This window comes from Oncorhynchus clarkii, chromosome 28, assembly GCF_045791955.1.
Source record: "Oncorhynchus clarkii lewisi isolate Uvic-CL-2024 chromosome 28, UVic_Ocla_1.0, whole genome shotgun sequence".
NCBI lineage: Eukaryota > Metazoa > Chordata > Actinopteri > Salmoniformes > Salmonidae > Oncorhynchus > Oncorhynchus clarkii.
The window spans coordinates 32,076,872-32,147,195 of NC_092174.1; the positions used below are offsets into that span (position 1 = coordinate 32,076,872).

The following is a 70,324-nucleotide window of genomic DNA, read 5'->3' on the forward strand; positions in this document are numbered from 1 at the left end:
TGTAATGACCACCCAGAAACAGTGTTGCATCTTTTTTGGCATTGTATTCATGTAAGAAAACTGTGGCAAGACATCAGTAGGTTTATAATTGAACACATTTATGAAGATTTTACACTATTGTGGAGAGATGTACTGCTTGGATTCTTTACCTACGATAGAAGTAAGCTGAAACATTTTTATGTAATTCATTTAATTTCATATTCAAAAATGTACATTTATAAACAAAAAAACACATTTTCTTACCATACAAAAATAAATTGAACTGTATTTTAAGACAGTTAAATACTCTACTAATAAAAAAGCTGTTAGAATAATAAGTGTAGGTTTGTCCCTTAAGGTCCTTGTGATATTGTACCCCCTAGCCCAATTGTCTATTGTATATAATTTGTATATACTTACGGTGCCTTGCGAAAGTATTCGGCCCCCTTGAACTTTGCGACCTTGCCACATTTCAGGCTTCAAACATAAAGATATAAAACTGTATTTTTTTGTGAAGAATCAACAACAAGTGGGACACAATCATGAAGTGGAACGACATTTATTGGATATTTCAAACTTTTTTAACAAATCAAAAACTGAAAAATTGGGCGTGCAAAATTATTCAGCCCCCTTAAGTTAATACTTTGTAGCGCCACCTTTTGCTGCGATTACAGCTGTAAGTCGCTTGGGGTATGTCTCTATCAGTTTTGCACATCGAGAGACTGACATTTTTTCCCATTCCTCCTTGCAAAACAGCTCGAGCTCAGTGAGGTTGGATGGAGAGCATTTGTGAACAGCAGTTTTCAGTTCTTTCCACAGATTCTCGATTGGATTCAGGTCTGGACTTTGACTTGGCCATTCTAACACCTGGATATGTTTATTTTTGAACCATTCCATTGTAGATTTTGCTTTATGTTTTGGATCATTGTCTTGTTGGAAGACAAATCTCCGTCCCAGTCTCAGGTCTTTTGCAGACTCCATCAGGTTTTCTTCCAGAATGGTCCTGTATTTGGCTCCATCCATCTTCCCATCAATTTTAACCATCTTCCCTGTCCCCGCTGAAGAAAAGCAGGCCCAAACCATGATGCTGCCACCACCATGTTTGACAGTGGGGATGGTGTGTTCAGGGTGATGAGCTGTGTTGCTTTTACGCCAAACATAACGTTTTGCATTGTTGCCAAAAAGTTCAATTTTGGTTTCATCTGACCAGAGCACCTTCTTCCACATGTTTGGAGTGTCTCCCAGGTGGCTTGTGGCAAACTTTAACCTACACTTTTTATGGATATCTTTAAGAAATGGCTTTCTTCTTGCCACTCTTCCATAAAGGCAAGATTTGTGCAATATACGACTGATTGTTGTCCTATGGACAGAGTCTCCCACCTCAGCTGTAGATCTCTGCAGTTCATCCAGAGTGATCATGGGCCTCTTGGCTGCATCTCTGATCAGTCTTCTCCTTGTATGAGCTGAAAGTTTAGAGGGACGGCCAGGTCTTGGTAGATTTGCAGTGGTCTGATACTCCTTCCATTTCAATATTATCGCTTGCACAGTGCTCCTTGGGATGTTTAAAGCTTGGGAAATCTTTTTGTATCCAAATCCAGCTTTAAACTTCTTCACAACAGTATCTCGGACCTGCCTGGTGTGTTCCTTGTTCTTCATGATGCTCTCTGCGCTTTTAACGGACCTCTGAGACTATCACAGTGCAGGTGCATTTATACGGAGACTTGATTACACACAGGTGGATTGTATTTATCATCATTAGTCATTTAGGTCAACATTGGATCATTCAGAGATCCTCACTGAACTTCTGGAGAGAGTTTGCTGCACTGAAAGTAAAGGGGCTGAATAATTTTGCACGCCCAATTTTTCAGTTTTTGATTTGTTAAAAAAGTTTGAAATATCCAATAAATGTCGTTCCATTTCATGATTGTGTCCCACTTGTTGTTGATTCTTCACAAAAAAATACAGTTTTATATCTTTATGTTTGAAGCCTGAAATGTGGCAAAAGGTTGCAAAGTTCAAGGGGGCCGAATACTTTCGCAAGGCACTGTATGTTCCCACATGTACTTCCTGTATTGATTTGTTGTTAATAAATAAAACATTTAAAAAGCAAATAGGGAAGTGAACACGGAACCCAAACCGGCTGCCCGCGTGCGCCATCGTGCATTAATTTATTTTGTCCTACCACACCAAACGCGATCACAACACGCAGATTAAAATATCAAAACAAACTCTGGACCAATTATATTAATTTGGGGACAGGTCGAAAAGCATTAAACATATATGGCACTTTAGCTAGTTACCTTGCACTTGCTAGCTAATTTGTCCTATTTAGCTAGCTTGCTGTTGCTAGCTAATTTGTCCTGGGATATAAACATTAAGTTGTTATTTTACCTGAAATGCACAAGGTCCTCTACTCCGCCAATTAATCCACACATAAAACTGTCAACCGAATCGTTCCTAGTCCTCCCTCTTCCTTCCAGGCTTTTTCTTCTCTTGACTTTATATTGCGATTGGCAACTTTCATAAATTAGGTGCATTACCGCCACTGACCTCAATCATCTTTCAGTCACCCACATAGGTATAACCAATGAGGAGATGGCACGTGGATACCTGCTTCTATAAACCAATGTGGAGATGGGAGAGGCAAGACTTGCAGCGCAATCTGCGTTAGATGCTCGTTGGCGCGCGCGAGAAGTGTGTGTGCAATAATTGAATAACATAGATTTCAAAATTTATTTTTGAAGCGCAGGCGACGCTAGCGGTGTGGTTAGCCTGTTAGGTGGTGTCGTGCAGATGGAATGATCAAGCAGGGAAGCAGTGGATTAAAGGGGTGATAACAGGAGTGCCTGTGAGTATTAGCATTCAGGAGGTAAGGGACAAATTGAGAGGAGGCGTTCTAGTTAATGTTCATAGATTGCAAGCAACGAGGGGTGGAGTTAGGGCAGATAGCCCGTCTATTCTGTTACACTTCAAGGACCAGGTACTGCCAAATAATGTAACCATAGGGTATATGAGTTATGTGAGGGCATATGTACCGAAGCCTTTAAGATGTTATAAATGCCAGAGGTTTGGGCATGTGGCAACAGCATGTAAAAAGAAAAAGAGATGTGCCAGGTGTGGAGGGGAGCATGAGTATGGAAAATGTGGGGATGGGGTACAACCAAAGTGTTGCAGCTGTGGGGGGGGGGGGGGGGGGCTCTTAATGTGGCATATAGTGGGTGTGAGGCTATGAAGCTGGCAGTGGAGGTGCAACAAGTTAGAGTGGAGAGAAGAGTGTCTTATGCTGAGGCAATGAGGGTGGTCCAGGTCCAGAGAGATACAGGTTCAAGAGAGAGATGGGTAGGAGCATCTAGATCGGGGATTACGGGGCAGGTGGGTGGCGATATGGTATACATAGATAAGAAAAAGTTGTTGACGTTCATAGCTGGAGTTATCAATCGCACTGCTGAAGTAAAGTCTGAAACTGAGAAGATTGAGCTAATAGTGGAAGCTGCTGGGAGACATCTGAGTATGACAGGGTTGACATGGGAAGAGGTTCAAGATGACCTCAATCAGCCGAGGGTGGGGCCATGCATTACTGGATCTTAGTTATGGTGGTAGTACTACAATGGAATGCTCGAAGCCTATTGGCTAATGGGCAGGAGTTCAAGAACTTCATTGTGGATATGCCAGCTAAACCTGGTGTGATTTGTGTGCAGGAAACATGGCTCAAACCGAATATGGAGTTTATAATACAGGGATACGTAGTGGTTCATAGGGACAGAAGTGTGTGTGTGTGGGGTGGACTTTCCTACAGGATGCTAGGCAAAGGTATTGAACAGGAATATGTGGAGGTATGGTTGAGAGGAGGGATGATAGTGGTTGTGAACTACTATAATCTGTGCCAGGTATTGGAGCTGGAAGAGTTGGAGAGGGTGAAGGGCCAGAATAGAAGTAAGGTAATGTGGTGTGGGGATTTTAATGCGGATGGATGGAAATGGCCAAGTGATGGACAATCTGATAGAAGTTAAAGATCTGGTGTGCCTGAATGATGGCCGAAGGACTAGGATTGATGTAGTTACAGGGAAAGAGTTTGCATTGGACCTCACTCTGGTATCTCGTGCGATAGCAGGAATCTGTGAGTGGGAGGTATGGGAGGAGTCGACAGTAGGGAGTGAACATTACCCCATAGTATGCACAGTAGGCCAAAGGGAGGAGGTGTCAGTGGATGGAGTCGGCAGGTGGGTGTTTGAAAGGGCAAAGTGGGATCAGTTTCAGGAGTTAAGGGAGTGGGTGATGGCTCGAGTGGATTTGAGAGGGGAAGTGGATAGTACGAATAACTGGGTGAGAGCAGCTTTAGTGGGGGAAGCTACTGAGGCGAAAGAGAGAACGAGAGAGGAGCATCCTGGAGTGCTGGATAGGAAGGTGGATGTAAATGATGCATTGAATATGTTGGTCAATTTCTTCAACAGATGATCAGGTCTATATAATTATCAAACATAAACTCAGCAAAAAAAGAAATGTCCTCTCACTGTCAACTGCGTTTATTTTCAGCAAACTTAACATGTGTAAATATTTGTATGAACATAACAAGATTCAGCAACTGAGACATAAACTGAACAAGTTCCACAGACATGTGGCTAACAGAAATTGAATAATGTGTCCCTGAACGAAGGGGGGGGGGGTCAAAATCAAAAGTAACAGTCAGTATCTGGTGTGACCAGCTGCATTAAGTACTGCAGTGCATCTCCTTCTCATGGACTGCACCAGATTTGCCAGTCCTTGCTGTGAGCTGTTACCACACTCTTCCACCAAGGCACCTGCAAGTTCCCGGACATTTCTGGGGGGAATGGCTCTAGCCCTCACCCTCTGATCCAACAGGTCCCAGACGTGATCAATGGGATTGAGATCCGGGCTCTTCACTGGCCATGGCAGAACACTGACATTCCAGTCTTGCAGGAAATCACGCACAGAAAGATTAGTATGGCTGGTGGCATTGTCATGCTGGAGCGTCATGTCAGGATGAGCCTGCAGGAAGGGTACCACATGAGGGAGGAGGATGTCTTCCCTGTAACGCACAGCATTGAGATTGCCTGCAATGACAACAAGCTCAATCCGATGATGCTGTGACACACTGCCCCAGACCATGACGGACCCTCCACCTCCAAATCGATCCCGCTCCAGAGTACAGGCCTTGGTGTAACGCTCATTACTTCGACGATAAACGCAAATCCGACCATCACCCCTGGTGAGACAAAACCGCGACTCGTCAGTGAAGAGCACTTTTTGCAAGTCCTGTCTGTTCCAGCGACGGTGGGTTTGTGCCCATAGGCGACGTTGTTGCCGGTGATGTCTGGTGAGGACCTGCCTTACAACAGGCCTACAAGCCCTCAGTCCAGCCTTCCCTCAGCATATTGTGGACAGTCTGAGCACTGATCAAGGAATTGTGCATTCCTGGTGTAACTCGGGCAGTTGTTGTTGCCATCCTGTACCTGTCCCACAGTTGTGATGTTCTGATGTACCGATCCTGGATGGACAGGTCCACCAGCTGGTCCAATGAGAGGGTGGTGTCTCGGCAGGCCAACTCCCGACGGATGTCCTCGCGCAGACTGCACTGGTAGTGATCGATCAGGGCCCTGTCGTTCCATCCTGCGCTGGTGACCAGGGTCCGGAAGTCCAAAGCGGAATCATGCGCGCTCCTCGTCCCCTGCCTCAGGTGGAAGAGACGTTCAGGTGAACTCTGCACAATGGTCCAACGCCGCGTTTCCTTCACTCCATACGGCGTTGGCCCACTCCAGGGCTTTGCCTGAGAGGCAAGAGACGAGGACGGACACGCTCTCACGTCCCGAAGGAGCCGGGTGGACGGTCGCCAGGTAGAGTTCCAGCTGGAGTAGGAACCCCTGGCATCCGGCAGCCGTCCCATCATACTCCCTCGGGAGCGTGAGCCGAATCCTGCTGGGACCGGGTGAAGGAGGGGTGGACAGTGGGGCCTGCTGTAGTGGGGCTGGTGGAGGCGCTGGAAGAGTGATTCTGCCTGTGTGTAGCTGGTGTAGAGGAGTCAGGCGCAGGACAGCAGATATGAGTAATAAACGTAATTTACTCAAATATTCACAAATACAACACAATAATTTGAGCCCACAATAACGGACCGTATTACAAACCAACCAACAATCACTCACAAACAAACATGGGGGAAAAGAGAGTTCAGTAATTAATTCCCCTGACGTTCTTACACACCTGGTTTCACCCACCCCGTGGGTCAGGCAAGACACAGAGGAGACGAGAGGCAGAGGCAGAACTGGTTTGCCAGAGAGTGATTGTCTCCATAGGCCATCAGGGCCCTAAAGCAACCTCTAGACTCCAACAAAGGGTGATTAAGTGCATCCTTAGCCTGGTGTTGGTCCATTTCACTGTAAGGTGCACGTGACAAATAAACTTTGATTTGATTTGAGATCAGTGATTTCAGACGAACACGGAGAGGCAAGCAAAACAGCATGAGTATGGCAGCGGGAAGCAGCATTCTTAGCAGCAGCATCAGCAGCTGCATTACCCAAACTAACACTGTCAGTGTTACCTGTGTGGGCACGGACCTTAAGAATAGCTAACTTGGCAGGAAGCAACATAGCTTCAAGCAGGGCTTCTATCTGTAAACGGTGTTTAATAGGGGTACCAGAAGCGTAAACAAAGTCCCAACCTTTCCAAACACCTATCCAAGACAGGCAAACGCCAATGTCGTATGCAGAGTCAGAATAAATGTTAACATTCAAATCACTACCTAATTACATGCTTTAGTAAGTGCTAGAAGCTCAGCTTGTTGTGATGAGCAATGTTCAGGCAAGGGCTGTTCAATTAACAATGACCTATCCATTGAGACTGTACCAAACCCTGCATGTTTCCTACCAGTCTCCCTATCAATAAAGGCAGAGCCATCAACAAAGAGAGTTACATCAGGGAGCTCAAGAAGTTCTTCATAAAGGTCAGGTCGGGCCTTGGAATCGCGTTGGACTTGATCAGGACAGTAGTGTGGTTCTCCATCCTCCAGAGACACATGCAGTTGTGCTGGGTTAACAACAGTTGAATTGTAAGGTGAGGCTGTAATGATTGGTTCTTTGGTACCATCCGGAAATATGTACTGGTGACACTGGAGAAGAGGGTCAGGGCATCCCTATTGCTGATTATTCTGCGGTGGGAACCACGCCTGGTTTGTCACAGGAGGCTGGTGGGGCCATCCATATAGTCGACCATTCATTGGTTGAGTCTTAGAAAAAGCAGGTTGAGGCTGTCCAGCGTAGGCTGGTCTTCCACCAAGTTCCCCCTGCCAGCATTCCCTCTCCATTGACCTTTCCCTCTGCTGCCAGTGTGGCTGCTGCTGCTGTGGTTGGTGAGGGCACATGTTTCTTGTATGGCCTGCCACACCGCAGTACCAGCATACCAGCGGTTGTCTGTGTGGGTAGGTATGGTTGTGGGTTCCCATATGGTTGAGGAAGGAACTGAGTAGCAGGGGCAACGGCTACCATGAGATTGTTGGTTTTTCCTTCGTCAAGTTGGGCTTTTTTAAGCTGTGTGTCAAGTCCAGTCTTCCTTACTTTTTCATCAGTCTTCATCTTTTTCCAGGCTCTGCAGTGATGCAGGGCAATTGTTTCGCTGCTGTGTCCAAGTCCCCAAAACTCCATGGTTTGTAAACATGCACGATTGTCCTGTACCAGAGGTCTTTATTACCAGGGGATACGTTCCCATGGGACGGTAATCTTCACCTGGCTGTGTCTTCATCCATTCAGTCCGTTTCATCTCCAGTCTCTCTGATGTTCGGGGCTGTACGTTTTTAAATCCACCCTGTAATGTTGTCACCTCATTTTCAAACATGGTTGATAGGCGCCTCAATGTCTCCCTCGATTGATCAAGTTGTTGTTTTATGTTCTGTTTCCCGCTGGCACGCGCTCGGGAGTCCTTAGGTCTCGCGAGAGTCACATCTTCTTCATCTTCAGCTCCACTTTCGTGTTCTTTCAATTGTTCACGTTCTCTCTCCTCTCTCTTCTTTTCTTCCCACTGCCTTATGTATTGTTCACTTCTCGCTCTTTCTTCACTTTCCGCTCTCTCTCGTCTTATCTTCTCTTCCTTTACTGTGTGATTACCACTTAGACTTTGCTCTTTATCATTATGACCTCATCTGATAACCTCAACAGCGTTATCCATTTCTCTGTGCACCTTTTCTTGAGTTGCCATAATGTCCTTTGCCACGGTAACTCTAGGGTAGAGAGGTGTTGATTGTATCTTGGCATCATTCCATATTTCTCCAAGTTCTTGATACATTCTACCTGGTGGTGGAGAAGAGTAATCGCCTTGGTCTGACATGGAAACAGGTCCCTGCGTCTTCGTACTCAGAAGAAAGGTCTCTCCTGAAGACAACCTTCCTGGTAACTTCCGACTCCCCTCCTTGGCTCGGGACATTGTCTCTTTCAGACCCTGGAGAACAAACACCTGGATCCAGTAGTTCGTTCGGGAGTAATGGATAGATTCCTTCAAATTTATCTCCACAGTGGGGAGGGGGTGGGTGTGGAGCATATGGTGGAGCGCTGCATTCTAGAGGAAGGCAGGGTCTTTGATATTTGTTACCTGTTTCTTTAAGCAGGTAGCCTTCTGCTGAGTCCAGAATAGGTTACCTTCAGGTTTCAACATGGCTACAGCAGTCACAGAAAACAGGGTGGATTTTATTTTTACCCCTTGGTCTTATTTTCCTGTCTTCTCTTCACGATATTCTGCACATGTTGATACTTGGTTTTATTAAATGGCCGATCTGTAGGCCATCTATATTCAGAGGCTTCTTTGGTCCAATCATGGCATTTCTTGAAAACCCAGGTTAAGTCTTTCCCAAAGTCGGGTATTTTCCTACTAAAAATTGTAGAGGGTTTCATAGCGACTGGTCCCCCAGGCAACTAACTCCAAGCTCCCGTCTGCCATATCCCCAAAATGTAAAAAAAAAAAAAAAAAAATGTTATTAGGCTCTACATGTAATTTGAATACAGATAAATTAATGCAAAATAACCCTATACTTGTATAGTCTATCCCTTAACTAACTTAGCATAAGTTTATTTAAAGCAGGGTGATAAGTAAATGATAACTGAATACCATGTAATGTATGGATGGTGTAAAATAAACGTCCTCTATGGAGCAACCATGAAATTGTAAAGGGTTCAAGATGATTTATAACTGGTACAAACTTTGGTGTAACAACCACAACAATCCTGGTATCTCTGTGATAATCTTCTCCTTCCAAGGGAGAAACTATTATTTCAAAACTATTTATTTTTAAATTAAAATAGCGTGGGTCAGTAACACACAGGCAGGTGTATTCCCTAATACAGCAATGATGTATGCTTAAAGGTTTATGCCCTCTTTGAGCATCTGATTTGAATGTCCACTCAGTTAAGTCAAATACATGAGTATTATATTGTTTATAACTAACTCCTGATTTAGTGTCCCACCATCCAGTCATATCATACAGAAAACATCATAAACAGAACAATTACAAATTCAGTTATCAGAAAATATAATCATAAACATTTAACCCAAGAATGTATATCCTATTTCCACCTAGGTGGTCTGTGCTTCCTCCCACGGGTTGTGTAACAATAATAATTTCACACTGTCTATGATTCCACTATTAGAAAGAAATGTAGGTTCTTATAAATTTAACAGCGAGGCGCCACTTACTTGCCAGAATGACTCATTAACCACCATGTGCTATAGTAAATTACAGACTTTAGCTATAACAGGCATCTGCTTAACTTAACATTTTTTAGCGTTTGCACGTGGATCAATGGTCAGTCCAGCGAAGTGGTCACTCGCTCCTGGCAAGCTCGCCAAAGTGTTGGTCAATTTCTTCAACAGATGATCAGTATCAAACATATATTAGTAATGGAAACACACACTGTCACGTCCTGACCGTAGAGAGCTTTTTATGTCTCTATTTTTGGGTTGGTCAGGGTGTGATTTGGGTGGGCATTCTATGTTAATTTTCTATGTGTTTGTATTTCTTTGTTTTGGCCGGGTATGGTTCTCAATCAGGGACAGCTGTCGATCGTTGTCTCTGATTGAGAACCATACTTAGGTAGCCTTTTCTCACCTGTGTCTTGTGGGTAGTTGTTTTCCGTATCAGTGTTTGCACCTTACGGGACTGTTTCGGTTTAATTTATTCTCTTGTTATTTTTGTATTCAGTTCAATAAATAAACATGAACACGTACCACGCTGCGCGTCACACATACTCTTTGCTAAAGTATTAAAATGCTCCTTTAGTAATACAATTGTAGGCAGAAGTTGGTACAGAGTACAGTATATCAAATCAAATGTATTTATATAACCCTTCTTACATCAGCTGATATCTCAAAGTGCTGTACAGAAACCCAGTCTAAAACCCCAAACAGCAAGCAATGCAGGTGTAGAAGCACGATGGTTAGGAAAAACTCCCTAGAAAGGCCTAAACCTAGGAAGACACCTAGAGCGGAACCAGGCTATGAGGGGTGGCCAGTCCTCTTCTGGCTGTGCCGGGTGGAGATTATAACAGAACATGGCCAAGATGTTCAAATGTTCATAAATAACCAGCATGGTCAAATAATAATAATCACGGTAGTTGTCGAGGGTGCAGCAAGTCAGCACCTCAGGAGTAAATGTCAGTTGGCTTTTCATAGCCGATTATTAAGAGTATCTCTACCACTCCTGCTGTCTCTAGAGAGTTGAAAACAGAAGGTCTGGTACAGGTAGCACGTCCGGTGAACAGGTCAGGGTTCCATAGCCACAGGCAGAACAGTTGAAACTGGAGCAGCAGCATGGTGAGGCATGGTCCTAGGGCTCAGGTCCTCCGAGAATGAGAAAGGAGGAGAGAAATAGAGAGAGCATACTTAAATTCACACAGGACACTAGATAAGACAGGAGAAGTACTCCAGATATAACAGACTGACCCTTGCCCCCTTACACATAAACTACTGCAGCATAAATACTGGAGGCGGGGACAGGAGGGGTCAGGAGACACTGTGGCCCCATCCGATGATACCCCCGGACAGGGCCAAACAGGCAGGATATAACCCCACCCACTTTGCCAAAGCACAGCCCCCACACCACTAGAGGGATATCTTCAACCACCAACTTACCATCCTGAGACAAGGCCGAGTATAGCCCACAAAGATCTCCGCCACGGCACAACCCAGGGGGGGCGCCAACCCAGACAGGAAGATTACTTCAGTGATCCCACTCAAGTGACGCACCCCTCCCAGGGACGGCATGGAAGAGCACCAGTAAGCCAGTGACTCAGCCCCTGTAGTAGGGTTAGAGGCAGAGAATCCCAGTGGAGAGAGGGGAACCGGCCAGGCAGAGACAGCAAGGGTGGCTTGTTGCTCCAGAGCCTTTCCGTTCACCTTCACACTCCTGGGCCAGACTACACTCAATCATATGACCCACTGAAGAGATGAGTCTTCAGTAAAGACTTAAAGGTTGAGACCGAGTCTGCGTCTCTCACATGGGTAGGCAGACCATTCCATAAAAATTGAGCTCTATAGGAGAAAGCCCTGCCTCCAGCTGTTTGCTTAGAAATTCTAGGGACAATTAGGAGGCCTGCTTCTTGTGACTGTAGCGTAGGTAGGAGCAAGCCCATGTAATGCTTTGTAGGTTATCAGTAAAACCTTGAAATCAGCCCTTGCCTTAACAGGAAGCCAGTTTAGGGAGGCTAGCACTGGAGTAATATGATCACACTTTTTGGTTCTAGTCAGGATTCTAGCAGCTGTATTTAGCACTAAACTGAAGTTTATTTTGTGCTTTATCCGGGTAGCCGGAAAGTAGAGCATTGCAGTAGTCTAACCTAGAAGTAACAAAACAATTTTTCTGCATAATTTTTGGACGGAAAGTTTCTGATTTTTGCAATGTTATGTAGATGGAAAAAAGCTGTCCTTGAAACAGTCTTGATATGTTCGTCAAAAGAGAGATCAGGGTCCAGAGTAACGCCGAGGTCCTTCACAGTTTTATTTGAGACGACTGTACAACCATTAAGATTAATTGTCAGATTCAACAGAAGATCTCTTTGTTTCTTGGGACCTAGAACTAGCATCTATGTTCTGTCCGAGTTTAAAAGTAGAAAGTTTGCAGCAATCCACTTCCTCATGTCTGAAACACAGGCTTCTAGCGAGGGCAATTTTGGGGCTTCACCATGTTTCATTGAAATGTACAGCTGTGTGTCATCCGCATAGCAGTGAAAGTTAACATTATGTTTTCGAATGACATCCCCAAGAGGTAAAATATATAGTGAAAACAATAGTGGTCCTAAAACAGAACCTTGAGGAACACCGAAATTTACAGTTGATTTGTCAGAGGACAAACCATTCACAGAGACAAACTGATATCTTTCCGACAGATAAGATCTAAACCAGGCCAGAACTTGTCCGTGTAGACCAATTTGGGTTTCCAATCTCTCCAAAAGAATGTGGTGATCAAGGGTATCAAAAGCAGCACTAAGGTCTAGGAGCACGAGGACAGATGCAGAGTCTCGGTCTGACGCCATTAAAAGGTAATTTACCACCTTCACAAGTGCAGTCTCAGTGCTATGATGGGGTCTAAAACCAGACTGAAGCATTTTGTATACATTGTTTGTCTTCAGGAAGGCAGTGAGTTGCTGCGCAACAGCTTTTTCTAAAAGTTTTGAGAGGAATGGAAGATTCGATATAGGCCGATAGTTTTTTATTTTTTCTGGGTCAAGTTTTGGCTATTTCAAGAGAGGCTTTATTACTGCCACTTTTAGTGAGTTTGGTACACATCCGGTGGATAGAGAGCCGTTTATTATGTTCAACATACAGTGGGGCAAAAAAGTATTTAGTCAGCCACCAATTGTGCAAGTTCTCCAACTTAAAAAGATGAGAGGCCTGTAATTTCATCATAGTCACACTTCAACTATGACAGAGAATGAATGAGGAAAAAAATCCAGAAAATCACATTGTAGGATTTTTAATGAATTTATTTGCAAATTATGGTGGAAAATAAGTATTTGGTCAATAACAAAAGTTTATCTCAATACTTTGTTATATACCCTTTGTTGGCAATGACAGAGGTCAAACGTTTTCTGTAAGTCTTCACAAGGTTTTCACACACTGTAGCTGGTATTTTGGCCCATTCCTCCATGCAGATCTCCTCTAGAGCAGTGATGTTTTGGGGCTGTTGCTGGGCAACACGGACTTTCAACTCCCTCCAAAGATTTTCTATGGGGTTGAGATCTGGAGACTGGCTAGGCCACTCCAGGACCTTGAAATGCTTCTTACGAAGCCACTCCTTCGTTGCCCGGGTGTGTTTGGGATCATTGTCATGCTGAAAGACCCAGCCACGTTTCATCTTCAATGCCCTTGCTGATGGAAGGAGGTTTTCACTCAAAATCTCACGATACATGGCCCCATTCATTCTTTCCTTTACACGGGTCAGTCGTCCTGGTCCCTTTGCAGAAAAACAGCCCCAAAGCATGATGTTTCCACCCCCATGCTTCACAGTAGGTATGGTGTTCTTTGGATGCAACTCAGCATTCTTTGTCCTCCAAACACGACGAGTTGAGTTTTTACCAAAAAGTTATATTTTGGTTTCATCTGACCATATGACATTCTCCCAATCTTCTTCTGGATCATCTAGCAAACTTCAGATGGGCCTGGACATGTACTCGCTTAAGCAGGGGGACACGTCTGGCACTACAGGATTTGAGTCCCTGGCGGCGTAGTGTGTTGCTGAAGGTAGGCTTTGTTAATTTGGTCCCAGCTCTCTGCAGGTCATTCACTTTTTTTAAATGTTTAATTTTTTATTTATTTTACCTTTTATTTAACTAGGCAAGTCAGTTAAGAACAAATTCTTATTTTCAATGACAGCCTAGGAACAGGGGCAGAACGACAGATTAGTACTTTGTCAGCTCGGGGGTTTGAACTTGCAACCTTCCGTTTCCTAGTCCAACTCTCTAACCACTAGGCTACCCTGCCGCCCCATGGGATTTTTGCTCACCGTTCTTGTGATCATTTTGACCCCACGGGGTGAGATCTTGCGTGGAGCCCCAGATCGAGGGAGATTATCAGTGGTCTTGTATGTCTTCCATTTCCTAATAATTGCTTCCACAGTTGATTTCTTCAAACCAAGCTGCTTACCTATTGCAGATTCAGTCTCCCCAGCCTGGTGCCCTGAATCTCTAGTTAATCACATTTACATGATTAGCTCAATCAGGTAATATTAATTACGGATAAATTATTTTATAGAATAGCATGTCATATCACTTAATCTGGCATAGCCAAAGACACGACAATGTTATACACTAGGTTCAGAAGGACACCATGAAATCCGTTTGCCAGGCTTAGAGTTGACACTCGCCGGTTCAGTTAATCAGCTGTTGGTATGTCCTATACTCAACTTTCAAAGGGTCACTGTTTTATAGAACATTTATCTTGTGCCCCTACCCACCTTCACTATATGCGCATAAATTAAGAATGATTGTTTATTGTAAGAACTTATACATTTGTGTAATGTACAACACCACTTTAACACTTAAGGGAGAACCTTGAATGTCTGTGATGTACAGTACATCAATCTATTGCATTTCTACCTGAAAAGAATACCATGACAATTGTTTTCTCTCCAAACAATGACAAAATACAGGTCTCCAGCATCAATAATTTCACAACAGTTATGAACACAATTCTTTAAAAGCTCAAGCTTCAAACATAGGATGACTACAATTATAGACATTTTTCAATCATGTAACTGGAACTCTAAACAGATTTCAAAGTCAAGTAAATCACTGAATCAAGTACACACTTATTTATCCCCTCAAGTCCTCTGGACCTTGTTGGCAGGTGCATTGTCTTTCCTAAGGTGGCTTAACTTTAGATAATTGAACTGTCTTTACAGGTTTGGAATTCAGGCCTGCCATATATGGGGGAATGTTTGAGGCAAGGATGTTTAGAGATCTGTTGGTGGAGCAGAGGTGTAGCACAATTTATTGTAATGAGCTAAGGTTTACAGTAAACCGATGGCATGGTTGCACTGTCCCTGGCCAGCTTTGCAGTTGTATTTAGTCTCCATGAAGAATGGACTTTCAGAAGAGAACTCCACCTGGGGGGAGAAAATAGAGACTTGAGATAGACAAGTTGGCCTAATATTTATTTCGATACACCATAAGGGTCACAGAAAGAACAGAATGATATGGATTGTCCATAGAATTCCGTAATGCATGAATTTATCCAGGCTGTACCACATCCGGCCGTGATTGGGAGTACCATAGGGCAGTGTACAATTGACTCGGGTTTGGCCCGGGGTAGGCCATCATTGTAAATAATAATTTGTTAACTGATTTGTCTAGTTAAATAAAAGGTTAAATTGTTATTATTCTTTTCTTTTTAACTTATGAGAAGCCAAAAGGAGAACAATGCATAACAGAGTACTTGCCTGAAATGAATATCAAAAAGGTTTGATTGTTGCATAGATTTACGGATTTTCAACAATGTTTTTAAAGACTACAAAGTATTGTTATTGTAACTTTCTGGTAGGGCCAAAATGATTCAATTCGGTATATTAAATCTAATTAAATCCATAAACATTTGCATTTCAGCAGCGTGTTTAGTAAGCAGATTTGAAATCATGTTGCGAATTGAAACAGGTTGAACTTGAATACAAAGGCATGTCATTTAAGAGAAAGTGGCTATTAGTTATTTTAACAATTTATTATTCTGGATGCAAATAAAAATGTTCTACATTTTACACACATATCGCACAGTTCGTGGCATTTTAGCGCACGACTAGAACACATACCACCACAATTCGAGTCTTGCATCCAAACTCATTATCCGGATTATTCTAAGGTAATGTTATCCAAAATTTGCACGTAGAAACTGACATATTCAACTGACACCCCCATTTACCTAACTGACCAGCAAACTACATGAATTATGTACGGTTCATTCTTTCACATTGAGCAAAATTGTTCGTAAATCGTTCGTAAATTCAATCTGGAGTGCCAGAGCGCACTCTGGGTGTTCGTAAATTCAGAGCGTTAGGCTCTTTAGAGCATTCAGAGCGCACACAGGATGCGTTCTGACCTCACAAACTCAGTCAAGCACCCAAGCTAACGGGCTACTGTTGGCTAACTTGCTAGCTACTTCCAGACACAAATGAGAGAACACCTCACTGACCATTTTAGTCACTTTAATAATGTTTACATATCTTGCATTACTCATCTCATATGTACAGTTGAAGTCAGAAGTTTACATACACCTTAGCCAAATACATTTAAACTCAGTTTTTCACAATTCTGACATTTAATCCTAATAAATTCTGTTTTAGGTCATTTAGGATCACCACTTTATTTTAAGAATGTGAAATGCCAGAATAATAGTAGAGAGGATGACTTATTTCAGCTTTTATTTATTTCATCACATTCCCAGTGGGTCAGAAGTTTGCATACACTAAATAAGTATTTAGTAGCCTTGCCTTTAAACTGTTTAACTTGGGTCAAACATTTCAGGTAGCCTTCACAAGCTTCCCACAATAAGTTGGGTGAATTTTGACCCATTCCTCCTGACAGAGCAGGTGTAACTGAGTCAGGTTTGTAGGCCTCCTTGCTCGCACACACTTTTTCAGTTCTACCCACAAATGTTCTATATGATTGAGGTCAGGGCTTTGTGATGGCCACTCCAATACCTTGACTCTGTTGTCTTTAAGCCATTTTGCTACAACTTTGGAAGTATGCTTGGGGTCATTGTCCATTTGGAAGACCCATTTGCGAGCAAGCTTTAACTTCCTTACTGTCTTGACATGTTGCTTCAATATATCCACATAATTTTCCAGCCTCATGATGCCATCTATTTTGTGAAGTGCACCAGTCCCTCCTGCAGCAAAGCACCCCACAACATGATGCTGCCACCCCCGTGCTTCACGGTTGGGATGGTGTTCTTCGGGTTGCAAGCCTCACCCTTTTTCCTCAAAACATAACGATGGTCATTATGGCCAAACAGTTCTATTTTTGTTTCATCAGACCAGAGGACATTTCTCCAAAAGTACGATTTTTGTCCCCATGTGCAGTTGCAAATCGTAGTCTGGCTTTTTTATGGCGGTTTTGGAGTAATGGCTTCTTCCTTGCTGAGCAGCCTTTCAGGTTATGTCGATATAGGACTCGTTTTACTGTGAATATAGATACTTTTGTACCTGTTTCCTCCAGCATCTTCACAAGGTCCTTTGCACAAGGTCCTTTGCTGTTGTTCTGGGGTTGATTTGCACTTTTCGCACCAAGAGACAGAACGCGTCTCCTTCCGGAGCGGTATGACGGCTGCATGGTCCCATGGTGTTTATACTTGTTTACTATTGTTTGTACAGATGAAAGTGGTACCTTCAGGCATTTGGAAATTGCTCCCTAGGGTGAACCAGACTTGTGGAGGTCTACAATTTGTTTGCTGATTTCTTTTGATTTTCCTCTTTGTCAAGCAAAGAGGCACTGAGTTTGAAGGTAGGCCTTGAAATACATCCACAGGTATACCTCCAATTGACTCAAATTATGTCTATCAGAAGCTTCGAAAGCCATGAGATCATATTCTGGAATTTTCCAAGCTGTTTAAAGGCACAGTCAACTTAGTGTATGCAAACTTCTGACCCACTGGATGTGTGATACAGTGAATTACAAGTGACATAATCTGTTTTAACAATTGTTGGAAAAATTACTTGTGTCATGCACAAAGTAGATGTCCTAACCGACTTGCCAAACTATAGTTTGTTAACAAGAAATTTGTGGAGTGGTTGAAAAACGAGTTTTAATGACTCCAACCTAAGTGTATGTTAACTTCTGACTTCGACTGTATTTTATACCATCTATTGCGTCTTGCCTATGCCGCTCAGTCATCGCTCATCCATATATTTATATATTCTTATTCCATCCCTTTACTTAGATTTGTGTGTATTAGGTAGTTGTTGTGGAATTGTTAGATATTACTGCACTGTCAGAACTAGAAGCACAAGCATTTCGCTACACTTGCAATAACATCTGCTAACCATGTGTATGTGACCAATAAAATGTGATTAGATTTTAGTTTACTTGCCGAGCAGAGCTGGATTGGCTGTTTTCATGTTATCCAGAGCGTTGATGACTAACTGGGCTGCAAGCAATAATTGAATTACACTTTTTTTTTGCTAACACCGGCCATATTCAATGGGTGTTGAGCGCTCATAAATAAATCTGTTATTCTGCACTCTGGCACACTCAGACGAGAGTGGTCTGAAATCGGAGTAGATAGCCAGAGGGAATTTACGAATGCACCCTACACCTGCCTCACTCACTCCTGACTGTGAAACCATACTTGAGTCTTAAACAAAGATGGTAAGCACAGCCACAACAAAACAGGAAACATTAGCTAACTACTTAGCTACAAAGGTTGGATGTAGCAATAGCTGAAAACATTCAGCAATATTGTCAAATAAGACATGTTAAAATGGCAACTTTACACCTTTTTCAGCCTACGTACGACATTACGTTAGCCAACTACTGTTAACAGTAGCTACCGAGCTAGCAACAAACTGTCTGCAAAAAAACCCCACATATACATAATCTTACCTTGTACATCGTGAACGTAACCCTCGATCCAGTTACTGTAACCTTTCAGTTGGACTGCCTTGAGCAGTCTTCCGTCTTCATCTGCCCATTTATTGATATAAGTCGATGTATGAGAGCATAAGTTGTTCTGGATGACTGTGTGATCACGTAGCCGTTATAAGACCTTTAAACAGGTCAACATTCACAAGGTCGCAGGGCCAGACGGATTACCAAGACGTGTACTCCGAGCATGCGCTGACTAACTGGAAAGTGTCTTCACTGACATTTTCAACCTGTCCCTGACCGAGTCTGTAATACCAACATGTTTCAAGCAGACCACCATAGTCCCTGTGCCTAAGAACACCAAGGTAACCTGCCTAAATGACTACCGACCCATAGCACTCACATCTGTAGCCATGAAGTGCTTTGAAAGGCTGGTCATGGCTCACATCAACACCATTATCCCAGAAACCCTAGACCCACTCCAATTTGCATACCGCCCCTACAGATCCACAGATGACGCAATCTCTTTTGCATTCTACACTGCCCTTTCCCACCTGGACAAAAGGAACACCTATGTGAGAATGCTGTTCATTGACTACAGCTCAATGTTCAACACCATAATGCCCACGAAGCTGATCAGTAAGCTAAGGACCCTGGGACTAAACACCTCCCTCTGCAACTGGATCCTGGACTTCCTGACGGGCCGCCCCCAGGTGGTAAGGGTAGGTAACAACACATCTGCCACGCTGATCTTCAACACAGGGGCCCTTCAGGGGTGCGTGCTTAGTCCCCTCCTGTACTCCATGTTCACCCATGACTACATGGTCAGGTACGACTCAACACTATCAAGTTTGCCATGACAGCAGCACAACAGGCCTGATCACCGACAACGATGAGACCTGGCAGTGAGGTGCCAGGATAAAAAAACTCTCCCTCAACGTGATCAAGACAAAGGAGATGATTGTGGACTACAGAAAAAGGAGGACCGAAAACGCCCCCATTATCATCAATGGGGCTGTAGTGCAGCAGGTTGAGAGCTTCAAATTCCTTGGTGTCCACATCACCAACAAACTGTCATGGTCCAAACACACCAAGACAGTCGTGAAGAGGGCACAACAACGCCTATTCACCCTCAGGAGACCGAAAAGATTTGGCATGGTCCTCAGATCCTCAAAAAATTCTACAGCTGCACCATCGAGAGCATGGTTGCATCACGATCTGGTATGCCAACTGCTCGGCCTCCGATTGCAAGGCACTACAGAGGGTGGTGCGTACGGCCCAGTACATCACTGGGGTCAAGCTTCTTGCCACCCAGGACCTCTATACCAGGCGGTGTCAGAGGAAGGCCCAAAAGATTGCCAAAGACTCCAGCCACCCTAGTCATAGACTGTTCTCTCTGCTATCGCACGGCAAGTGGTACCAGAGCGCCAAGTCTAGGTCAAAAAGGCTTCTTAACAGCTTTTATGCCCAAACCATAAGACTCTTGAACAGTTAATCAAATGGCTACCCATACTATTTGCATTGTCCCCACCCCCATTTTTACGCTGCTGCTACTCTGTTTATTAGCCATGCATAGTCACTTTACTTCTACCTACATGTACATATTACCTCAATTACCTCGAATAACCGGTGACCCCGCACATTGACTCGGTACCGGAACCCACTGTATATAGCCTTGCTACAGTTATTTTATTGTTGCTCCTTAATTATTTGTCATATATAATATTTTTTTTTAACTGCTTTGTTGGTTAAGGGCTTGTAAGTATGCATTTCACTGTAAGGTCTACTACACCTGTTGTATTTTCCGCATGTGACAAATAAAATTTGATTTGAACAGTTTAAAACTAGCCCACGCCATTGTTTTGACTAGCAACTTCCGGTGGTTTCCCACGTCAGCCTCGCTTTCGTTTCAAAGTAGCGCCTGCGTGACTAAAGCTATTCTAGCCCAACCGGTCGCAAGACAGCGGTATCACAGATAGAATAATGAGAGATATTTCACTGGATGTATAAATGTGAAGCATCCGGTTGGCGTTTCCACTCACTACCAAATATGGTAGGGAGAGGAAGCCAACTGGCGGGTAATGGAAGAAGATAGAACGAGATAAATTTTGCCAAGATTCTGCAAATTTTCTAATCAATTAAACATTTGATCTCAATGCAGTTTTCTGTTCACAAAAACAGAACATTATCAACAGAGTGGACTACGTTTTGTAAAAAATCGCACTGTTTAGGAGCGCAAAGGCGTATCGAGTTATTGCACATGCGCAATTTAGAGTAGGCGTTCCCTAACGGATATATGCAGACGCATACTAAAATGTGCCAATAAGATATCACTAGCGCATGCTTGGCTCTGCCCACCTCCTTGCTCGTTCTGCCCACTATGACTAATTTGTTTCCTTTAGAAACGACAAGTTGTGTTCTATCTTGGTTTAGTTATAAAAATCTTTCGTTGTATTATTCCTTTTACGTCGTTTGTGAGTTTATCAACGACGTAAAATGAATAATACTGCCTTCTTGCGGCCGGTTGGGGTAGTCTAGTCTGCATGTAGGGCAGCCATATCTATTGACAAAAAAAATTACAAATGTTGATAGTAAAATGTCTTCTGTTTTAAGTAAATAGATATAGCTACATGTGCGGGAGAGTGCAGTGCTGTGGCTCACATGGTTATAAATGCATAAAAGTCTACAGTGGCTTCAGAAAGTATTAATTTTCTACATTTTGTTGCATTAAAGCCTGAATTTAAAATTGATTAAATTAGTTCAGGAGTAAACATTTGCTTAACAAGTCACATAATAAATTGAATGGATTAGTGTTTAACATGATTTTTGAATGCCTAGCTCATCTCTGTACTCAACACATACAATTATCTTTAAGGTCCCTAGACGAGCAGTGAATTTCAACCATAAAGGCCAGGGAGGTTTTCCAATGCCTTGCAAAGAAGGGCAACTATTAGAAGACGGGTAAAAAAAGCAGACATTGAATAACACTCTGAGCATGGTGAAGTTACTCATTATACTTTGGATGGTGTATCAATACACCCCCAGTCACTACAAAGATATAGGTGTCCTTCCTAACTCAGTTGCTGAAGAGGAAGGAAACCGCTCAGGGATTTCACCATGAGGCCAATGGTGACTTTAAAACAGTTACAGAATTGATCAGCAACATTGTAGTTACTTCACAATACTAACATAAATGACAGAGTGAAAAGGAAGCCTGTACAGAATTAAAAATATTACAAAATATGCATCCTGTTTGCAATAAGGCAGTAAAGTAAAACTGCAAAAAAATGTTTGAAAGAAATTAACTTCATGTCCTGAATACAAAGCGTTATGTTTGGGGCAAATCCTTCACATCACTGCGTACCACTCTTCATATTTTCAAGCATGGTGGTGGCTGCATGTTATGGGTATGCTTGTCATCGGCAAGTAATAGGGAGTTTTTTAGGATAAAATTGTAATAGAGCTAAGCACTGGTAAAGTCCTAGAGTAAATCCTGGTTGTCTGCTTTCCAACAGACACTGGGAGACAAGTTCACCTTTCAGCAGGACAAAACACCTAAAACACAAGGCCAAATATACACCGGAGTTGCTTACGAAGACGACATCGAATGTTCCTGAGTGGCCTAGTTACAATTGGCTTGAAAATCTATGATCAATGATCAACAACCAACTCGACAACCTTGAAGAATTTTTAAAATAATAATCTGCATATATTGTACAGCTCTTAGGGACTTATCCAGAAAGACTCACAGACTCACGTTGCCAAAGGTAACTCAGGTATGTGAATACTTATGTAAATGAGATATTTCTGTATTTCATTTTCAATAAATCAACAAACATTTCTAAAAACATGTTTTCACTTTGTCATCATGGGGTAAAGTGGGTAGATGAGTGAGAAAAAATATAAATTTAATACATTTTTAATTCAGACTAACACAAAATATGTCAAAGGGTATGAATACTGTCTTTGAGGCACTGTATATGCATTTAAATGCACAATGTACTGTGGTAAAATACAAAACACTTTCTTCAACCATTCATAACTCAGTTTAAATATGATCAAATATTGTCATTAATATTGTCATTTCCATTCTCCACACAACCTAATGAACCATTCTGAAACGGTGGTATGGTATTTACTTAAGGAAAATGGATATAACTTGTATGACACACAGCTGGGGAACAAGGTCGATAAACCAGTTTCATGTAAACTTAATTTCATTATATGCTCACAGGCCAGTTTAAAGGTACACCACAGCATTCACAAAAAAATGATCGCTCCTAAAGACAGTGGCTTGCTATATAAAGCAGGCAGACAGGAGGCATTCAGTTCATTTGTTCTTAACTGACTTGCCTAGTTAAATAAAGGTAAAATAAAAGTTACCATTTGATTGCATGTTAGAATGGCCAAAACGAGTGACCCAAGCAACTGAGCGTGGTATGATCATCTGTGCCAGGAGCGCTGGATCCAGTATCTCAGAAACGACAGCCCAACTGACTTGCCTAGTTAAATAAAAAAGGAGGAAAAGCTTGTCAAAATTTCTAAAAACTTCCGTATTGTATTTTTCACATAGAAAGTGTTACTATGTAATTATGAACTATTTGTTCCATCTGGTCTGAGACAACATTAAACTTGTGTGTGGATCCCCTGGGTATGCGGGTGCCCCGTACCATGACACTGGACTCTCTCCTATGTGAGTTTTCTGATGTGACTTCATACCAGAACGCTGGGGGAAGCATTTCCCACACTGTGTGCACTTGTAGGATTTCTCCCCACTGTGGATCATGTCTGATCAAGTTGCACTGCTGGGTGAAACTTCTGCCACACTGTTCGCAGGTGTACAGTTTCTCTCCGGTGTGACTCCGGAGGTATTCTTTGAGCTGGCAGAAGGTGCAGCTGAAACGCCTCTCGGTGGTGCCGCCTGATCTCCACTGAGTCCTCATTCTCTTCACCATGTTAAAACTACTGTGACTCAGGCTGTATCCTGAGAAGGTGGAGGTGGTGGCCATGCTTGACCCTGTCGTGCACTCACTCAATCTCACTGCTCTGTCCCTCTGGCATCTGTTGTCTAGTCTCATCAGCCAATGTCCTGACATGTATTTTCATGTGTTTTGCTGCACTGAACATGTTAGCATGTGGTTTCCATATAGAAGAGTGAAGCGATGGCCCTACATCATCTGTCATAGTAGGAACAGATGGCAGCCCACTATGAGATGGGTAAATTGAGTATTCTGAGAGTACTCTTCTGTGGAATGAAAGGAGAAATCTGGGTGGCCATCAGGGTCAGTGTCTCTGCCTGGATCCACAGAGGTCAACAGCTGCCCACCAGACTCATCCATAACAAACTGGTCAGGTCCTGCCAGGGTCGTGATCTGTTTCAGCTCCTCATCCTTCACTAGGTCTAGTGAGTCCTCGTCCTCGGCTGGCCGGTGCTGCTCTGTACTGAACACCTCTGTAGATGCGAGCCGGGGTGTTCCTGGTTCCTCTGGACAATCAGAATTGGGGTAATGTTCCACTGAGTGTTCAGAAGATATGTTGGGTTGTGTGATGAAGTCCTCACCACAGTGCCGTTGCTCAAAGGATGGTGGTTTCCCAGGCTTGGAACCAGATTCTAAAGATTTGGGCATAAATATTAAGAAACATTACAAATGTTTTTTTTGCCCAAATCTTAGCGAACTAGAACAAAGTCTCGTTGTCTGGCAAATATTGTGTATCTAATAATAAGATGAAAGAAGTATCATACAAACTCATTCACAGAATCTACCCTCTAAAGACCATTATTGTACAGATTCAAAATTGCTATTGATAACAAATGTGTATTTTGTGGTTGTGACCCAGAGACTCTTGACCATTTATTTTGGGACTGTTATGTTACAAGATTTTGGAGTGAGTCAGATTTTATTTTAAGAAAAACTGCAAATGATATGGACCCCTGATTTAACTTTCATTGTTAGTTTATTTTTCATGGCAGATTCTTTATCCATAAAATGAAGCAGGCAGAGAACAAACCCCTCTTCACATTGTTATGGAAAGAATTAAAACATTTTAAAATGATCTGTAAGTGTAAAAACAAAAAAGCAATACGTACCATAAAACTTTAAAACGCAACATGTAACAATTTCAAAGATTTTACTGAGTTAAGAGTTTATATAAGGAAATCAATCAATTGACAATTTCTTTTATGAATCTATGGATTTCATCATGACTGGGAATACAGATATGCATCTGTTGGTCACAGATTCCTTAAAATAAATAAAAAAGGCAGGGGTGTGGATCAGGAAAACCATCAGTATCTGGTGTGACCACCAATTTACTAACATTTCTGAAAATGGATATAGTGTTTTGGAATAAAACTCTTCATATACACTCCCCTATGTATTTATTTATAAAGTGAAGCTAAAACTTTTCATTTGGCGCTATACTCCATTTTGGATTTGATATCAAATGTTTTATGAGGTGACCTTTTATTTGAGGGTATTTTCATACATAACTTCTTTACAATTTAGAAATGTATGACCTTTATCTAGTCGCCCCCATGAAAGTTTCATAAGTATTTGGACAAATTTACTTAGAGTATTACATTGTCAAATGTTTAGTATTTTATCCCATAGTCCTAGCACGCAATGACTACAAACATGCATGCTTGTTGGAAACATTAGCATTTTTTGTGTTTGGATCAACAATGTGTCAATAAAGCAGTGAATTGGGAGCATAAACAGTGTGAAGGGCCTTCCTCATCTGCACATGTATTCTTTCTTAGCCCAGCACATTTAAGGATGTGCGTATGCCCAACTTTTCTATCGTCATTATTTTGTGCCCAATAGAAATTAAAAGTAAATAATGTAGTGTGTCATTTTGGAGCCATTTTCATTGTAAATTAGAATATATTGTTTGTTTTTAAACAAATAGATTATTATTTTATAAGTGAGGAGTCGTTAACAGTCAAACATGACCCCCATTTTACCTTCTGTACCACATTTACCCATAAAGTGTTACAGAAAGAACTATGCAAGTATGAACTATTTGTTCCATCTGGTCTGAGACAACATTAAACTTGTGTGTGGATCCCCTGGGTATGTGGGTGCCCCGTATTGAGACACTGGACTCTCTCCTATGTGAGTTCTCTGATGTGACTTCATACCAGAGCGCTGGGGGAAGCATTTCCCACACTGTGTGCACTTGTAGGGCTTCTCTCCGCTGTGGACTACAGCATGTCTGATCAGGTTGCATTGCTTGGTAAAACTCCTGCCACACTGTTCACAGGTGTACGGTTTCTCTCCGGTGTGACTCCGGAGGTGTTCTTTTAGCTGCCAGAAACGTGGGAAGCTCTTCCCACAGAAGGTGCAGCTGAAACGCCTCTCGGTGGTGCCGCCTGATCTCCACTGAGTCCTCATTCTCTTCACCATGTTAAAACTACTGTGACTCAGGCTGTATCCAGAGAAGGTGGAGGTGGTGGCCATGTTTGACCCTGTCGTGCACTCACTCAATCTCACTGTTGCTTCTGCAGCCCTGTATTGATGCAGTCTTGGCTGTAGAGCTAAACTATTTCCTTCATTATTGGAGTTCAGCGTCTCGCTACTCTGTCCCTCTGGCATCTGTTGTCTAGTCTCATCAGCCAATGTCCTGACATGTCTTTTCATGTGTTTTGCTGAACTGAACACGTTAGCATGTGGTTTCCAAATAGAAGAGTGAAGCGACAGCCCTACATCATCCCTCATAGTAGGAACAGATGACAGCCCACTATGAGATGGGAAAATTGAGATATTCTGAGAGTACTCTTCTGTTGAATGAAAGGAGAAATCTGGGTGGCCATCAGGGTCAGTGTCTCTGCCTGGATCCACAGAGGTCAACAGCTGCCCATCAGTCTCATGCATGACAAACTGGTCAGGTTCTGCAAGGGGCATGGTCTGATCCAGCTCCTCCTCTTTCTCATTCTTCACCATCACTAGTGAGTCCTCGTCTGGCCGGTGCTGCTCTGTGCTGAACACCTCTGTAGATGCGAGCCGGGGTGTTCCTGGTTCCTCTGGACGATCAGAATTGGGGTAATGTTCCACTGAGACTCTGGGAGATATGCTGGGTTGTGTGATGAAGTCCTCACCACAGTGCCGTTGCTCAAAGGATGGTGGTTTCCCAGGCTTGGAACCAGACTCTAAAGATTTGGAGATAAACATAACAAAAGACCCTTAACAGTTGCAAAATATGACTGCTTTAGAACTGACTGTGTGTACGTGCTCTACGTATACCAGAACATAAAACACCACAGTCTTCAATAGACAGAGAGCAGTACCCCTTATGGTCACACCCACCCTCTCCAGTGATCCTGAACTCTTCCTGAGGGTCAGTCTTCCACACATCCTCTGCTGTCTCCTCATCTTTGATCAGTATGGGTTCAGTCTCCACTCTCTGCTCCACATCTGTAGGCTGGAACAGGGACTGAGGTTATTACTCTGGAAACACCATGTCTAATGCTTTTCATACTCATGAATCACATAAAATAAGTAAATTGTCCTGATATTCCAATATCAGAACTGTCATTTTAAAATGTGATGTATCACACCTTGGGTTGAGAGTCCCCTTCAACAGCCATATCTCCGCCTCTCCACTGTGAACTACTCCTCTGCTTGTTCAAAACTATCTTGACTGGATATGAAGATCTCTCTGGTGCCATGGGATAAAACACGGGAAAATACTAGTAATTGTATTCAGTCAAATATTAGGGCTATTAACACATTTACGTGTTGCATATGCAATCAATTTAACATGAATAACATCAACTACCTTTTCTCCTGACTCGTCCATGTGTCTTCTTCAGCTCGCTCTCCATCATTTGACACTTCCTTTTCAGTACATCAATATCTCGCTGGCTTTGGATAACTTCCATGCGTATAACAGCACAGCTATCATCTACACGATTGTTTATTTCTGCTACAGCTGCTTTAGCCAATACCTCCATAATGGATATAAACTGCACCTGAAAATTGCAGCTGGCCATCTTGTCCAGCCCAAATTACAGATTTGTATTATCTGTGTGAAGTAAAGTCTACAATTTCCAAGCTAATGTTCAATAAACAAGCCGTAAATGTCGATAAATTAAAACAACGCGTGATGCGTGCGCAATTGCACTTCCGTTCAACAACTCGTGACCTAAGTATTTATTACCGTAAATATGAGATTGCAACAAACCTTCAAAATTGTTAGAATTAGCACTGGCACAACATATCGCAGGGTCTATTATAGTCTGCATGTAGGATAGCCATATCTATTGACCAAAAAAGACGCCGTTCAGAATTCAGATCGTAAAACGTATTAGTCAATACAAGATATGGCTACATGTAGTGTAATGCAGTGGCGCACATGGTTATTACAGGTCATGAACAATACATGTTTTTCATGAGATTGGATGGTATTTGGATGAAACCTGATCAAAGTATGATGACTAAAGTATGAAAAAAATACTGTTGGTTCTACATTGATACAATTTTATCATAAAATTACTGGTCCCTTCCTCCATGTCAAACACTGAAATTCAGGAGGCTTATTGAGAAGGGTGGAATTGCGCCCTGTGATTAGGAGTGTTCATGCATTTGAGCATTCCTGATAAACCCCACAGAAGTAGGGTCGGGCACTGTTTTCCCGAGTTCTGTTAACGACGGCGAGGGCAGGCGGGAGCGAAGTACACTGTGTACTAGTTTAGATAGTTTGTCAATGACTCCGGTACACGGAATGCGGGGACTAGTTGGTACATGATGTCGCTAACTATCAAGATAGCTAGTACACGGTGTCACCCGAGCGAGAGGCGGAGACAATCGAGAGACAGATGCAGTAATACCCACATGCAGGAACACCCCAAATTGTGACCTGCAGTTTCTCAGAGGATTATTAAAGGAATAGGGTGACATCGCCCTAACTCTCATTTTAATACACCAATGGTAACATGATATCCTCTTACCTAATTTACATAAGTACCGCCTTGTAACCAACAGGCATTTCCCTACACCCGCGATAACATCTGCTGAACACGTGTATGTGACCAATACAATTTGATTTGAACATTGGAGAACGCGTGTTTGCGGAGGGGGTGCTAGATAGCTATAGAACCTCACAGTGGAGGTCATAATACCCATAAAACCTAACAGGGAAATTGTTCCAATTGCTATTTCCACCATTCATTTTTCCCCATAGGGAATTTTAGAAAAACTTAAAATAAGGGCAGTGTTTGGTGTAGGCTTACCCTGGCGTGACATTTTGAGAACAAATACATCTATGACTTGTATCAAATATTCAGCTCGATTTACTCTCAGATTCAAAAACGCTAATAAGCATCAAAGACATCATGCAAGACTACAAATCTCTAGCTGACATCTCTAGCTGACACCAAGAAGGAGAGTGATGTCGTACTGCATCAGATGACCTGGCCTCCACAATTACCCGACCTCAACCATACAGAGATGTTTGGGATGAGTTGGACCGCAGAATGAAGGAAAAGCAGCCAACAAGTGCTCAGCATATGTGGGAACTCCTTCAAGACTGTTGGAAAAGCATTCCAGGTGAAGCTGGTTGAGAGAACACTAAGAGTGTGCAAAGCTGTCATCAAGACAAAGGGTTGCTACTTTGAAGAATCTAAAATAAATAAATCAAAATTGATTTTATAAAACATTTTCTTGGTTACTACGTGATTCCATGTGTTATTTCATAGTTTTGCTTTCTTCAATGTAAAAAAATAGTACAAATAAAGAAAAACCCTTGAATGAGTAGCTGTGTTCAAATTTGTGACTGGTACTGTGTGAGAGAGCAAGAGAGAGCACACAAACCCACACTTTATTTCAGGTAACTATTGCATACTACATGCATTATAGCTGATTAACATTCAGAGGTCCTTCTCTTAGGTTTTAAAAGGCACGTACATATAAGTATTGGGTATTAGTATGCATATTACATGGTGTGTAGAAGATAGCAGATAGTGTTGATTAAGCTGCTTGAGATAATATTCATAAAAGTACAGTAGTACTGATAGACTACATGCAAAAGTATGTGGACACCTGCTTGTCAAACATCTCATTCCAAAATCATGGGCATTAATATGAAGTTGGTCTCCCCTTCTGCTATAATAACTTCCACGCTTCTGGGAAAGCTATCCACTAGATGTTGGAATATTGCTGCGGGGACTTGCTTCTATTCAGCCCCAAGAGCATTAGTAAGGTCGAGCACTGATGTTGGGCGATAAGGCTTGCAGTCAGCGTTCCAATTCATCCCAAAGGTTTTCAATGGGGTTGAGGTCAGGGCTCTGTGCAGGTCAGTCAAATTCTTCCACACCGATCTCAACAAACCATTTCTCTATGGGTACATTGTCATGCTGAAACAGGAAAAGGGCCTGCCCCAAACTGTTGCCACAAAGTTGGAAGCACAAAATGATCTAAAATGTAATTCTATGCTGTAGCAGTAAGATTTCCCTTCATTGGAAATAAAGGGCCTAGCCCGACCATGTAAAACATCCCCAGACCATTATTCCTCCTCCACCAAACTTTACAGCGGGCACTATGCATTGGGGCTGGTAGCGTTCTCCTGGCATCCGCCAAACCCAGATTCCTCTGTCGGCCTGCCAGATGGTGAAGCATGATTCATCACTCCAGAGAATGCTCCAGAGTCCTATGGCGGCGAGCTTTACACCACTCCAGCCGACGCTTGGCATTGTGCATGGTGATCTTAGGCTTGTCTGTGGCTGCTCGGCCATGGAAACCCATTTCAAGAAGCTCCCGACAAACAGTTATTGTGCTGACGTTACGTCCTGAAGCCGTTTGGAACTCGGTAGTGAGTTTTGCAACCGAGGACAGACAATTTTTTTTACGCGCTTTGGCGGTCCCGTTCTGTGAGCAGTCCCGTTCTGCAGGGCAGAAATTTGATGAACTGACTTGTTGGAAAGGTGGCATCCTATGATGGTGCCATGGTGAAAGTCACTGAGCTCTTCAGTAAGGCCATTCTATTGACAATGTTTGTCTATGGAGACTGCATGGCCCCCCTAGCTCTGACAGCTACGTTAAAGGAGCATTTTTACTTTCTATGCCTGTGATATGTGGTTGTCCCCCTAGCTATCTTAAGATGAATGCACTAACCTTTAGTCACTCTGGATAAGTGCATCTGCTAAATGACAAAAATGTCAATGTAAAATGTGTGGCTGAAATAGCCAAATCAACTAATTTGAAGGGGTGTCCACATACTTTTGTATATATAGTGTATATCTGTGTGAGAGTAAGTTAATTATGTGCGTGTATACAATGTATGTGTGTACACTGAGTGGTTATTCTCTCCAGGAGAGGAAGTAGAGCTGGCCCAGTGCATCGCCACACACCAGTTCACTGGAGCAGTGTGGGTTCACCTCCAAGACCAGAACAGGACCCGCACACACAAACACACCCACCTGTGCAGAAACACAGATGGTGTAAGCACACACACACACACCATTACTGTGACTATTCATCTGTTCTTTGTGAAATGATTTGAGTGTGTGAAAGAGTTAGAATGACATGCACCTGTTTCTTGGTGTGTCTGTCCCACATTTTGACCGTTCTGTCATGGGACGCCGAGATGATAGTGCTGTTGGTGAGTCTCAGAACACTGATCCTGTCACTGTGTGCCTAGGGAAAATCAATCAAAATTATCATAGAAAAATAAGACAACAGTTTCCTCTTCAAGACAGTCACCATCACCATCAGAGAAAAGGGGAGGGATCTTACAGGTTTCCTGCTGCTCCAGGAGTTGATGTTTGGTGGCTGGTTGAACCACATATTCCCCTTGGAATCTCCACACACAACCAACTCTGGAGACAGGACACAAATTACAGTGCAGTTAATAAATTATTAATTTACAGATGATTCACAAGTAGTATCAAAATTAATATGAGTATGTGAGTGTCATTGTACTGCAGTGCAGCTACCTCTATCCACAGTCACAGCAGTTATCCAGCCACCTTTTCCACCACAAGTCTCCTCCATTTCTAGCTCAATTTTACCACATGATGACTGCAGTTCAGTCTTTGGGCCCATGGCATACTAGGGAAGGCAGATAGGACCATATTATAATCTACCAATAGAACTCTTATTAAAACAATCTAAAACAGCAGCAGTGTTGTCATTGAGGAGAATTATATCAGTGATGGTGGTAAACTTACCATGAAGCCAAGCACAATCTGTCCTTTCTTTTCGCCCACCAGCCAAGTGCTTTTTTCATCATTGGCCACCATCCCAAGAATGTGTGTGTCATCCTTCCAACTGCAATTTAGGCAAGTTATGTACATTTCAAGTCAGTATTTTTCATCTAATAATGTGTATACCATGATTGAGTGAGTGAGTGCGTGCTTTACTTGTCAATCTCTCTATCAGCGTCAGCGAGGACATTGATGATATTTCCATCCTCACAGGTTCCCAGCAGGATGGAGCAGTAGTACAGGTGCATCACTGGGATAGGCACTGAGTATGTGGACATCTTCAACAGACTAGGGACAACAGGATGAGAGTCTTTGCCGGCAGGCAATGCAGGAGTACAAGAACAAATGTTGACTAAAATTGTATCCTTGTACTAATGAAAGTTCTACAAATTTGCAACCAGCAGATATTGCCTGAATCAATCTCTTACAAATGCCAAATTGGGCCAATAGCAACCATCGCATAGTTGACATATAATGGCCAAGAGCTGACCTTGCAGCGTTGTGCTGAGGATTCCACTCCACCTTCCACACTGACACAGAGCGCTGCCTGCATCCCACAGCAAACTGGTCATCAGGCATGGAGCATATCGCTGTTACACTACTGTCAGACACCTGAGCGACACAAGCAAATCAAAGATAAACCAACTTTGTTCTATTAGTCAATGAGAGAATCACAATAACACTACAAGGTTCTGAATGGTTGGCACTGTATGGAGATACCTTTTTGTGGCCAACTGCAGAATTGTGTTTCCATAGCTCCACTCTGCCAGACTCATAGCCAGACAGTAGCAAATCCCCACTCTGGCAGAAGGACAGAGCGGTAACAGTGCCCCTCTGGTTGAGAGGACTCTCTGGAAGAAAAAATAAAGAGGGGAAATTAATCAATAAAACAAAAAACAAGTATAGAAATTGGAGGATTGGTTTAGGTTGACAATTCAGGTGGATAAATGTGTTACCCATTGCTGCAGCAACGCTCCAAGACCTCAACGACCGATCTTGAGACACAGTGAGGAATGCAGGGACTCCTTTCTGCTTTGAGACTGCTCCATGTATCCCTCCGCTGTGGCCTTGCAAGGTGCTGTGATGCTGTACCTATAATTAGGAGGCAAAGAGACAATCAGACCAAGCATCACTGCATATTGATACATGCATCTTATTCAAATCAACCTAAATCCTAGAAATTACAAGCAAATTGCATTAATCCCACCTGGAAGGGGTGCCACAGCTTCACTGTGCCATCATCAGACGCCGTAGCAACCATCATGTCCTCCTGCTTAGTTTCCTTGGTCTTGTCTGAATACAAAACATTTAGGAACAATACACTACATGACCACAATGGTATGTGTATCATAGTATTTTTAAAAAGGGGAATAATATTAATATGTTTAATTATTTAGTAAAGATGCAGTACCTGGGTCAGGTAGCACAGAGCAGTGGTGTATGCGTGACCTGTGAGCTGAAATCCTGCTGATTTCCATCCCTGAATCCCATTTCCACACGTGCAGCTCCCCCTCGGCACAGCCTGCTATCACAAACTCTCCCTGCGGACCCCCCAAGACAACACAAACATCATCAAGACAAAATGGAAACACCATCACAACTTACAGTGCCTCATTACATATAGACAGCACAATTTCACCGTGAAGATACTTTTTTTCTCCCCTCCTCACCTTCTCCATTAAGACTACAGTTTAAAGCCATCCATCCAGTACCATTTTAGAGAGGTCCATACTGCCCCCTATTGTTAGACTCACCAGGCAGCAGACTGCACTGAGGGAGGATCTCGCCAGGATCTCTCTCACACTGCGACCTTTCTGTAGGTCCCACATACGGATCTTGCAGTCACTGGAACAGCTCACCTGAGAGACAAACAGACATCAAGTTACTTGGGTTTAATTCAGAAGTATCTTTGTGGTTGAAATGATAATTATCATCAAGATAAAAACAGGCAACAAAAGGACATAGAAAAAACCCCCACTAAACAGACACTAACCACACAGTTTGGGCCCCAGACACAGCCAGTTATCCAGTCTCCATGGCAGTGTGGTAGAGACTGAGTGAGAGTAGGAGGAGAGGAACTGGCATTCCACACCATTAGAACCTGAAAAGAAAGTCACATTATCACTACAACTGCCACAAGTAACAGACAGCTCTTAATATTCTTGGTTGTTTCCATCAACAACATCCCCACTATTCACAATAAAAGTACAATTTCAACACACTAACTAATCTCTCGTGGACTGACTACGTAAACAACAGGTACCGTAGATCTGTCATGACACAACGGGATGCATAAGATAACGAGCAGCATTCATTTCAGTACTTGTCAATGGTTATTTGGACAAAACACGATTTCACAGGTGTTTGCAACTTTCACATTTCTGAAGGGGACATTTGGCCCATAGACTTGCAGAGAGCGGGTAGAGCTCTTAGTTCCGATCCTCGTTCTCCCTCTTCCTTTAACACGTATGGACCCAGAACTTAAATCGAGCATCTGACCCCTTTAGTTCTGGGTTAACTGAGATTACACACCAACCGAAACTCAAATATGAACACACTCTTTAAAACTATACCTGATCTTTTCCACCAGACAGTAACTCCTCCCCAGTTGGACTGAAGGCCAGGCAGGTTACCCCTCCACTGTGACCTCTCAGGACAGAGATCACACTGGGGTCAACCCAGGGGTCAGAGGTCAAGTCCTTCACTGCCCACAGAGCAATGGAGCAGTCATCTGAGGAAAGAGATGGCGAAAGTTAGTAAATTGTTAATAAAATGATTAGATGAATTAGTGATTAGTACAAAATGAGTTTACTACTGATCAACTGAGTGTTTAAGTTATTGGTCTGACCTGAGGCAGAGGCCAGATAAGAGGAGTTTTGTGCCAGGGCCAGGATGGGGCCTTGTTGCACCCCAAAACATCCCAGCAACACCATGTCTGCCTCCTCCTGTCTCCACACCCTCAGCCGCTGGTCCCCGCCCCCAGACACCAGCAGCTCAGGTTCGTCTGCAGCCAGCCACATCAGGCAGAGGATAGACACCCGCAGGTCCTTGCTAGCCCATGTCCTATCACCTGCACAATAGGGTTGGGGTGTGTTAAGTGATTCATTCAATTGATTCATTTCATTGGCTTGCAGAGTTGTGTTTGTTGGCAAACTTAAAACCATATACCTGATTCAAGACTGAAAAGTTTCAACCCATCACCATGGTAACCCACTGCAGCATAACCACCAGCGACAGCCACACATAGAGCAGCGGGCTCCGTGGTTGACATCTTCTTTCCCTTCTGAATAACAGACTCCTGAATAACAGACTCCTGTCAAGGCAAACAAAGTGATTTTTGAGATTCCAAGTGACAGAAATGGAAATTGAGGAACTTCTGAAACATGAGTGGAACAGCATACCTTGGATTCTCCAAATACATTCACAGAGCGACCCAGACCACCTGACCATAACTGGACCTGTGGAGGAAGGGGGAATAGGCAAATAAGGAACCTCTCAAAGTGTGTGTGTGCATATGGGAAGATCTCAATTGCTTACTCCTCGCATCTGCTCTCCTTCAAAACCCATTGGATGAGAAAGACAGAGGTCCCTCTCTGAAACTACTCCTACAATGGGTTTTGACAAGGAGAGGATGCAAGGAGTATGCAATTGAGATCTTCCCTGTGTGTGTGTAGGTAAACCATCCTTCTCACCGTGTGGTCAGATCCAGCACTCAGGAGTACCGTCCCGCCCAGCAGGAAGGTGAGCACCTCTGTAGATCCGCTGTGAGCCTGGTAGCGCCCCACGCAGGTAGAGGCTGGAACTGACCACATCCTCACCTCTCCAGACAGACAGCCAGAGCATAGCAGAGAAGAGGAGGGAGAGAAAGACAGACTGCGTACCGACCTCTGATGACCAGAGAGAGTCTGGAAGGGAGGAAGGAAGAATGATGAAAGGTTGTTTTAAAACAACAAACGAATTAAACATTTAACAGTGTGACATCTCTCGCTGCAATACGGTCCTTCATACGACTCACCGTAACTTCGCCCTTCAGCCAGTTCCAGACACGCACAGCTCCATCCCAACCCCCAGCTGCCACAAGATGACCTTCAGGGTCAAAGGTCACACAGTTCAGAGGGCTAGTGCTGGAGAGGGCTGTGACCAGACTGCCTTTTGGAGATGACCACACCTGTGGAGAATAACATTGATAACATTAACGTTCAAATGAATGGCTGAAGTAGGAATCAGAGCGACTGGCATAGTCTTGATGTGAGACTCACTTTAAGGCTTAGGTCCAGAGACACAGTTGCAAGGTGCTTCCTGTCTGCACTGACGTCACTTCCTGTTATTCTGTTTGAGTGGCCATCGATGAGGGCAGTTCTAGAAAGACAAGACAGTTAACAATTTTGTATGTCTGCAAGTTTGGAATTTTGTAATCCCATATAGGCCTTGGGACTTTTTAAAATTCCAAGCATTCTCACCTGCAGCCATTCTCAACATCCCACAATTCAATCTGTCCATCAAATGAAGTAGTTCCCAAAAGCCCCTCCCTCAAGAAGACACATCCTGAGATTCCGTCACAGCTGCTCACCAGTGACCTCACTTCCTGTTAACGGTCAAGGTAAAATGGACTTAGATTCAAAGATGGAGCATTTGAAAGATATTACTGTCATATTTTAGTGCTGATGGTGGCATATAGTCAGTAGTAAGTCCTTTCCTAGTCTGTTAGGTCAGTGGCATATTGTTGTTATGAAAATAGAGCAGGAGTTTACCTGTCCAGTCTCTGTGTGGACGAGGTGGAGGGTGCCCTGTCCAGTCCCTACTGCCATGACCCCACCCCCTGGACTCACAACCACACAGGTGGGCTCAGAGGAGTAGGTGGAGACCAGCTTACTGTGGTAACAGAGGACACCAGCATCACTAAGATAACAATATAACTAACTCACTGAGGTAGGGAACACAGAGGTCAATATGGTCTAACTGCAATAACTGTAAAAATCAGATTAGCTACCTGGTTTCCGTCTGGGTATGTTGTTCATTGTTCAGCCACCTCATCACATGCACCCCTTTTCCCATCATGCCTTGTGCCCATACATGGGCGTCAGTGTGGTTGGGCTCGTTGAGAGCTTGCTGCAGAAACAGGGCTGGCCATGAGGACAGGATGGGTGCATGGCGCTGCAGGAACCCGACACAATCTGTCAGACCGCTCTGGTCTTCAGAGGAAAAAGGAGAGAAAGACTCAACTCTGGGCTTTCTGTCTGAGGAACAGATTCTAGAGACTTTTCTATACAGGTAACCAGTAAAAAGCGCTAAATTATTTTACCTAAAGTGTCCCATGAACCAATACCTTCCGACTCGAACCTCTTGCCTGCAGTGAAGAGAATAATAAAAGTGGAAGTAGAGTAGATTAGTTACTAGATAACCTAACACCCATTATCGAATGAAGTTCTTCCATTTCTCCAGAGAGGTGACTTACCAAACAAGCTGTAGGTCTCCAGGAGGTGGTGCAGGAGGCCATGGCGCACGTTTGCAAACAGGAAATTATAACTAGAGAGCAGGCAATGCAGCGCCTCCCACTGGCCACTTCTCATCTGACCAAAGACAACCAAGTGTTAAGGTGTGGTCAGTGACACAGAGGTCAACTGGGAGAGAGGTTAAAAAGCTAGAGGAAGTGTCACTGACCAGGTGGAATGGCAGGTTCAAGATGGAGCTGGCCTCACAGTGAAGAAATGTGCATGTTCCCTGAGGATCTGCCAGCACCCAAAGATGGGCTGAGAGAGAAATAAACAAATCCTTATGTATCCATGTTTGTTTATATACAGATGTAAGCAGTGAATTTGTGTGTAGGATCTTTATAATAGTAGCTACCTGCCAACAGGATATGAGCCCTGGTCCAGTCAGCCTCTCCTGGTAGGAGGAGCTCTTTTTTAAAGGCCAGCTTGACCTCGGGATTGGTCAGTGCCAGGAGGTCATCCGGGCCGTAACAGTGGGATGGATCAATCAGGCTGCAGAACAGAGTCAACAAAGAGATGGACTGTGTTTACGTTCAATTCCTTACAACAGCGCATTCCATGAGAGGGAGTGAACACTTCTGGGAGAAGGGTAGAGAATTGAGCATCATCCAATATTAGTTTGATTGCCTCATTAACCCAAATCTGACCTCCGACTGCCCATCATTTGACACAGTCTCATACCTCTGTAGACTCCGCACCATGTGGGAGAAGGTTGCCATTGGGACACGCTTTATGGGCTTTCTGGCCAAGTGCAGCATATCCTGCCATGTTGCCTTCTCACCTCCAGAGGTCAGGCCATTGCACATGTTCAGTATGGCATATAGGTCTCTCTCCCTCAGGCCTGCAATGGAACCAGGGGGGAATTGTTATGACATGTCACAGAGCAGCATTGCTGATTGAGATGAGGAAACGTGATTAGTAAGTAGGGTATGAATATTAGTGAGTGGTAGATTTTAGCCACTGGAGTCACTTGAGCAGATATAAAAGTTTGTCCACACCACCATCAGCCACCAGGTAAGGAGTGCATGTCCAAATTAGGTTTTGGGTGACATATAGGAAGTACAGTTGAAATCAGAAGTTTACATACACTTAAGGTTGGAGTCATTAAAACTTGTTTTTTCAACCACTCCACAAATTTCTTGTTAACCTCTTGAAGCTAAGGGGCACTATTTTTATTTTTGGAAAAATAACATTCCCAATTTCTCAGGACCAGATGCTAGAATATGCATATAATTGCCAGCTTAGGATAGAAAACACTCTAAAGTTTCCAAAACTGTAAAAATATTGTCTGTGAGTATAACAGAACTGATATTGCAGGCGAAATCCTGAGAAAAATCCAATCAGGAAGTGACTCTTATTTTGAAACCCCTGGTCTTTCTATGCATCCCTATTGCCCATTGAAAGGGATATCAACCAGATTCCTTTTTCTGTGGCTTCCCTAAGGTTTTTACCTTTATTTTGAAGAATGAGCGTAAACGTCCACATTGCGTAAGTGGTCAGTTGTTGGCTCTAAGTGTGATTTTTGCGCTAAACAGAGAGGTAGCCCGGTCCTAGTGAAAAGCCAACTGTCCCGGTTGATATATTATCTAATAGATATTTGAAAAACACTGAGGATTGATTATAAAAAACGTTTGCCATGTTTGTGACGATATTATGGATATAATTTGGAATTTTTCTCTGCGTTCACGTAACCGCTATTTCCGGTGGATTCCTAGGCATAACACATCAAACTAACAAAGGTATTTGGATATAAAAAATATCTTTATGGAACATTTGCTGTCTAACTGTGAGTCTCGTGAGTGAAAACATCCGAAGCTCAAAAGGTAAACGATTAATTTGATTGCTTTTCTGATTTTCGTGACCAAGTTACCTGCCGCTAGGTGTACATAATGTTTTGTTAGTATATCGATAAACTTACACAAATGCTTGTATTGTTTTCGCTGTAAAGCATAATTTCAAAATCTGAGACGACAGGGTGATTAACAAAAGGCTAAGCTGTGTTTCGCTATATTTCACTTGTGATTTCATGAATATGAATATTTTCTAGTAAGATTATTTGACCGTTGCGCTATGCTATTTAGCGTAGTTGATGACAATTATCCCGGATCCGGGGAGGTGGTTCCAAGAGGTTAACAAACTATAGTTTTGGGAAGTCGGTTAGGACATCTACTTTGTGCGTGACAAGTAATTTTTCCAACAATTATTTACAGACAGATTATTTCACTTATAATTCACTGCATCACAATTCCAGTGGGTCAGAAGTTTACATACACTAAGTTGACTGTGCCTTTAAATAGCTTGAAAAATTCCAGAAAGTGAAGTCATGGCTTTAGAAGCACCTGATAGACATATTTGAGTCAATTGGAGGTGTACCTGTGAATGTATTTCAAGGGCTACCGTCAAACTCAATGTCTCTTTGATTGACATCATGGGAAAATCAAAAGAAATCAGCCAAGACCTCAAAAAAATTTGCAGACCTCCACAAGTCTGGTTCATCCTTGGGAGCAATTTCCAAACGCCTGAAGGTACCACGTTCAGCTGTACAAACAATAGTACGCAAGTATAAACACCATGGGACCACGCAGCCGTCATACCTCTCAGGAAGGAGACGCGTTGGTGAGAAAAGTGCAAATCAATCCCAGAACAACAGCAAATTACCTTGTGAAGATGCTGGAGGACACAGGTACAAAAGTATCTATATCCACAGTAAAATGAGTCCTATATCAACATAACCTGAAAGGCCGCTCAGCAAGGAAGAAGCCACTGCTCCAAAACCACCATAAAAAAAGCCAGACTACGGTTTGCAACTGCACATGGGGACAAAGATCGTACCTTTGGGAGAAATGTCATCTGGTCTGATGAAACAAAAATAGAACTGTTTGGCCATAATGACCATTGTTATGTTTGGAGGAACAAGAGAGAGGCTTGCAAGCCGAAGAACACCATCCAAACCGTGAAGCACGGGGGTGACACCATCATGTTGTGGGGGTGCTTTGCTGCAGGAGGGACTGGTGCACTTCACAAAATAGATTGCAACATGAGGCAGAAAAATTATGTGGATATATTGAAGCAACATCTCAAGACATCAGTCAGGAAGTTAAAGCTTGGTTGCAAATGGGTCTTCCAAATGAACAATGACCCAAAGCATACTTCCAAAGTTGTGGCAAAATGGCTTAAAGACAACAAATTCAAGGTATTGGAGTGGCCATCACAAAGTCCTGACCTCAATCCTATAGGAAATTTGTGGGCAGAACTGAAAAAGCATGTACGAGCAAGGAGGCCTACAAACCTGACTCAGTAACATCAGCTCTGTCAGGAGGAATTGGCCAAAATTCACCAATCACTTATTGTGGGAAGCTTGTGGAAGGCTATCCGAAACATTTGACCAAAGTTTAACAATTTAAAGGCAATGCTACCAAATACTAATTGAGTGTATGTAAACTTCTGACCCACTGGGAATGTGATGAAAGAAATAAAAGCTAAAATAAGTCATTCTCTCTACTATTATTCTAACATTTCACATTCTTAAAATAAAGTGGTGATCCTAACTGACGTAAGACAGGGAATTTTTACTAGGATTAATTGTCAGGAATTGTGAAAAACTGAGTTTAAATGAATTTGGCTAAGGTAAACTTCCGACTTCAACTTTGTGTGTTGAAAAGACAGTGGATGGTGCCTCCCGGGTGGCGCAGTGGTTAACAGCGGATGGTGACAGTGGATGGTGCCTCCCGGATGGCGCTGTGCCACCAGAGACACTGGGTTTGCGCCCAGGCTCTGTCGTAACCGGCCGTGACCGGGAGGTCCGTGGGGCGATGCACAATTGGCATAGCGTTGTCCGGGTTAGGGAGGGATTGGCCGGTAGGGATATCGTTGTCTCATCGCGCACCAGCAACTCCTGTGGCGGGCTGGGCACAGTGCACACCAACCAAGGTTGCCAGGTGCATGGTGTTTCCTCCGACACATTGGTGCGGCTGGCTTCCGGGTTGGATGCGTGCTGTGTTAAGAAGCAGTGCGGCTTGGTTGGGTTGTGTATGGGAGGACGTATGACTTTCAACCTTCGTCTCTCCCGAGCCGGTACGGGAGTTGTAGCGATGAGACAAGATAGTAGCTACTAAAAACAATTGGGTACCACGAAATTGGGGAGAAAAAAGGGGGTAATTATTATTTTTTCAAACACACAAAAAAGAAAAGACAGTGGATGCAGTTTGTGAATAAGGTGGTTTTGAAGTGCCCTGGCTCTCACCGGTGCTGCTGACAGTCAAGGCGGCTAACGCCCAGCCAAGTCCCACTTCTCTGTACTGGGACTGCAGTCTGGTCAGGCTGTGCTGCACCAGCTCACTCAGAGACGGAGGAAGAGCCTGCAGGCTCTCCTTCATCTGGAACACAGACACTTATTCATCATCTGACACAGATCATCATGACTATGGGTCGGGTCAATGTGACATGCATGACGTCTGACCTTTTCAAAGGAGGCAAAGTTCCTCAGGTCCTCACAGGCCAGGTGCAGATAAAGTGGACTCACTGCTCCCTTCTTCATCAGAAGGGTCTGAAGCTATACAGGTACACAGAGACAAGAGTTAATTAATGGTGACAAAATTATACAGGGCAGGTCATACTATTCACAACACTGTTAGTAGGCTTTTCAGAGTGATGATATGGGGTCCCATGTGGCTCAGTTGGTAGAGCACGGTGCTTGCAACACCAGGGTTGTGGGTTAGATTCTCACAGGGGACCAGTACAAAAAACGTATCCACTCACTACTGTAAGTTGCTCTGGATAAGAGCAGCTGCTAAATTACTAAAATGTAAAGATAATAACCTGATTATTGAAAGCTGAGTCACTAAGCTTCTTCCCGTAAACGCCAAGTTCCTTCTGAACTATCTCCTTTCTGTCCGGCAAAGAAAGCTGTCCTAAAGGAAACAAGAAGGCCAGTTTCCTCTTGGCGAGGACTCGCAGCAGGGCCGAAGTGGAGGTGACACTCAGCACCAAAGACACACCCTGTCAGAAGAACACAACAAAAGAAAGAGCAGAAGTTTTTTTTATTTATTCGTTATTTTACCAGGTAAGTTGACTGAGAACACGTTCTCATTTGCAGCAACGACCTGGGGAATAGTTACAGGGGAGAGGAGGGGGATTAATGAGCCAATTGTAAACTGGGGATTATTAGGTGACCGTGATGGTTTGAGGGCCAGATTGGGATTTTAGCCAGGACACCGGGGTTAACACCCCTACTCTTACGATAAGTGCCATGGGATCTTTAATGACCTCAGAGAGTCAGGGCACCCGTTTAACGTCCCATCCGAAAGACGGCACCCTACACAGGGCAGTGTCCCCAATCACTACCCTGGGGCATTGGGATATTTTTTTTAGACCAGAGGAAAGAGTGCCTCCTACTGGCCCTCCAACACCACTTCCAGCAGCATCTGGTCTCCCATCCAGGAACTGACCAGCACCAGTGCTTAGCTTCAGAAGCAAGCCAGCAGTGGTATGCAGGGTGGTATACTGCTAGTGTTAAATCCTATACTACAGTGGGGCAAAAAAGTATTTAGTCAGCCACCAATTGTGCAAGTTCTCCCACTTAAAAAGATGAGAGGCCTGTCATTTTCATCATAGGTACACTTCAACTATGACAGACAAAATGAGAAGAAAAAAAAAATCCAGAAAATCACATTGTAGGATTTTTTATGAATTTATTTGCAAATTATGGTGGAAAATAAGTATTTGGTCACCTACAAAAGTTTCTCAATACTTTGTTATATAACCTTTGTTGGCAATGACAGAGGTCAAACGTTTTCTGTAATTCTTCACAAGGTTTTCACACACTGTTGCTGGTATTTTGGCCCATTCCTCCATGCAGATCTCCTCTAGAGCAGTGATGTTTTGGGGCTGTTGCTGGGCAACACAGACTTTCAACTCCCTCCAAAGATTTTCTATGGGGTTGAGATCTGGAGACTGGCTAGGCCACTCCAGGACCTTGAAATGCTTCTTACGAAGCCACACCTTCGTTGCTCGGGCGGTGTGTTTGGAATCATTGTCATGCTGAAAGACCCAGCCACGTTTCATCTTCAATGGCCTTGCTGATGGAAGGAGGTTTTCAATCAAAATCTCACAATACATGGCCCCATTCATTCTTTCCTTTACACAGATCAGTCGTCCTGGTCCCTTTGCAGAAAAACAGCCCCAAAGCATGATGTTTCCACCCCCATGCTTCACAGTAGGTATGGTGTTCTTTGGATGCAACTCAGCATTCTTTGTCCTCCAAACACGACGAGTTGAGTTTTTACCAAAAAGTCCTATTTTGGTTTCATCTAACCATATGACATTCTCCCAATCTTCTTCTGGATCATCCAAATGCTCTCTAGCATACTTCAGACGGGCCTGGACATGTACTGGCTTAAGCAGGGGGACACGTCTGGCACTGCAGGATTTGAGTCCCTGGCGGCGTAGTGTGTTACTGATGGTAGGCTTTGTTACTTTGGTCCCAGCTCTCTGCAGGTCATTCACTAGGTCCCCCGGTGTGGTTCTGGGATTTTTGCTCACCGTTCTTGTGATCATTTTGACCCCACGGGGTGAGATCTTGCGTGGAGCCCCAGATCGAGGTAGATTATCAGTGGTCTTGTATGCGTCTCCTTTGACAGCTCTTTGGTCTTGGCCATAGTGGAGTTTGGAGTGTGACTGTTTGAGGTTGTGGACAGGTGTCTTTTATACTGATAACTAGTTCAAACAGGTGCCATTAATACAGGTAACGATTGGAGGACAGGGGAGCCTCTTAAAGAAGAAGTTACAGGTCTGTGAGAGCCAGAAATCTTGCTTGTTTGTAGGTGACCAAATACTTATTTTCCACCATAATTTGCAAATAAATTCATTAAAAATCCTACAATGTGATTTTCTGGATTTTTTTCTCTCATTTTGTCATAGTTGAAGTGTACCTATGATGAAAATTACAGGCCTCTCTCATCTTTTTAAGTGGGAGAACTTGCACAATTGGTGGCTGACTAAATACTTTTTTGCCCCACTGTATATGATACTACATCACTACATCAGTGGAGGCTGCTGAGGGGAGGATGGCTCATGTCTGGAACGGAAAGAACAGAATGGCATCAAACACATGGAAACCATGTGTTTGATAACATTCCACCAATTCCACTCCAGCCATTACCACGAGCCCATCCTCCCCAATTAAGGTGCCATCAACTTCCTTTGGTCACCATGTACACAGATAAACTGAAAATGTCTGTGTACATTTAGGCTGAGTTTCTGACCTGAGGAAGGTGCTGTGGTATCCAATCAGAGGTCAGCTGTCCTGTACCATCCTGCACATGCTCTGCCCCATCAACTAGCAGGGCCAGTGGTTGGTCCTTCCTGGCGTCACTCAACTGGGAGTGGAATTCTGTCAGAAGATCTCTATGATAAAACAGATATGGTTGGATTAGTCTTGAGCAGCATTGGCCCTTCCTATTGACTCAAGCACATTTATTGGCAGAGTCATTGAAAGGCCATTTGACAAAATCTGGATAAAATGTTTGCTGTCTGCACTCACTTATAAGAGGAAGGGAGAGGCAAGTCTTCTTTTTCATTGCCTCTCCGTAACCACTGTACAAGGCAGCGTAGAAGGTTTTCCACAGTGCATGCTGATTGGGTAGCAGCAGTGGAGTAGGAGATGACATCACCTCTAGGGGTTTTCTGGGACTTGGTAGGAGTTCTTAGGGCGTTCGCCAGAGCAGCCTGTGTGAAGGAGGAGACAATTTATGAGAAAAACCTTACAGAAACCGGGGAGGACTAAAAGATGGATAACATCTTTATACTGAGCGAATAAATTGTGTTTGTGTATCTCTGCTAAAGCTGCTGCTATGGTTTACCATGAAGACAGTCTTGCCCTCTCCTGGAGCTCCCTCCAGCAGCACCATTCCTCCTTTGAGCTGAGCCTCCTGCACCTTCCCCACCGCCCCAGAGATCAGCTTGGCACGGCCAAAGAACTTCCGCTGCAAGGCGCCCTGGTGCACTTCCTGCTCTGACAGATCTGACCTGGAATCACTTTCATCCGTTTTCTGTCAGAGAAACAACATCAATACAATGATTGGTGGAAGTGGAACCCAAAATGGCTTCAATGTTAAGTTGCCTGTCATTTTTAAAGTCTCTGACCTCCACAAACTGCTTCAACAGTGCCCCCCAAAGGTCCTCCAGCACCACCTTCCCAAACTCCTCCAGGCCTTTCACATAGGGCTTCCCATCCACAACACCACCCCACTCACAGGGGTAACTGAGACAGAGAGACAGAGCCCATGAGACCAATAATCTTAATAAAGCTACTTCAAGACAATGTGTAAGGAACAAAAACTGAGCTCACTTCTCTGTGACTTTCGCTTCACTATCCACTATTCTTCTTTTCAGGTCAGCCATCTTACATTCAGCCTCCTTGGACTCAGGAGCAAAGTCTGACCTCCACGCCACAGGAACAGACCTGAGAAACAAACATTGTACGATGATTATTTACATTATTTCATATTCAAATGCATACAGTCAATTGTATTGTTCATACGAATCATTGGCAGATGAACAATTGGACAAATTAGTATTTTTCAAGGTGTGAACCTGGATAAGTGAAGTGGACTGATTTGATAGTGTACCTAGACAGATGGGGTGTCCTGAAGTAGCAAAATATGCGATTCTGAGCTGTGTCTGGATGAAGGGCCTGGAACTGTCGAATCTCCATCTCGGTGATGGACAACCCCGAAGGAGCAGAATCCAGCTGTAGAGAAGGGTAACCAAATCATGAAATATCTTTATCTTATTAAGCAGATTTTCTGACTAGATGTGGCTGCAAATAAAACGTATTTCCTGATAGAAAACATGACATTTTGTGCAACCAGACAGCTTAGTAGGACTAAGAAAGAGAGAGATGGAAAGAAAGATAGCGTCTTGAGAAGGCAGGCCTTACCCAGCTGTATTGTGGGAGGTCTGGTAGGGATGGACAGGGAGGAAGCAGTCCATATCGCTCTCCCAGAATGCCTAGCAGCAGTTGGCTACGGCACACCTCTGAGAGGCAGAGCTCCACGACACGCCCAGTCTCCTCCTCAGTCACCCCCCAGCGCAGTTCCACCTCCTGCAGGTAGAGACAGTGTGGTGCCGCACGACGCCGGAGCTCAGGGAAAACACTGCGCACCAGCACATCTCTCTCAGCGTGCATGTCTCTGAACGTGGAGGAGACAAACACACGCACGCCTCGCCATCTAAAAAGACAGGTAGGACAGAGAGCAAACGACAGGAGGACAGAGAGCAAACGACAGGCAGAGAAAAAGAGGGGGATAAGAGAGTCAGTGATGCAAGAGGAGAGAAAAGAGAGTAATGCTCAGATTGTTTCGTGTTCGTTTAGCTCTATGGTTCTCTTGGTAACCCTATGGCTACCCTATGTTGTCAGAGACAGCCCAATCATCAAGTATGGATAATCATGGACAACCAAACCAGTTTTGAAGGAAACATATTCAACCTGCCCTGCCACAGTACCTCAATTTTGGAGTGGCAGGAAGTGGGGTGATGGCAGCTTCTCGCTCAGCCTCTTTAGCACCCCCCTGTGGTGGGATAATGTGATGCAGCTTGTCTATGTGCTCCACGTGATCCAGCAGTCTAGACGAGCCTCTTTCAGCCACAAACCTGTAGAGTTAAACAAACACTTCAGAGACTCCATGCCACAATGTGTGTGCGTGTGTGTGTCAGAGACAAGAGGGTAAATGAGAAGAAAGCTTGCCTGAGGATCTGCTCGCTGAAGCCTTGGAGTACCACACAGTTCCTGTCTGTGGATTGGTCTATCTTCCTGCAACAGACAGAGGCAGAACATACACGGTGAAGGTTGTAGCTGTTAACACACTGGGGATATAGAACATGGACTGAAAATGCTCCTTCCAGGAAAGAAAGCAAGCAGGGTGACTATAGAAAAGGTAGTTTCTCATAGAATAGCAAATGTATGGAGACAGCCCACTGCTTGCTCTCTCCTACGTGGCAGAGATATGCTGCTGCTCAGCACACAGAAAAGCACCCCCTACCTTTTCCCAAAGAAGATTTTCACTACGAGGACGTTGTTGTTCACATCCTTCCTGTATCGGTCAAGCGCTATGTCCATGTTATTTTCCAAGTAACGATCCCCCAGCACGATGATATTGTCCACCTGAGAATGAAAACGGGAAGGTCACGATTCAAAGTACAATTAAGTCAAATGGAGCCCTGAAAACAATTCAAAATGTGCAAATAAACACACCTTGTTTTTCTGCGTCATCTCTCTGGTCATGAAAGAAGAGAATGTTTCATGCTTGTCATAAGCATTCTGAGACTCCTGTAAGAGAAATTATTCAATCTACTATCAATCTCCAATACATCAGACTTTAAATATTCCCTTCAGTTTATTTAAAAGGACTTCACAGCAATGGCATTATGTCAGTGTATTGAAACCGTTACAACAGTGTGTAGATAGACATGAGGGAAAAGAAGCGACAGCCTCACCTCTAACTGCTTCATCACATGCCTGACATTATCCAACAGCACGTCCGACTTGAGCTCTACTTCTTCACAACCCCACCAGTAAAAGTGGATCAGCTGGGGATGCTCAGCGCTGTGGGCTATCATCAGTGACAGCAACACTGCCACCTCCTGCATCTGTGAGGAAATACACAAATCAGCAGGGTCAGTAATAAGCACAGATTACAGCTGCTAGGCGTTGTAGAGTGTGGCCCCATCTAGAAAAAGATCCCTAGCCCCTACTCACTAGGCCCTTGTCTGGGAGGACTGGACAAGTCTAAGCAATATGGAGAAAATGTGACCTAGCATATCTGAGGGAAGGGTGAAGCTGCTACCATACTGACTATACTTCCCCATTTTTTTTTAGATCTACACAAGTGTATAGAGGGTAGAGGCTAGGGGTTGTTTCTGGTCAGGGACGTAGTGTGTTGAGGGTTCTTACAGAGGGTGTGAGTTTCTCTTCCTTAGTTTCATCTACTTTCTCTGCCTCTATGTCAGGCGGGCAGCAGAAGTCCTGAGTGGCGCTCCAGGTGTCGTCCTCGCCCATGTTACCAGCAAACAAGATCACGGTGCGACCAGGGAGGGGTGGCACGTTGTAACGGCACGAGATCTGCACCGCTGTTTCCAGAGCCTTGCGGTACTGCTCCAGAAGGGCCTGCGAATACAGTCTCTGGCTGTGGACACACACACACTTCAGGGTGCATCGTCCTTACTCAGTATAAACATATATCTAATTATTATCACGCAAACGCAGTAATGCAGATTTTAATATTACAGTTTTCCTCTGGACTTCCTCTACCTGATAAATATTCATGATCAAATCTCCTATGTCCCTTGGTTTCCCTGTCTGGATCAACTGATTCCTCCCCCAGGTGAATACCCGGTGTTGATGTCTGTACCTGGATTTCTTCAACTGACTCTTCTTCATGTTGTAGATGCGGTAGACAAAGGGCACACCTAACGCCACCCTCAGCCTCTTCTGCCCAGCCGTCTCCCAATCCAAACGACTGAGGCACTTGCTCTTAGGCATCTTCTTCAGAATGCCCCTGAGGATCTCCTTAGAGCTGGAGACCGCTTTCTCTGATGCACGGGCTAAAAGAGGGAGGTAAAGCTTTTCCGACAACATCAAATGTAGACTTCTCCAAACTAGAATGTATGTTTGTGTGAAAGATACTAACCCATGTTGTTGAGCTCCATTATGACCTTATAGGCGGAGAGGAAACGGAAGGGAAACTGTCTGCTCTGAATCACTGCTTTCTGTAACAACACCAGTGTTTTATTGGGATATAGGTGTTAATGTAAATATGCTGTATTCTCTACTGTAATTTCTAGCAACTTTTATTTGATCCTCCGCTAGACTTGCATCCTAGTGGTCAAAATCTACATGGATGTTGGACATGTGCTGACAATATATTTTTTATTTGTCCAATGATGTATTCTGCTGATTGCTTGAACATATTATAAAACAAGTGGGAATTTTTGTTTTTTAATTAATCATCACCCTGAAGGTCAGTCTTCCCAGAATCTTCTGATGATGCCGCTCACTGATGCCCTGGGTTATCATATTTCTCAAGTTCCTCAGCATTGCCATGAAGGGCAGAGAGTTACTGTCTGTAAAATAAATAAGGACAGCATTATAACAATATTACAGCCACAATCTGCAGCATTGATTCACTGTGAGTGTGTGTGTGTGTTTTTAAACTAGACCTATCAGTTTCTCCCAGGTGGAGGCTTTGTTTCCCTCTTGGCTGAGTTTGCGTTCCCATGTGTCTGGCTGTTTGAGCTTCATGCGCTGCCCTGCCCGCTCCCTGTCCCACACCCCACTGAGCCCACTGCGGGAGAACGCCTTGGGGTCACCAGGGTACCTGAAACACACATACAAAGCACAGTATCGAGACTGTATACAGCTCGGAAAAGTAACAAAAAATGTTAGCTAATAGATCGTTGGATCTGTAAAATAGAAAAACATCTGTCAACGTCGGTGTTTGGTATACAGTACCGCTTTCCCAGTATGGCCAGGACATGCTGAGCAGGCTCTTTGATGTGAAGCCTCTTGATCATCTTTTTCAGACTGAACTCACTCTGCTTCTTATCCACCACAGGTCTCTCCTCCATTTTCAACTTCAAACATTTACATTATAGTAATTTAGCAGACACTCTTATCCGGAGCAACTTACAGTTCATGCAAAATCTTAAAATAGCTGTGGGTTTATATATTTTCAGAAGATGGGTAAGGCTATAGACTGCTGTCCTAGCTTCATAATCTCCTAGCTTCAAACAGAGATATCACACACACAGTATAGGCTACAATATCAACATTTCCCAAGACATTAAAGAGGCTAAAAGAGATTATTAGCATGCTAGAGGACACAAGACTGTACACACAAAATACACAAGCAAAATATGTTTCCATCCAAGTTTTATGCGAGTAGAGTCGTACTGTAGGAAAAAAAAATGCAATTTTATAAATGCTGGCAGGTAATTTATTTGTTCGACATCTTCTGTCAGTAAAATGTATTTAGCAAGAAAATGGCAGTGGAAACACCTTTATGCGCATATAGTGATATAATAACCATCATATCGATGTAAACTTGGAATCACGCGATGATTTGGTGTGGTTCATTTATTTAATCTGTAGCCTAATAAACCTCCCACTACGACTCAGTTTATTGCAGTTTATTAGGCTACAGATTAAAGTTCATTTATTTAAAGGGTAGTAAAAGTGCACAGCGATGAGCATGATGCTCCTTTCCAATAAATATCTTATTCTGGTGACATGATGATCAATGCTTAAAAATATTAATCTTATCCATAACAATCTCCTCTAGACTAGCCTACCCGCTCTGTATCTGCCAGCAGTCGTTGGCTAGAGTGCACATGCCAAGAATTTGCTATTTTACAACAGACTGTGACAAAACTAACCGCTAGAGTTGAAAATGCATTAAAACACATTTTTATTCAGTACATGAAAACTGTGTGCACCAAGTCATCATGCACAGATTGTTATCCGCCAACAAGTCTGTTTGGTGGAAACACCACTAGTGGGAAATTTAGTATCTTTCTTCATGCGGATTTTAGAACATTCACATGAAAATCTGTCGCCAATAGGATGGAAACCTAGCTCCACACTCACATATTTCTGCAGATTGGTGGCATCACTTCCAAGCATTTTTGCCCATTTTTCCAACTGCTGAGTGGATGGTTTCTGTGATGGAGAGAAAGAGAGAAGATGGAGAAGAGAAAAACAAGCTGTGTGTGTGTGTGTGTGTGTGTACACATGCTTGCCGTACCTTGCCTTTGGGTCTAGAGCAACTGTGTTTGCAGCGATGTTTGCGTGTGTTGTATTTGGCCAGCTGATACTCGTTGAACTGCTTGAACTTGTCTCCCAGGGCTTTCTTCAGACAGGTGGGTAAAGAGTGGCCAAAACACTGAAGATGACATCACAGTGGAATGGTTAGGAGAGATATTCAGTGGATCAGTCTGAGCAAAGCACTGCACAGAATCCCTGATCTACAAATCAGTTTGCCTCCCAAACAACTACTCATTAAGTGATCAAGACGAGCAAACATGTGCAGTACCTTACCGAGTCTGTCCCATGTGGGGAGACAGAGAGAAAGAGAGAGAGAGAGCGAGAAACATGTGCAGTACCTTACTGAGTCTGTCACATGTAGAGAGAGAGACAAACAAAGAGCAGTTGAGATTAGTAAGAGATTCACTGAGATTGACCAAGACTCACCGTGCTGTAGAGTCTCACCACTTCCAGCCAATCAGAGGGTAGCTGCACAGCTGCACAGAAGTACCTACGCATGTGTGGCTTAGTGGTGGGCAGATGGGCAGCAAGAGCCAAAAGGAAGTTAGCTGTGATACGGATGTTCAACTCCTGTCTGGTGTAAACTGCAACCTAAAGGGGAACAGGAAAATATGGTAAAATAGGATAACTGTTTAATGCATCCGAAAATCCATAGAGGATCCTAGTTGGACATTACCAAGAGAGGTTCTCCAGTAACACACACCTTGAGGAGAAACTGGGGATCGTCGGTAGAGATGGCTTTGGACAAGTTCTGGATCCTTTTCCAGACACTTTCCTCTACATCCCAGTCCTTCTGACCGGGAGCAGTGCTCTTATTCACCAGAGAACAGCACACCTCGTTCAGCAGCAAGTACTGATTGAAGCGAAAGTGTGAGGAAAATAAATGATGGGGTAGAAAGAGAGAGCAGGAAAGGGGAGGGAGAATGGTTTTGAGGTTCAGGTTGATGTTGAGATACATGGTTTTCTGTGCGAGACTAAATGCAGAAAATACTCCTTCACCTTTTTGTCTTTCAGTTCTTCCTCCAGTTTATCTTTCCCCCTCTCCATCTCACCAAAGTCCTGTTCCCCGAATGGCATGGTTTGGTCCAACTTCTCTCCATCCAATGCCATGTCCAGGACAGGCATTTCTGTGGATGCCTCAGTCTCCTCAGCCATGACGCTGTCCCGGTCAGAATCCTACCATTTCATAAGGAGGAAAGAAAACACATTTGGTACAATGACAACAAAATGTGCCTGGACTGGAAGGGACCTTGTGCAAACCACATGAACAAAGCCAGACTGAAAAGGATGCATTGTGCCATATACCACAGTCATCTCTTCATAGTAAGACAGCGCGTCCTCAGAGGCAGGCTGCCTAATTCTTCCTTCTCCCCCCATCCGCTCGTCTACATTCAGAACCGGAGGGGGGAGAGAACAGGTAGGAGGCAGGACACGTGTAGAGGGTGCCAGGGTTGAAGAGAACAGATGGGGGAGGGGAGAGGGGAGAGAGAGGGAATGAGGGAAGAGTAGTGAATCCTTCTTTAGGAATTTGTTCTCTGTGCTGAGGAGTGGAGAGGTGAGGAGGGGGGAGGTAAGACAGGGAGAAGTGAGGGAGGAGGTGGTAGTGGAGAGGAGGGAGGAGGTGGTGGAGGTGAGCCTGGAGGGCTTGAGAGAGGGGCAGGAGGAGGGCTGGGATACTGGTCCAGAGAAGGACTGAGGCAGCACAGATGCATGGATCAGGCATCTGTTCTCCATGTTCTGGCCAATGTAGTTAGAGTAGAGCCCCCCTGATGCAGCCTGCTGGTCCTGGGCCCCATGAGGCTGGAGCAAAGTCAGCACCTTCATCTCTGCTGGAAGACAGGTCAATAGACTGTCAGGCAAATATTCACTCAGCACAGGGAGGGTCCTTTTTATAGTACATCTAGGACAGCGTTTCCCAAACTCAGTCCTCGGGACCCCAAGGGGTGCACGGTTTGGTTTTTGCCCCAACACTACACAATTGTTTCAAATAATAAAACATTTATGATTAGTTGAATCGCCTGTGTTGTGCTAGGGCAAAAAAACTAAACGTACACCCCTTGGGGTCCCGGGGAGAGTTTGAGAAACACAGCTCTAGGACAAACAGATTACACAGTACCTCAAGGTAAGAATGTATTTGTACTGTTTTACACCGATTGTAACCTGTGCACATGGAAAGTAAACTTTGAAACTCGACTGACTACGTTTGTTAGAGATAAGCAGTTCATCCGCATTCTAGCCAGGTCTTATTTAAACAGTCAACGGTAAAACATACAAAAGGGCATTCATGTGTTTGGGTGGGTCGCTTGAATGACAAAGAGAGTGGTAAAAAAAGAACAAAGTTCACTCGACACACAAAGATTGTCTTGTGCTTTAGATATGACTGGCTCATTAAATTTATGACAAATCCAGAACCATGAACCAATCCTGTTCTGTCCATGTCCAGAACACCAGACAGAAGTGGTGCTTGTACACAATGACAGATTGGTACAGTACTGCCTAGCTCTGGTCCAGGGCGTTAGGGACGCGCACTAACGCCCTGGACCAGAAGTATAGCGCATCCATGTTCTTCCTACAAATATAATAACACAGAAACACGAATGTCCAGACTAGAATACATTGTGCCCATAGAACAATATTGTGGGAACTGCACAGGGATGAAAGTCTAAAACCAGGTAGTAATCAAAAGGCACATTGAAGTAGCTAGGCTACCCAGACTTACAGGTACTTTGAATGGGCGTGACTGTAGCTAAGTCTTCTGAAAGTCACAAACAGGGACGCAAACTTACCTAATAAGTAGCGGGACAACTACTGGCTAACACTTCAAAAATAATTCTATGTGTGTTCAGTTTCCAAATCACTGGTTCAGAGCAGCCAGATGAAATATTATTTCCGCATACGTCTCCGCCAAGTAGCTGTCTGTCAGACGAGCGCAGTCTATACATCTATCCTCTACGGACACCGTAGGAAATCATATGATCAGGCGCTCCTCCCCTCCGTTTGTTTTCGCGGAAGTAAAAACTATCAATGTGGTAGCTAGCTAACTAACATTTGTCTTTCCGACTGAAAATTATCTTTAGAAACATAACACTAGTCAGATAAAATGTTGTTCCAGGAGAATATGACTAATTGTGTTACTTTTCAAACCAAATTAAGCTCAGTTATGGATGTGTTGGCCAAAACTGCGGTGGCAGAAATAAGTAAAATGTTCGATGATGGGTTTGCTGTTTTACGCTTGGAAATGTGCAGAAGAGAAAATGAAATTGAAACCTTGAAAAGACAATTATTGTTTATGGAGAACGAACGGCAAACGACGAGGTCCAAAACGCAAGAAGCAGGCTGTTCTTCTACATGCTCGTCCTCTTCCAGCCGAACGGAGGAGGGACAGGGTGAGCCACATCCGGCTTACTGTACTCATATAAATATAATTCTGAAATATGTTGCTGTAAATCTCAACTCAAGGGTCAATTCTTCAAAAATATATAAAATGCAGTAGGATTGAATCCTTTAGCACAATGCCTAACTACTGTAGCTAGGTTTCAGTTGTATTGTTCACTTTGTTAAATTGTGCAGTGCTCTCTCTATTGATTTTGACATACCAGTAACGTTATGCTTCTGACAATTCATTAAAACCTCCTCTTCAGGGTCCAAGGGGTCTGATGAGGATGCTAGTGAAAGGACTTCTTTTGAGCAGAACGCCAGAGAGAAAAATGACCAACTGGATCGAAATAGACCACAGCCACATGCAGAAGAAGAAGAGGGGCTTGATGAACAGTACAGGTCTGGCCACAGAGAGAAGGGTAGTGGACTAGAGTTAGTGAAGAGAGAGCAAGTGGAGGAGTATGATGTTATTTCACTACATTCATCAGGAAGTGAACATGGCACAGAGAGTTCAGATCATGAGGAAACTGAGTTTGCTGTGGATGAGAGAGAGAGTCAGCTCTGGGTGTCTTTAACAGAGCGCAACTGTGACTCGGAGGGTCCAGATTACCATAAGTGCACAGAACAATATCCACTGGATCAAGATACAGACATACAGCTCATTCAAAGTGCAGTGGAGGGTCTCGATAGCATTCCATCGTCCGAGATGGGTGACATTAACAGAGTTATGAAAGAAGAGATGCGAGCACAGTCTGTTTGGAATGACAGAAGGACCCCTACAGATTTGGTTCAGGCACAGCCAGGACAGCACAGAGAAACCATGCACCCAGAGAGAACCCAGGATGGGACAACTACCAGAGTGCCATCAGACAAACAAACACTAGCCAATGAGGGTGCAGGATATTCCAATGTTTGGCTAAACAGTGTATTTTCGCTTGCCCCAAATAGTTTTCACTCAGCAAAGGTATCCCCAATGAGAACCCCAGCAAGAGAGAAGTGGTTTGTTTGCTCCTTCTGTGGAAAGAGCTTTGACCGGTTTGGTCACCTGGAGATGCATCAGCGGATTCATACGGGAGAGAAACCGTACAGCTGTGTCACGTGCGGGAGGTGTTTCGCTCAGCAGAGTAATCTCCGCACACACCAGCGAGTACACAGGGCCCTCAGAACAAACCAAACTGTCTACTGATCCATCACCATGACGAGACAATTTAGAGCATCCTGGAGAAACCAGAAGCCCATCCCACACATTATGAAACACAACCTCATTGACAAACATTTTCTAATGAGAAGACCATCAAGACACTTGCAGAAAGCAGCAGTGTGTTACTTTTGTCTTCCCATTCTATAAAGTGAGAGCAGTGAGACCCTACCACAACTGTTGCACTAGTGGTGCTTATATACTGTAGTGAGGGATCAGAGTTGCAGGTTTACAGCTTCCTGCTTGTAACCTTTTAAGGACCGCTTAAGAGGAGGATCTCCATCATCTTTAGGTTTTTGTAGACCTATGCCAGACTAACACTACAATGGACATGCTTTTGTCAATGCATACATTTTTATGAATAAATGTGAATTCTCTCAAACTTTGAGCCCTTTCGTGTGTGTGGATTCTATAGGTGCCAGGATAAATGTTCAGGAGGGCTAACATCTGAAACGTTGCAGATAGAACTGACATGGGTCCTTGATGTACATGAGAACCATATCTATTATACACAATGTATTTCTACATTTTTATACAGAACATTCTGTAACGTTGTACCCTACTGAATTCAACCCTTATTAACGTCTTAAGCCAACATGTCTGTGTGTGGGGGGGGGTGTATTTACACTGAACAAAAATATAAATGCAACATGCAGTTACAGTTCATATAAATCAGTCAATTGATAAATTCATTAGGCCCTAATCTATGGATTTCACATGACTGGGAATCCAGATATGCACCTTAAAGAAAAGTAGGGGTGAGGATCAGAAAATGAGTCAGTATCTGGTGTGACCACCATTTGCCTCATGCAGTGTGACACATTTCCTTCGCATAAAGTTGATCAGTCTTGATTGTGGCCTGTGGAATGTTGTCCCACTCAATGGCTGTGCGAAGTTGCTGGATATTGGTGGGAACTGGAACACGCTGTCTTACACGCCGATACAGAGCATCCCAAACATGGTCAATGGGTGACATGTCTGGTGAGTATGCAGGCCATGGAAGAACTGGGACATTTTCAGCTTCCATAAATGATGTACAGACTCTTACGACATGGGGCCGTGTATTATCATACTGAAACATGAGGTGATGGCTGAGGATGAATGGCACGACTATGGGCCTCTGGAACTCGTCAACGTAGCTCTGTGCATTAAAATTGACATCGCTAAAATGCAATTGTGTTCGTTGTCCATAGCTTATGCCTGCCCATACTGTAACCCCACCGCCACCATGGGACGCTCTGTTCACAACGTTGACATCAGCAAAACGCTTGCCCACACAATGTCATACACTCTGTCTGCCATCTACCCGGTACAGTTGAAACCGGCATTCATCCATGAAGAACACACTTCTCCCAACATGCCAGTGGCCATGGACGGTGAGCATTTGCCCACTGATGTCGGTTGACGCTGAACTGCATTCAGGTCAAGACCATGGTTAGGACGAAGAGCACGCAGATGAGCTTCCCTGATACGGTTTCTAACAGTTTGTGCAGAAATTCTTCGGGTTGTGTAAACCCACAGTTTCATCAGCTGTTTGGGTGGCTTTTCTCAGACAATCCAGCAGGTGAAGAAGCTGGATGTGGAGGTCCTGGGCTGGCATGGTTACACATGGTTCGCGATTGTGAGGCTGGTTGAACTTATTGCCAAATTCCATAAAATTCCATTGGATGCGGCTTACAGTAGAGAAATTAACGTTAAATTATCTAGTAACAGCTCTGTTGGACATTCCTGCAGTCAGCATGCCAATTGCAAGCTCCCTCAACTTGAGAAATCTGTGGCATTGTGTTGTGTGACACAACTGCACATTTTAGTGGCCTTCTATTGTCCCAAGCACAAGGAGCACCTGTGTAATGATCATGCTGTTTAATCAGCTTCTTGATATGCCACACCTGTGAGGTGGATGGAATATCTTGGCAAAGGAGAAATGCTCACTAACAGGGATGGAAACAAATTTGTTGCCAAAATTTGAGAGAAATAAGATTTGTGTGTGTATGGAGCATTTCTGGGATCTTTTATTTCAGCTCATGAAACATGGGATTAACACATTACAATATATAGTTGTATTTTTGGTTCAGTGTATATGGTTAGCTAAAATGACAGCACAAGCACCACTGATGTGGTTAGACAAGACTGGGTTTATAGTTGACACAGTGACGCTGCAATCTTGTCTAATCTCTACTTCGCTGGTAAATATTGTTTACATAGTGGAACACAAGAAGGCAATGCTGATGTAAAAAAAAGGACAAAAATAAACCATGAAAGTGAGCATGAGATTGCCAAACGCTTACTCTTCAGTCAAACTGTATCCCCGTTCAGTTCACTGGAATAAGTAACAAGCCTCCATGACCATTGGGTTAGGGTGGAGCTGAGGGCAGTTCCATTTTCAACTGACTTCTTCCACCCTTTCTATATGCTCTGTCCTCTGGGGTGTAGGAGGATGGCATTGGAGTGTGGTTTGGGCTAGAGGAACCCGTTGCTGTAGTGGAAGTGGTTGGAGAGTGCTTCTGAGATCTGGTAAGAGCTGATGTGTACAGTCGGCCTTGTCAACCTGTCTGTGTCCTCAGTCTTCCCCTTTGGTCACCCCGTCCTGACAACCCAGGTCGCTGAGCATTGAGGGATGTCTGATGTCACACTGCCATATTATAAGTTTTGCTCTGGGACCAGGTTGGCTTCATGGGGACAAGGGAGGAAGGCCAGTCCTGAGAAATTGAGCCCTACAGTGGAGGTGTCATAAAACCTTGCGGTCAAACAGGGAAATCTATCCAATCGTTTTTCCACCATTCATCTTTCTTATAGGGGATTTTAGAAACACTTAAGGGTTGTTTTATTGTAGGCTTACCCCGATGTGATGTTTTGATAACCATGTAAATCTCTCAGACAAGGACTTTTATTAATATATTCAGCTCTATTTACTCTCAGATCTGAAAATGTTAATTAGCATCTTTAGCTGACACCTTTGCTAACAGTTATGTCAATTTAAAACTTGCACAAGACGGTTCACAGAATTATCAATTTAAAGACATGTTGCAAATGTATTCATTACTAGCCAACATTAGATGGTTAATCCAGAGATTCTTACCTTTGCCTCGACTCGGCAGTCTCGTCCAGATCATCATGGCATTTGTAGTTCTTTATGATAGCCACAATAGCAGCTAATTAGTGTTTCATTTTGGGGGGTTAAATACAGGTGAATATATTAATAAGTCACCTTGTCCTAGAGAGATTTACACGGTTATCAAAATGTCACACCAGGGTAAGCCTACATGAAACACAGCCCTTATTTGAAGTGTTTCTATAATTGGAAAAATGAATGGTGGAAAAACGATTGGAACCATTTCCTTGTTTGACCGCTAGGTTTTATGGTTATTATGACTCATACTGTGGTACTCTATTGAGAGCTACATACTGCCAGGCATTGAGAGAAATAGATAGGCCTGTGAGTTATTACATAGTGAACTTAATGTGCATTTTTAAACTTTCCCAAATCTGTTCCTCTATATTGCCATCTCTTCAATCTAAGCCTACAGGATAGTGTGTGCCCTAAGGCCTGGAGGGAACAAAGAGCACGATATTACAAAAAATACATTCCACTGCATGAGCCACAGACATTGCCTGACAACTCACCCTGAATTTAATTCCGCTGCTCTATCGATCGCTTCATACATTCAGTCCAAATCTGCCATTCTAGAAGTCGTTTGTGTGACTTCAAAATGGGGGGGGGCATTGTACAAAACAAATGAATCAACGACTGGACCGCCTCTAACAAATCTATCCACATCCGAGTATAAAAGTTGATAACATCATTGTGTAGGCCGGCTCTGGCTCAACCCATCGTTTCTGTGACCAATCAGAACGGTCAGAAAGTGTTCACATTCTAGAAATTGTCGCAGGGGAGGGAGGCAAATTCAGACTCTTTGTGGTGTAGAAATGTCAGTTGAACTAGAGCAATGTGGATGGGTAGCCAGGCAACATCAGATATTGATATACTAAAGAGGATTCTTGGAGGGGTTGATGTACGTTGAATGAATTGTGTGGTTAATGGCAAGAAGGAAAAGAGCTTGTTTGCCCTGGTGTTTTTTGATGTGGAGTCCCTCCCGACCTGAGCGCAGCTGGGATATGATGAAAATATGGAGTCATTTTGAAAGTTCTTAAGACATGCATCTCACCAACATCGGCAGTAAAGTATTGCAATGCAATCTAAGAAATGGAATGTTCTCATTTCAGGACGAGCTCATGATGTCTGGCTGCAGTTTTGCAGCTGTGAACTGGACCATGCCACCCCCAATCAGACTCAAACAGCGATTTCAGTGGACCTCCTGCGACAATTTGCAGCCCTGCAGCCCGATTGTGGGGTGTCTTTTGAGGGGGATTACCTTGGCTTTTCCTAAATCCAATGCATGCTGAAAGTTAGTTATTGTATTTTAAATTGTAAATCAAACCATACATGCAAATATTTTTTACTATGAGTTGTAGTAAAAAATAAATAAAAATCTCCAGACAATTAAGCTCCACCGGAAGCTCACAAATTAGTCATTTGAGGAGTCAAAACACTGGCAGTTTGAACGAGAGACTGTCAGGAAGTTGGCACCACTGACCTCGGATAGATCAAATTGTCCTCTCTGTCCACAGGTATGTCAATGATAACAATTTAAGGAATAACTATAAAGTCTCAGTAAGCTAAGATTCTTATATGTCCTCATATACAGTTGAAGTCGGAAGTTTACATTCATCTTAGCCAAATACATTTCCTGCCACTGCTTCAAAACCACCATTAAAAAAGCCAGACTACGTTTGCAACTGCACATGGGGACAAATATCGTATTTTTTGGAGGAATGTCCTCTGGTCTGATGAAACAAAAATAGAACTGTTTGGCCATAGTTACCATCGTTACGTTTGGAGGAAAAAGGGGGATGCTTGCAAGCCGAAGAACACCTTCCCAACCGTGAAGCACGGGGTGGCAGCATGTTGCGGGGGTGCTTTGCTGCGGGAGGGACTGGTGCACTTCACAAAATAGATGGCATCATGAGGAAGGAAAATTATGTGGATATATTGAAGCAACATCTCAAGCCCTCAGTCAGGAAGTTAAAGCTTGGTCGCAAATGGGTCTTCTAAATGGACAATGATCCCAAGCATACTTCCAAAGATGTGGGAAAATGGCTTAAGGACAGCAAAGTCAAGGTATTGGAATGGCCATCACAAATCCATGACTTCAATCCCATAGAATATTTGTGGGCAGAACTAAAAAAGCGTGAGCGAGCAAGGAGGCCTACAAACCTGACTCAGTTACACCAGCTCTGTCAGGAGGAATGGGCCAATATTCACCCAATTTATTGTGGGAAGCTTTTGGAAGGCTGCCCGAAACATTTGATCCAAGTTAAACAATTTAAAGGCAATGCTACCAAATACTAATTGAGAGTATGTAAACATCTGACCTACTGGGAATGTGATGAAATATATTAAAGCTGAAATAAATCACTCTACTATTATTCTGGCATTTCACATTCTTAAAATAAAGTGGTGATCCTAACTGATCTAAGACAGGGAATTTTTACTCGGATTAAATGTCAGGAATTGTGAAAAACTGATCTTAAATGTATTTGGCTAAGGTGTATGTAAACTTGACTTCAACTGTATGTTAGAATGCTATTCACTGACTACAGCTTAGCGTTCAACACCATAGTGCCCTCAAAGCTCATCACTACGCTAAGGACCCTGGGACTATACACCTCCCTCTGCAACTGGATCCTGGACTTCCTGACGGGCCGCCCCCCAGGTGATAAGGGTAGGTAACAACACATCCTCCACGCTGATCCTCAACACGGGGGCCCCTCAGGGGTGTGTGCTCAGTCCCCTCCTGTACTCCCTGTTCACTCATGACTGCACGACTCCAACACCATCATTAAGTTTGCCAAAGACACAACAGTGGTAGGCCTGATCTCCGATAACAATGAGAAAACCTATTCCCCCTCAGGAGACTGAAAATATTTGGCGTGGGTCCTCAGATCCTCAAAAGGTTTAACAGCTGCACCATCGAGAGCATCCTGACAGGTTGCATCACTGCCTGGTATGGCAACTGCTCTGCCTCCGCCCGCAAGGCAGAGGGTAGTGTGTACGGCCCATTACATCACCGGGACCAAGCTTCCTGCCATCCAGGACTACCAGAAGGCCCTAAAAATTGTCAAAGAATCCAGCCACCCTAGTCAAAGATAGTTTTCTCTACTACCGCACTTCAAGCGGTACCGGAGTGCCAAGTCTAGGCATATATATTTTATCATTTAAAAAAAAATGGTGGGGGGGCCCTCAGAACAGCCTCTCGACGAAATTCATCGGGGCATGAACTCTACAAAGTGTTCCACAGGGATGCTGGTCCATGTTGACTCTAATGCTTCCCACAATTGTGTCAAGTTGGCTGGATGTCATTTTGGGTGGTGGACCATTCTTGATACACACGGGAAACTGTTGAGTGTGGAAAAACCCAGTAGCGTTGCAGTTCTTGACACAAACCGGTGTGCCTGGCACCTACTTCCATACCACATTCAAAGTCAATATTTTGTCTTGCCTATTTACCCTCTGAATGGCACACATACACAATCCATGCCTCAATTGTATGAAGGCTTAAAATCATTTAATTCTTCAGTCTAAGACATTGGGGGGATTTTGAATTTTAGGACTCGTTTAGTAGACCATAGAAACACATTGAATAACACATTCATAAATGTCAAAATGGACAATAAAAAATGGTAGAATAAGAAACAACGTTTTGAAGTGTCTGTCCTAAATCTAAGAGAGAACCTTTTTTTTACACAATTAATCCCTTTTTGTGGTAGGAACAAAACGACCTTACTTCCATTTGTTTTTTAAAAACCGGTACCAGTTACCTTTAGAAAAGTCCCGTGACGCTTGTGGGGGTCGTAGAGCAAAATAACACCATCGTGTTCGTGAGAGTCTCCCCTTTCCATAGAATGGTCATAATAGTTTGTAGGCCGTTTGGACGCTACAGACGTTTACATGAGAAGACCGATTTTCGGGATGTGTCATGGTCTGCCAAACACCGCTCTAGCTCTGCCTCCTTTCAACGCAGATAAAGAAGTGTGACACTGGTGGATGTGGTGGATTGAGACGCATCCAATGCAAGACAATTTTTAGTTATGTAATTTAGATTAACGCACCAATGAGTCAATCGACTCTAGGGGATTAACCTGTCTCCTCCCCCTTACCTACACTGATTTGAAGTGGATTTAACAAGTGATCGATCATAGAGTTCAATTTGATTCACCTGGCCAGTCTATGTAATGAAAAGAGCAGGTGTCCTTAATGTTTTGTACACTCTGTGTAATTGTATATATTATAACCAACTTCAGGTGAATTAGACACAGGTCCTGGTGCAGCCCAACCTCCATCCTAGGTTGGCCTAGATGTCACAAAATGGGCACAGTACTGTGTGAGTGTTTTAAAGGCATTATAGATGTACAGATGTAGGATCTTAATTTGAGTCAGTTTGCAACAGCAGGAAAATTATCCTGCAGCAACAGGAAATGTGAGTGAAGTGAATTATAATACATTTACATTTTGTCGGGGTTGATACGTTTTTCGTATAAAATAAAGTCACTGCTGCATTATCGACATGTCAGACAAAATTATGACGTTAGCTTGCATAAAAATACATATACAGTCAGTACCAGTCAAAAGTTTGGACACATCTACTCATTCAAGGGCTTTTCTTAATTGTTTTACTATTTTCTACATTGTAGAATAATAGTGTAGAAAAACTATGAAATAACACATATGGAATCATGTGGTAACCACAAAAGTGTTAAACAAATCAAAGTAGATTTTAGATTCTTCAAAGTAGCCAGCCTTTGCCTTATTTGCACATGCTTGGCATTATCTCAACCAGCTTCATGAGGAATGCTTTTCCAACAGTCTTGAACGAGTTCCTAATATCATTTTTTTTCATTTATTTAACCTTTTAACTAGGCAAGTCTGTTAAGAACAAATTATTATTTACAATGACGGCCTACCCGGCCAAACCCGGATGACACTGGGCCAATTGTTTGCTGCCCTATGGGACTCCCAATCACAGCCGGATGCGATACAGGCTGGATCATGTGCTGAGCACTTGTTGGCTGCTTTTCCTTCACTCTGCGGTCCAACTCATCCCAAACCATCTCAATAGGGGTTGAGGTCGGCTGATTGTGGAGGCCAGGTCATATGATGCAGCACTCCATCACTCTCCTTCAAATGATAGTCCCACTAAGCACAAACCAGATGGGATGGCGTATTGCTGCAGAATGCTGCGATTTCCATGGTGGTTAAGTGTGCCTTGAATTTTAAATAAATCACAGACCGTATCACCTGCAAAGCACCCCCACACCTACTCCATGCTTCACGGTGGGAACTACCCATGCGGAGATCATCCGTTCACCTACTCTGTGACTCACAAAGACACAGCAGTTGGAACCAAAAAACAACAACATTTGGACTCATCAAATTTCAGACCAAAGGACAGATTTCCATTGGTCTAATGTCCATTGCTCGTGTTTCTTGGCCCAAGCAAGTCTCTTCTTATTGGTGTCTTTAGTAGTGGTTTGTTTGCAGCAATTCAACCATGAAAGCCTGACTCACAGTCTTCTCTGAACAGTTTATGTAATCTGTCTGTTACTTGAACTCTGTGAAGCATTTATTTGGGCTGCCATTTCTGAGGTGCAGTTAACTCTAATGAACTTATCCTCTGCAGCAGAGGTAACTTTGGGTCTTCCTTTCCTGTGGTGGTCCTCATGAGAGCCAGTTATATCATAGCAATTGATGGTTTTTGCGAGTGCACTTTAAGAAATGTTCAAAGTTCTTAATATTCCGGATTAACTGACCTTCATGTCTTAAAGTAATGATGGACTGTTGTTTCTCTTTGCTTATTTGAACTGTTCTTGCCATAATATGGACTTGTTCTTTTACCAAATAGGGCTATCTTCTGTATACCTTGTCACAACACAACTGATTGTCTCAAACGCATTAAGGAAAGAAATTCACCAAATTAACTTTTAACAAGGCACACCTGTTAATTGAAATGCATTACAGGTGACTACCTCATGAAGCAGGTTGTCACGTACGAGTGTATCTTAAATGTCCCTTGCCTAAGCAAGGGACAGTAACGATCGGAAAGGCAATGTCCTTGGTGAAAATCTTGAAGTTGAGCTTAAAAACAACCAACCTAAAGCTATTAATGTACATAGCAAGCTAACATAGGTAAGATACGAGTGTATAAAACTAACTATGGGTAGCTAGCTACCTACTGTTGTCAGGTAGCTAGCTACCCATAGTTAGTTTTATAGTTTGGTCATTTGTTCCAATATATTTCAGAATTGCCAAAAATGTTTATGAAGCTAGCTACATTTTATAAGCTCCTCACTTCGAGACTAAGCCCATTTGCCAACGCTAAAATCAATGTAATTTCTATATATTTTTTAGCATGCAAGCATAATTTTGTCTGACATGCCGAAAATGCAGCCTTGTTGATTAAATTTGACACTTCAGTGACTATAATTTGCAATGAATTGTGGGTCATATCAACACCGCAAGTGACAATGGCTGCGTTTCAAACTCAAAGTAGACAGCCCTCGGCCCTATGCCCTTGGGGGAATCTCCAATGTCATATTTGTCATTGGTCCAAACGATTAGCCAAGCAAGGAAAGTTTGCAACGTAAGCCCCTCAGCCCTCGTTTTTAATGGAGTTTGCGAGTGTACAATTATGTTCACTTTGGGGCCTGAAACGTCCCATAATTCCATTCACGATGATTACATCCGCTAAGAAAGCCAAAACTTAAAACCTCAACTTTAATATGGAGTCAACATACAAGTGTAAGTAAAAACGAATTTAACTAAGTTAGAAATTGTGGCACTAATGCACAAACACGTCTCATGTTTTTGGTTGGTTAGCTTTGGGAAATTATAGAATTAAAACATTTTCCTTCTTCAGAAGTAACTAGGCAGACTAACTTTAGTTAGCTAGCTATCACACAGTAGGTGTATATTAATAATGATATAGTTAATATAAGCTGCCTGCCATCCAGGACCTCTACACCAGGCAGTGTCAGAGGAAGGCCCTAAAAATTGTCAAAGACCCCAGTCATAGACTGTTCTCTCTACTACCGCATGGCAAGCGGTACCGGAGTGCCAAGTAGAGGACAAAAAGGCTTCTCAACAGTTTTTACCCCCAAGCCATAAGACTCCTGAACAGGTAATCAAATGGCTACCCGGATTATTTGCATTGTGTCCCCCTCCCCACGCTACTGCTACTCTCTGTTCATCATATATGCATAGTCACTTTAACCATATCTACATGTACATACTACCTCAATCAGCCTGGCTAACCGGTGTCTGTATGTGGCCTCGCTACTGTATATAGCTTGTCTTTTTTACTGTTGTTTGATTTCTTTACCTACCTTTTGTTAATTAATATAATACCTGTTTTGCACTATTGGTTAGAGCCTATATGTAAGCATTTCACTGTATCTGTTGTATTCAGAGCACATGACAAATAAACTTTGATTTGACATGCAATCATAATTGACTGCAGAGCATATAAAGCACCCACAAGCCACCGGTGGCTGAAAACACAATCATGGCGGGATGAATTTCTGAGCAAGGGAAGTCCATTTAAAAAGCATTCTTTCCTCCCTTGCACCTTGCCCTGCATACTCTTCAGACGTCATGATACGTCATCAGAAGTGTCCACTTAATTTGAGGGGATAGGGTGTGTCTTAAGTGTTTGGAATGCAACCTAACGTTGTTCACTCGCTCCCTCGAGCTAAATCGAAGGGGCAACATCCACATAAGATGGCAAGGGCTAAGGGGGTAAAAAATAACGTGTTTGGACTGCAGCCAAGTTCTTCACTTGCTCCGTTGTTGACTAAATCGAGGGCCGAGGGGGCAACGTTAGTGAATTGATTCTCGACCTAAAATGGCAATTAAACTGCATCCGGTTTCGACAGGGATTTCGCCGAGGGAAGTGGCTATCGCGAGGGCTGAGAGGTAAAAATGTGTTTGGACTGCATCCCCTACTCTACAGACACCGTAGGACTCTTTAATGATCATATGACCACTCGTTCCTCCCCTCCGTTTGCTTTCGCGGAAGTAAAATCTGTCAATGAGGTAGCTAACAAAGCAGAGCATCTATTACTATTTCTTTTTTTTTTCAGATTTAATATCTGTAGAAACATAACACTAGTCAGATAAAATGTTATTCCAGGAGAATATGACAAATTATGTTACTTTTCAGACCAAATTAACCTCCGTTATGGATGTGTTGTCCAAAACTGCGGTGGCAGAAATAAGTAAATTATTCGATGATGGGTTTGCTGTTTTACGCTTGGAAATGTGCAGAAGAGAAAATGAAATAGAAGCCTTAAAAATCAAATTATTGTTTATGGAGAACGAACGGCAAACGACAAGGTCCAAAGCGCGAGAAGCAGGCTGTTCTTCCACATGCTCTTCGTCTTCCAGCAGAACAGAGCAGGGTGAGCCAGCTCCGGTTTACTGTACTAGCTAGCTAGACCTATCTGAAATGTGTTGCTGTCCATCTCAACTCAAGGGTCAATTCTTAAAAAATATACAGTATTAACAATGGCAATTATTTCTCAATGCCTAACTAGTGTAGATAATGGGTTGCTATTGCAGTGCTCTCAATTTTGGTATTTAAAAATCTGTAACATTAATCTCTATGCAGATAGTTATTTACTCATGTGCACACTCAGTACAGCAGGTCATCCATGACCTAAAGCATGGTTTTGACTCAACTCAAAAATGGCCTACTTATCTTAAACTAGTGCTAAATGCTAATATAACCAAGTTTGTTGTTATGTAGATCTCGTAATGTTGACTCGTGAGGACCTGCATATTTGCACATTGACGGGAGCCCAAATTGAGCAAGTTCCCCATTTTAAGTACTTAGGTATTTGGATTGATGATACTCTTAAAACGCACTGAAAACTGACAAAAGATGAGAATTAAGATAGGATTTATTTCTATAAAAGAAACCAGTCTCACTTTGGAAAGTAGAAGATTGTTCAAGCAATGCTTCTCCCAGTACTTGATTATGGTGATATAATCTACATGCATGCAGCAGCCTCTGTTTTAAAACCTTTTAGATCGTCTCACTCAGCACTGTGATAATTTTTGTACAAACCACTGCATTTTATATAGTTCTGTTGGCTGGGAGTCTGATTACCAGAAGAGCCCAGCATTGGCTACTTTTTGTATATAAAGCGGTTCTTCAGACTCCCCCACTACCTCAGCTCATGTGTTAATTGGAGATACAGCAATTTTCAGACCCGCTCTATGGACTGGCTAGTTCCGGAGGTCCCGCAGGTCTACATTGACCTGGGGGAAAATGCATTTAGTTTTTATGCCCCCAGCTCATGGAATAGCCTTCAGGCCACATTGAAATTGGACTCACCGGTCTTCATTGGACAGTTTAGATAGAGTTTAAGGGAGGTGATATGTGAGAGTTGTTTGTTTTGATTATTCTTACATTTTGTATGTTCTTGTTCACAAGGCACCCTTAATTAGACCCTGGTCTCAATGGTGACCCACCCTGTATAGATAAAGTAAAATATCATTTTTATTTAAAAAAACATTACATACTGACAGTTCCTGTAAACCTTCCCTTTCAGGGTCCAAAGGATGTGATGAGGATCCTGGTGAAAGGACTTCATTTGAGCAGAACGCCAGAGAGAAAGACGACCAACTGCATCAAAATAGACCACAGCCACCTGCAGAAGAAGTAGAGGGACTTGAACAGAACAGGTCAGGCCACAGAGAGAAGGATAGTGGACTAGAGTTCGTGAAGACTGAGCAGGAAGAGTATGATGTCATTTCACTACATACATCAGTAAGTGAACATGGCACCGAGAGATCAGATCATGAGGAAACTGAGTTTGCTGTGGATGAGAGAGAGAGTCAGCTCTGGGAGTCTTTAACAGAGCACAACTGTGACTCGGAGGGTCCAGATTACCATAAGTGCACAGAACAATATCCACTGGATCAAGATACAGACATACAGCTCATTCAAAGTGCAGTGGAGGGTCTCAGTAGCGGTCCATCGTCCGAGATGGGTGACATTAACAGAGTTATGAAAGAAGAGATGCGAGCACAGTCTGTTTGGAATGACAGAAGGACCCCTACAGATTTGGCTCAGGCACAGCCAGGACAGCACAGAGAAACCATGCACCCAGAGAGAACCCAGGATGGGACAACTACCAGAGTGCCATCAGACAAACAAACACTAGCCAATGAGGGTGCAGGATATTCCAATGTTTGGCTAAACAACGTATTCTCACTTGCCCCAAATAGTTCAAATGGTTTCAACTCAGCAAAGGTATCCCCAAGGAGAACCCCAGCAAGAGAGAAGTGGTTTGTTTGCTCCTTCTGTGGAAAGAGCTTTGACCGGTTTGGTCACCTGGAGATGCATCAGCGGATTCATACGGGAGAGAAACCGTACAGCTGTGTCACGTGTGGGAGGTGTTTCGCTCAGCAGAGTAATCTCCGCAGACACCAGCGAGTACACAGGGCCTCACAACAAACCAAACTGTCTACTGATCGTTATCACCATGACTAGACAACTAAGAGCATTGTAGAACAACATTTTCTAATGACTGAGAACAGAGTTGATAAGACCATCAAGACACTTGCAGAAAGCAGCAGTGTGTTACTTTTGTCTTCCCATTCTATAAAGTGAGAGCAGTGAGACCCTACCACAACTGTTGCACTAGTGGTGCTTATATACTGTAGTGAGGGATCAGAGTTGCAGGTTTACAGCTTCCTGCTTGTAACCTTTTAAGGAACGCTTAAGAGGAGGATCTCCATCATCTTTAGGTTTTTGTAGACCTATGCCAGACTAACACTACAATGGACATGCTTTTGTCAATGCATACATTTGTATGAATAAAAATCTGAATTATCCAACTTTGAGCCCTTTTGATTTGTTGTTGAAATTAACATGAAAATAACTAACTCACAAGGTCAGGATATATTTGGATATCCGAACTATAAGGTTAGCGAAAATGATAGCACAGTCACAACTGAGTGCTTACACAAGACTGGGTTTATAGTTGATACAAAGTGATGGTGCAATCTTGTCCATTCTCTACTTAGGCTAGTAAATGTTGTTTACATAGGACATACAAGAAGACAATGCTGATAAAAAAAGAAAAGACAAATGGCAATGAATGTGAGCATGTTGCCAAACCCTCACTTCTGTATAATGACCACTAGGTTAGGGTTGAGCTGAGTGCAGTTCCCTTTTCAGCCAAGCCTCATGTCTAGATGATCTGTCCTCTGGGGTGTAGGAGGATGGCGTTGGAGTGTGGTTTGGGCCGCAGGAACCCGTTGCTGTAGTGGAAGTGGTTGGAGAGCGCCTCTGAGATCTGGTAAGAACTGGTGTCACAGTCTGCCTCATCAACCTCCAGCACTGCCCGTCTGTGGCCCCAGTCTTCCCCTTTGGTCACCCCCTCCCTCTGGCCACACAGGTCACTGAGCATTGGGGGGATGTCTGTGGGCCCCACACTGCCATCCTGGTCCTGGGGCTTGATGGGGACAAGGGAGGAAGGAAGGCCAGAGTCCTGCAAAATTGAGACCATATATTGCAAGGCATTGAGAAAAACAGTTTATTTTGTAATAACTCACAGGCCTATGTGCATTTA

General features: G+C 43.4%; 5 protein-coding genes, 1 long non-coding RNA gene and 1 pseudogene across 9 annotated transcripts in view; 2 read left to right on the forward strand and 5 right to left on the reverse strand.

Annotated features, from left to right (window-relative positions):
• Window positions 1-14,442: 14,442 nt before the first annotated feature.
• On the reverse strand, window positions 14,443-18,949 carry LOC139387347 (uncharacterized). The gene is made up of 2 exons (XR_011629153.1): window positions 18,558-18,949; window positions 14,443-15,073 (listed from the first exon to the last, which is right to left on the reverse strand). It is a non-coding gene; the product is annotated as an uncharacterized lncRNA (long non-coding RNA).
• A 3,621-nt stretch (window positions 18,950-22,570) lies between these two features.
• Window positions 22,571-28,145, reverse strand: LOC139387331 (uncharacterized). Its single transcript, XM_071133457.1, has 4 exons — window positions 27,318-28,145; window positions 27,097-27,197; window positions 26,846-26,960; window positions 22,571-26,688 (listed from the first exon to the last, which is right to left on the reverse strand). The coding sequence occupies exons 1-4, from the start codon at window positions 27,529-27,531 to the stop codon at window positions 25,559-25,561; spliced, it is 1,560 nt and encodes a 519-aa protein (XP_070989558.1). The 5' UTR covers window positions 27,532-28,145; the 3' UTR covers window positions 22,571-25,558.
• Window positions 23,137-24,166, reverse strand: LOC139386753 (zinc finger protein 572-like; annotated as a pseudogene).
• Window positions 28,146-29,295: 1,150 nt separating the features above from the next.
• LOC139387327 (telomerase-associated protein 1) lies at window positions 29,296-53,995 on the reverse strand. Of its 2 annotated transcripts, none has more exons than XM_071133453.1 (56): window positions 53,838-53,995; window positions 52,357-52,877; window positions 52,051-52,227; window positions 51,755-51,904; window positions 51,478-51,642; window positions 51,032-51,169; window positions 50,875-50,946; window positions 49,741-49,862; window positions 49,449-49,606; window positions 49,243-49,352; window positions 48,920-48,998; window positions 48,641-48,833; window positions 48,184-48,415; window positions 47,727-47,879; window positions 47,485-47,559; window positions 47,273-47,394; window positions 46,978-47,043; window positions 46,737-46,883; window positions 46,171-46,462; window positions 45,860-45,981; window positions 45,580-45,693; window positions 45,375-45,492; window positions 45,092-45,280; window positions 44,773-44,957; window positions 44,495-44,636; window positions 42,051-42,230; window positions 41,692-41,784; window positions 41,476-41,608; window positions 37,914-38,073; window positions 37,588-37,724; window positions 37,402-37,490; window positions 37,196-37,310; window positions 37,043-37,087; window positions 36,731-36,932; window positions 36,492-36,612; window positions 36,201-36,325; window positions 36,000-36,099; window positions 35,756-35,908; window positions 35,433-35,645; window positions 35,142-35,198; window positions 34,909-35,053; window positions 34,589-34,810; window positions 34,314-34,471; window positions 33,734-33,841; window positions 33,495-33,599; window positions 33,152-33,281; window positions 32,948-33,033; window positions 32,697-32,832; window positions 32,461-32,591; window positions 32,231-32,352; window positions 31,897-32,028; window positions 31,705-31,804; window positions 31,471-31,585; window positions 31,271-31,353; window positions 31,067-31,171; window positions 29,296-30,954 (listed from the first exon to the last, which is right to left on the reverse strand). In XM_071133453.1, the coding sequence occupies exons 2-56, from the start codon at window positions 52,873-52,875 to the stop codon at window positions 30,835-30,837; spliced, it is 7,761 nt and encodes a 2,586-aa protein (XP_070989554.1). In that variant the 5' UTR covers window positions 52,876-52,877; window positions 53,838-53,995; the 3' UTR covers window positions 29,296-30,834. The 2 variants fall into 2 exon arrangements, with proteins under 2 accessions (XP_070989554.1, XP_070989555.1); XM_071133454.1 differs by having other exon boundaries at window positions 52,357-52,880; window positions 53,838-53,975.
• A 66-nt stretch (window positions 53,996-54,061) lies between these two features.
• On the forward strand, window positions 54,062-55,767 carry LOC139387344 (zinc finger protein 436-like). The gene is made up of 2 exons (XM_071133473.1): window positions 54,062-54,437; window positions 54,693-55,767. Exons 1-2 carry the CDS (start codon window positions 54,152-54,154, stop codon window positions 55,613-55,615), a joined length of 1,209 nt encoding a protein of 402 aa, XP_070989574.1. The 5' UTR covers window positions 54,062-54,151; the 3' UTR covers window positions 55,616-55,767.
• Window positions 55,768-66,782: 11,015 nt separating this feature from the next.
• LOC139386997 (zinc finger protein 436-like) lies at window positions 66,783-69,587 on the forward strand. The gene is made up of 2 exons (XM_071132933.1): window positions 66,783-67,141; window positions 68,297-69,587. The coding sequence occupies exons 1-2, from the start codon at window positions 66,862-66,864 to the stop codon at window positions 69,238-69,240; spliced, it is 1,224 nt and encodes a 407-aa protein (XP_070989034.1). The 5' UTR covers window positions 66,783-66,861; the 3' UTR covers window positions 69,241-69,587.
• LOC139386996 (nectin-4-like) overlaps window positions 67,659-70,324 on the reverse strand; it is a 15,269-nt gene continuing 12,603 nt past the window's right edge. For all 3 annotated transcript variants that reach the window (XM_071132930.1, XM_071132931.1, XM_071132932.1), the window contains one exon: window positions 67,659-70,243. In XM_071132930.1, the coding sequence (XP_070989031.1) occupies window positions 69,944-70,243 (300 nt within the window). In that variant the 3' untranslated portion in view covers window positions 67,659-69,943. The remainder of the gene's footprint in view (window positions 70,244-70,324) is intronic.

Excerpts from the sequence above, each read along its gene's own strand:
- LOC139387327 (XM_071133453.1), bottom strand. The coding sequence starts at position 52,875 with ATGAAGGTGCTGACTTTGCTCCAGCCTCATGGGGCCCAGGACCAGCAG. Across the intron at positions 36,613-36,730 it reads CATACCCAGACGGAAACCAG|TAAGCTGGTCTCCACCTACT; the intron begins GTAGCTAATCTG and ends CTGTTACCACAG. Across the intron at positions 32,592-32,696 it reads GAGCGTTGCTGCAGCAATGG|AGAGTCCTCTCAACCAGAGG; the intron begins GTAACACATTTA and ends TTTTTCTTCCAG.
- LOC139387344 (XM_071133473.1), top strand. The coding sequence starts at position 54,152 with ATGTTGTTCCAGGAGAATATGACTAATTGTGTTACTTTTCAAACCAAA. Across the intron at positions 54,438-54,692 it reads CCGAACGGAGGAGGGACAGG|GGTCCAAGGGGTCTGATGAG; the intron begins GTGAGCCACATC and ends CCTCCTCTTCAG.
- LOC139386997 (XM_071132933.1), top strand. The coding sequence starts at position 66,862 with ATGTTATTCCAGGAGAATATGACAAATTATGTTACTTTTCAGACCAAA. Across the intron at positions 67,142-68,296 it reads TTCCAGCAGAACAGAGCAGG|GGTCCAAAGGATGTGATGAG; the intron begins GTGAGCCAGCTC and ends CTTCCCTTTCAG.
- LOC139387331 (XM_071133457.1), bottom strand. The coding sequence starts at position 27,531 with ATGGCCAGCTGCAATTTTCAGGTGCAGTTTATATCCATTATGGAGGTA. Across the intron at positions 26,961-27,096 it reads AAGGGGACTCTCAACCCAAG|CCTACAGATGTGGAGCAGAG; the intron begins GTGTGATACATC and ends TCCCTGTTCCAG. Across the intron at positions 26,689-26,845 it reads GTTCAGGATCACTGGAGAGG|AGTCTGGTTCCAAGCCTGGG; the intron begins GTGGGTGTGACC and ends CCAAATCTTTAG.